The 65,847-nt window shown below is 41.4% G+C and overlaps 1 protein-coding gene across 1 annotated transcript; it reads right to left on the reverse strand.

Moving 5' to 3' along the window:
• Positions 1 to 13,000: 13,000 nt before the first annotated feature.
• On the reverse strand, positions 13,001 to 50,748 carry dusp10 (dual specificity phosphatase 10). The gene is made up of 4 exons (XM_069931371.1): positions 50,505 to 50,748; positions 49,231 to 50,151; positions 17,642 to 18,010; positions 13,001 to 14,058 (listed from the first exon to the last, which is right to left on the reverse strand). The coding sequence occupies exons 2-4, from the start codon at positions 50,111 to 50,113 to the stop codon at positions 13,793 to 13,795; spliced, it is 1,518 nt and encodes a 505-aa protein (XP_069787472.1). The 5' UTR covers positions 50,114 to 50,151; positions 50,505 to 50,748; the 3' UTR covers positions 13,001 to 13,792.
• Between the last annotated feature and the right edge of the window lie 15,099 nt (positions 50,749 to 65,847).

The following is a 65,847-nucleotide window of genomic DNA, read 5'->3' on the forward strand; positions in this document are numbered from 1 at the left end:
AGGAAATTATTCCCAATTTTCCAGAACACGGAGTGTGTAAAAAGATCAGAATGGGAATAAGGGACTCATTCCTGTTCTGACATTTTACCTCCTCGACCCTTAGGTATTTTCATGGATCGCGTGCGGTCTAATTGGAACTGCAGGTGATCCGTAAATGACGGGCTAATGAATAGACCGTTACTGATGACGATGCCACAGTACTGCTGTTCTTCACATGTATTTTGAACGTCATGGTGACCTCAACGCATTGGAATCGCATGTCCTGCCTCTTTACATACCTTACTTCTGGGATATGTCTCAGTTCATGGACAGATATGCATATTTGGAGTTTTGGTCATTCCTGTGTGAATGGCCGCTGCTGGAAGGTAGGGAGACACTTCAGAACGGAAAAATCACGCAAGGTCTTCGTAAAATAAGTAAGTGACTAAACCCCAACTAGAGACATTAACCAAGTCCCAGGGGCAATCAGTCGCATTGGCATCATGAAATTCTCTGATATTAGCATCTTGGGAAATTCTGCTGATAACAAACTTATCTCGACTAATTAAATAAACGCTGTGAATATCAGGCATAACACCATAAAGTGAAGCAGAATTAGGCCAGTTGGCTCATTAAGTCTATTCCACTATTTGAATAATATCTGATGCATTTTTCCTCTAAACCCTATTCTCCTCAAGATCTTTGCCACTCTTACTAATCAACAACCATCAGCCTCCTTTTTAGATATACCAAATTAATTTATCTCCACAGCCATCTGTGGCAACAAAATCTACAGATTCACCGCCCTTTGGCTGAAGAAATTTCTTCTCATCTCTTGTATAAAGAGATGTCCTTTAATTCTTAAGTTATGCACTCTAGTCTTCAACTCTTCCTGTCCATATTCATTCTATTCAGGTGTTTCATTATTCAGTAGATTTCAATGAGATCCCCCCCTCGTTTTTCTGAACTCTGAAACCCAGAGCCATCACATATTCCTCATACATTAACCATTCCATCCCCAGGATGATTATTGGAGGAGATCCAGAGGTGAGAATGCCAGCTCAATTGATGATCATTCCTACATCCATTCCCTCTTGATTAAAATGGGGCGGAGATGTAAAACTAAATATTCATCAACCAGCAACCTTTTTCCATTTTCCACCTGCAGATTTTCATCACCAAAAAAATGAAGATGCCTCCATAAAACAAAGTTAAACAAATCAAAGGCCAATTTAAAAAGAAGGAAGATGGATCATCGTATATGAAAGAAAATGATTGAAAACTCATTAAACAAAATCAGAGTTTATTCCCATGAAGAAAATATATCATTAACTGGAACAAAAACACTAAAATCACATTTAAAAAGTGATATTATGCAATTTTGATAAACACAGTAAGGGAGGGGGAGAAGTAGCAAGTAGGTGTATGTAATATTTATGAAAGAATTATGAAGAAAAAGAGGGTTTAAGTTCAGAGACAAAAGCTGAAGCGGCAAAGTAAACATGAACTTTAAAATTCTTAATGGTTATAATAGGACAACTGTAAAAACACAAAATGCTGGAGAAGGTCAGCAGGCCAAACAGCATCCTTTATGTAGGACACTATTTCACCTGCTGAGCTTCTCCAGCATTTTGTATTTTTTCTTCAACCACAGTGTCCATAGAATTTTGTGTTTTACTTATAATAGGACAACTGCTAATTGAAAGGGTAATAAGAGAGGCAAGAATCTGGAGAAAGGTATCAGGATGTGTTTTAGGCTACAAAGTATTTTCAACATAAAAGAGCAGCAATCAGCTCAACGGTAAACACACTGAAATGCTAGAGGAACTCAGCTGGTCTGTTCAGCATCTATATGAGACCAAGATATATTGTCAATATTTCAGGCCTGAGCCCTTCTTGAAGGAAAAATCAGAAAAGGCAGAAGGAAGATGTAGAGCCCGTTGAAAGAACCAAAAACTTGTTGATCTAAACCAAGGCTTTTATTAACTAAAAGACTGGAGCATATCACAAGTAGGTCGACCAGTCCAGAATGACTTGGTCTGGCTAGGAGCAATCCTTTAAGACCTGCCAGTAGGTGTGGCTACATGCTCAGCCAATCACAGTCATCCTACACTACAATCTGTACATATACACATTGATGATAGAATCTGTACTTTCACACAGGATATATCAGAAAGTCTCAGAATTCAAACAATGGGGGAGGAATCCAGAGCAACAAAAGGTTGTGAGAAGGGACTAGATATAATTTATCATGTCTGTGCGAAAGGAGACAGGGAATGGAGAGAAGGGGGTGGAGGGCGGGGAGTTGGTTAACAAAAGCCACAGAAATTGATATTAATGCCATCTGGTTCGGGGGTGCCCAGTGGGAAGATTAACTGTTGTTCCTCCAATTTACAGGTGGTCTCAGTCTGGCAGTACATGAGACGCAATACATGAGACCCTGGACAGACATTGGGAAAGGAATGGGATGGAGAATTGAAATGGGTGACCTCTGGGAGATCCACACTATTACTACAGAGAGAACCGAGGTTCTCAATGAACAGATCTCCCATTCTGTGTCCAGTCTCTCCAATGTAGAGGAGACCACAGCAAGAGAACCGTATGCAGTAGATGACCCCTTCAGATTCACAAGTGAAATGAAGCTTCACTGGAAGGACTGCTTTGGAGCCCAAATGGTGCTGAGGGAGAAGGTGTGGGTGCAATTGGAGTGTCTCCTGCGGTCACAGTAGTAGGTTGGGGGGAAGAGAGGAGTGGACAGGGGAATCACAGAGGGAGCAGTCCCTGCTGAAGGTGGAGATGGAGGAAGAGGGAATATGATGGGATCATGTAGTCGGTGGCGAAAATAGCAGAGAAGGATGTGTTGAATATAGGGTTGTAGGTGAGGAAAAGAGGAATCCTGTCCTTGTTGTGCATGTGAGTGGAGTGGACCAAAGTGTGTGGGTAATGGAGGATATGTGAGTGAGTGCCAAGGTGATGGTAGTAGAGGAAAAACCATGTTGTTTGAAGAAGGAGGACATCTCTGACAATCTAGCATGAAAGTCATCATCCTGGGTCCAGATGCGACGGAGACGGAGGAATTGAGAGAATCGAATGGAATCCTTACAGGGTACAGAGTGGGAAGGGGTATAGTCGAACTAACATATTGATACCTATGCTTCATCCAACCTCCTCTAGTTTCTCTTCTCTTTCAACCAAATATCGTTTTATTTCCTTTTGCTCACGTGCAAAGTAGCTCCTATTTTAATTCATCTCCACTGTTTGCATCAACTACTCCCTGAGGATGCACTTTCTACAATGTAAGCACTCTCTGGGTAAAGAACTGTTCTGAGAAATGCTAGTTAATTAAATAATGGATCATATGGCTCCATGTTGTATAACTCTGTGGCTCTCAGAGGGAAAAGTCTTCAGAAACAAAAATAATTAAATGATTGGTAAAGTAAGTCTCTAAAGCAGCTGGTGAAGATAATTCTGCCTCAAAATGCTCAGAGGAGAGACAATAAAAATGTTAACATTAATTAGATATTTGAAAAATAACTAATTATTATAATCACCTTTTCTATTGCAGAAAAGTTGGGGAATGATTTTGTTTTCAAATACAGTTAATCATAAATGAATTGAAAGTTGGAAAGGGAAAGAATGGGACTAAAATGGGAGCTGGGTCTAGAACAAACAGAAAAAATTGGTGTCCTTTAAAGTTTGACTTAATGACACATATTAATGGTTGCCGTAATTAAATGGATTGGAGGTCAATCCGCAGGACATAAAGGCCTTTTTATAGAGGGGAAAAAAAGTGTATGTATAGCCGGATATTCTCTGCCTTTACATCAATCCACCTACCTTTATAAAACCACTGATGGCGGATTTTGGAGTTGGTTTCCGATCCTTCCGGGGGGGGGGGGGGGGGGTAGTCTCACAGGTGAATCGAGTCACTCCACCTCGCTCCATAAAGGCAATGCCACTGAAGGCAGCTGCTCAAGAGCAGGCTGATGACATCATGATGACGCCGTCAGCTCGTGATTCAGGAGCCACCACCAGGGTTCCCACAGTGATTGGTGCTGGGGTTATGCCACCCAGAAATATCCTTTTCTAATTTCCTCTCTGCTCCTCGCTCCTTCACCAAAGCCATTGAGACCGAGGAGCAGGAGGGCAGCGAGAAGCTGGAAAGAGCAGGAATGGACATGCAAGTTGTGGGGGAGTGGAGGGAATCTGGCCTGAAGAGTGTGAAGGCCCAGTGGGGGCAAGGAATGTTGGAGACTGCTGAGCTGCTGGGGCAAGAGGGCAAAGGGACCTGGGTTCTGAGCTCCACACCCCAAGAGGAAGGAGGATAGATGCTGAGGAGTGGAGATGCAGAAGCAGAGCTGGGGAGTCTGATGGATGCAACAGGGAAGCGAAGAGCTGTGCTCAGCTTGCCGGAGGGGCAAAGCTGGGTAGTAGAGCAGAAGTGTTTCCCATACCGATTACAGCAGTGTGGGGGATTATGAGTAACAAAGATGGCCATTGCTCTGTGCATATGTTAGACCACATAGCGACAGGTGGCGCTACTGCACCACTCGCCCCCCACCTCCCTCAGCTCTGGCAGATGGCTCCCAATGCCGGTCTCTATAACAGCAACACAGGAGCAGCCTTATAAGCCTTCTCCATAAAAAAAAAGGTAAGTCTGCCTTTTTTTCCACCCATGGAGCCGGCCTCAATATGGTATTGCTCCATAAAAACATCTTAAGAGAGGCAGAGAGGATTCCTGGATTCTCACTCCCCTCATCGTCATTATCCATAATGATCATTTTCTGATAAGAACACGCAAAATCATTGAGGTCCCCTTCCACCACACATACAGTATCTTCCATCTTCTCCTGTTGGGAAAGTGAATCAGGAGTATCAAAGCCAGTGCCATTAGGCTGAGAAATGGGTTCTTGCCATGGCCAGTGAGAATGCAGAACAAACAATGGAACTGCTCACACTAACCATCCAAGACTCTCATATTTGCAAACAAAAATTTATTTGTATATATGAATACTTGTCTTGCATATGTATTTTTTTCTGTACTGTGTAATATCTGGTTGTGTGTCTACATGTTTTGCAGCAAGGACCAGAGAGTGCTTATGCTGGATTGTACTTGTGCAATCAAATGACAATAAACTTGACTTGATATTAAATACATTCTGCTAATTATGCATTCCCTAGTGTAATCATTCTAGGAATTATTTTATGTTTATGTCTGTCACGTGAAAACATTTTAAAAAATGACTAATTGCAAGGAAAGTGAGTGTTCCTTATGCAATAACAAAGATTTCTTTTATTCTTACATAATAATATATAAAAAATTATCAGGATTAGCTGTTGCAGGTAATCCAGGTTTCAGATGTTTTAAAAAGGATTGGATGGCAGGTAAAAAGGTGGGTGGGGGGGTAGAGTACCATTACTAGTCAGGGATAGTATACAATGAAACATTATCAAATAATTTAACACCCCTTTCTAGTTAATTAAGGGAGGACATCATGGAGGGATTGCCCACTGAGTCAGTGTGAAACAGGAAGGGAGCGATTGCTGTATTGAGAGTAGTCTGCATGCCCCAAATTGCTCTTAGGACACTGAGGAGTAGATAAGTAGGCAGATTTTGGAAAAGTGCAGAAATGACAGGGTTGTTGTCATGCGAGACTTCTTCTTCCCAAATATTGACTGGTATCTCCTTGCTGCAAGAGGGACAGATGGGGCAGAATTTGTCAAATGTTTCCAAGAAGGATTCCTGACACAGTATGTGGACAAGCCGATAAGAGGAGAGGCCATACCGGATCTAGTTCCGGGTAATGAACCTGGTCAGATGACAGGCCTTTCAATACGGGAGCATTTCAGTGATAGTGACCATATTCCCTGACCTTCAATATAGCTATGGACAAGGATAGGAATAGATCAAATGGTGAAGTGTTTAATTGGGAAGGGCTAATTACAATCGTATTAGGCAGCAATTGGGAAGAGTAAATTGTGATCAAATGTTCTTGGGGGGTAAAAGCACAGAACGTTTAGGGACCACATGTGCGGGGTACTGGATAGGTTTGTCCCATTGAGATAGGGAAAAGATAGAAGGATAATGGAACCATGGTTGACAAAAGAGGTGAGACAGCTAGTTGTGAGGAAGAAGGAAACATACAAAGGTTTTAGAAGCGAATGACAGGAAGGGCGCATGAAACGTATTTTCACTGGAAGGAACTAAAGAAAGGTCTTAGGAGAGCTTGATGGGAAGGCTTCACCAAATAGGATTAATGAAAACCCTAAGACATTCTATGTATACATGAAGTACGGAGGATGACAAGTGTCAAGCTAGGGCTGCTTAAGGATAAAATAGGTAACATGTGTCTAGAGGCAGAGGAGGTACATGAATACCTTGCTTCAGTGTTCACCAGAGAGAGGGACCCTTGGTCAATGTGAGGACAGTGTAGAACAAGCCAATGTGCTGGACAATGTTGAGGTGAAGAAAGAGCGAGTGCTGGATCTTCTTAAAAACATTAGGATTGATAAGTCCCCAGGACCAGACAAGATGTACCCCAGATTACTACAGGAAGTGAAGGAAGAGATTGTTGAGGCTTTGGCAATGATTTTTGCATCCCCAGAGGCCACAAGGGAGGTAAATGCGGTTCCCTTGTTTAAAAAACATAGTAGGGAGAATCCTGGGAATTATAGACCAGTTAGTATTATGTCAGTAGTGGGGAAACGATTTGAGAGGATTCTTAAGAACAGGATTTTTGAACACTTAGAGAAGTATTGTCATCTCAGGGATAGTCAACATGGATTTGTGAGGGGTAGGTCATGCCTCACAAGAATGAAGTTTTTAAGGAAGTGACAAAATAAATTGATGAAAGTAGGGTGATAGATGTAATGTATTTGAATTTTAGAGAGACATTTGACAAAGACCCCATGGTAGAATCATTCAGAAAGTCATGAGGTATAGGATCCATGGAATCTTGGTGTGTAGATTCAGTATTGGCTTGACTGAAGGAAGAAGAGTAGTAGTGGATGGAACGTATTCTGCTTGAAGATCGGTGACTATTGGAGTTCCACAGAGATCTGCTCTGGGACCCCTGCTCTTTGTAACTTTTTAAAAATGAAACGAAGAAGTAGAAGGATGGGTCAGTAAGTTTGAAGATGACACAAAGGTTGGAGGTGTTGTGAATTGTCCAGAAGGTTGTCGTAGGTTACAGCAGGATAAACACAGGATGAAGAGTTGGGTAGAAAGGTGGCAGGAGTTCAATTTGGAATCGTGAAGTGATGCATTTTAGAGGGTCAAACTTGAAGGAAGAATGCATGGTTCACGGCAGGATTCTTAACAGTGTCCTCAGTTGCTGTGGAGGCTGATAGGTTTGTTAAGAAAGGTTATGATATGTTGGTTTTCATTAGATGGGGGATTGAGTTCAAGAGTCGTGAGGTGATGTTGAAGCTCTAGAAAACTCTGGCTTGACCACACTAATGAAACATTTACCATTACCTTTACCTTTACTTGGGACATTATGTTCAGTTCTAGTCATCTCATTAAGGAAATGCTGGTGGTGGAGGCTTAGACAGACACATGGATGCAAGTAAAATAGAGGGGTATGGCTGTGAGGTAGGGAAGGTTCAATCAACCAGCAACCTCAAGTAACCAGCAAAAAAAATCAAGGAAAATTGTGGCCTCCATCGGTCATGGTCAACCATGGGTACTGCCCCACTGGTAGCCCCTTGTTGTTGAACAGTGTTGACTGTGGCTATTGAGGCCAATCCTGGATCGTCAGGCTCTGTCACAGTTGCTGCATGTGTAGGGCATCATTGAATTTTTGTCCTCATTAAGCTGGACCCAGTACTCATTTGCACAATGCCTTACAGTTTGTTGCACTTTGCTTCTAGCTTGAAATGCCTGAAGTGTTTGGTCAAATGGTGAGCGCTGCATGCTTGGCTTCGATGGCAGGAGTCATGGACTTTGCCTCAAACCAGTCACTGCTCTTTCTGGTCTTTCTTCCAAAGATAGAGATGCTGATTCCTAGATGGTGTTGCGAAGTTATGGCCATTATTCTGTTGCAGTATCTCATTGCGAGAAAGTAGTCATAGCAACTTGTACTGACTTGGCAAACTGGTCAACCTTTTCTGGCTGTTTCATCTCTGTTGTGTTGATGCGAGGTTTTCCAGTTTGAAGTAGTGGATTTTCTTTGGATGTAGTTTGATCTTGCAGCATATGATCTGTATCACAGACTGCACTGTGATATGAGTGGGTGATTAGCACAGAGATGATAAAAGAGTGCCTGATGATGATCATGTCTAGTTGGTGCCAGTGTTTAGACCGTGGATTGTCGCAATGAGACTTTGGACTGCGACTTGGTCTGAAAGTAAATATTAATTACTCACAGGCCATGATAGGAGCAGAACATCAAGAGACATTTTCCATTGTCATTTATTTTGTCAATTCCAAAGTGGCCAAGGCAAGATGGGCCAGGAGTCGTTATTGCCTCCCACTCTGGCATTGAACTCACCAAGGAGAATGACATGCTCATTACTGGGAATATTCCTGACAACAGCTTCTAATTTGTCGTAGAGCATGTCTTTTACCTCAGAGGTGGAGTTCAAAGTAGGGGCATACACACTTATGAGAGATACTGGGCCATGACTGGTGGGTAGAAGGGGAGTCATATGTTGCTCTGATACAGTTTTTGGTGGCTCCACCATTTGCACCGAGGAGTTCATAATGGCAAAACCCATTCTATGCTCATGGGGCTTCCCTTGGTTCTTTCCCTGCCAGAAAAATGTGTAGTGCCTTTCCTTCACTGTACCTGAATCCACCAAACGTGTTTCTCGTAGGATAGCTATATCTATCTTAAGCCTCAGTAGCTCATTGTTCATGACTGCTGTTTTTCATGCATCTTCGATATCCTTGAGGTCTTGGTCAAGTCCGTTCGAACATTCCAATATCCCAGCTTGAGGAGTGTTATGTTTTGGATCTTTTCTTTATTGTCTGTTGCAGTAGTTACAGATAGCTCTTTGTCGAATAATCCATTATCCCCATGCACCCAGTAAATAGATTTTAAAAATACACAAGTTTAAAATTGGCGCAGCTCATCATTAGTTGCCAATCCATGCCGCATGCATCTCAAGTAACCAGAAAATTCACTTATCTAGCATCTACCAATCCCTATAGGTGCCGGATACCAGGGATTTTACTGTACGGCAACTTTTGTCTGCTGTAAGGCAAACAAAGAGTCACCATGAGCATTGCCCAGCAGCATTAACAGAAGCAAAAGTGAGACCCCCCAGAGTACGTGGATTCACCTCCAGTGCTCCTGCAGCCTCTGCAGCTGCATGGACTCCAGTTCAAGCTATCAACAAACAGAGCTCCAGATCCAAACCCCTGATATGATTAAGAAGCCTTCAGTTCCCGAAGCCTACGGGAGATCTTTTTTTGGCATCAGAACCTTCTCAAATCCCAGTTCAAATATCTGGCTCCCACGAGCCAGTCTTCTGTGGTCTGCAACCTGTCTTGGTCATTCAACCACAAGTCAGCAGACACCTGCGGCCTATGTAACACCCCACAACCTGTGTGGATCCTTCAGCACTGAGTCCCTTGCTGGTACACTGTTCTGGTCACTGTCTTGTCGGGTCATCTCCTATGGTTCTCCTTCTCAACAGGAGATAAGGCATGTGTTCTCCCCATTTCTGGTGTCCTGTGCTGGTTCACTGGCCCCTTCCCCCCCACCTCCCGAGACTGCATCTCCTTGTTACCCAGTGCAGGCACCACCATCTTGGGTAAAGGTGCCATGTTTGCACATTTGGTTCCTTGAACAGGCTATTTAAAGCCATCAGCATTTTGGCCCTGTGGCTCAGCAGTGTGTTTCCACTCCCCGCTCTCCTGTGTCCGCACCAGTGGGTGCACTGCCATTATTTTTGTCACCTGTATTCTCTGCATATGACATGTTTAACATAGAACAAGCTAAGCATAAGCAAAACCATCAGTGTTCCAAACCCATTTTTAAAGTTCACTTCCTTCAAATTCATTTGGACAAACATAGCTCTCATGTTACACCAGCTACTCATTGCTCACTTTATAAAAGACAAAGCAGATTTAAACAAGTTTGCAGATGCTGTGATTGTAGTAAAAACACAGAAATGCTGGAGGAACTTAGTAGGACTCACAGCATCCATAGAAGGTAAAGATATATAACTGACATTTCAGGCCTGGGCCTTTAAAATATGAGTAAAAAAGCAGGCAGCTACCTCAAGAAAATAAATGGCAGGGAAAGGATGTGAATTGGATTTGGAAAAGGCAAAACATGAGAATTTATTGGAGGAAGGGGGCAGGGAGTTGGCTCCATGAATGCAGAGCTGGGGGAAAGGAGAAAGAAGGAAAGAGGAGACAGAGCTACAGGATAGATTGGGGAGGGGCTAACGAAAATGAGAGAAGTTGATGTTAATGCTATCCAATTGGAGGAAGCCAGTTGGAAGATGAAGTGTTGTTCCTCTAATTTGTATCTAGTCTCGGTCTGGCAGTTCACAAGATCATGGGACAGAGATATTGGCAATGGAATGTGATGGGGAATTGAAATGGTTGGCCACTGGGAGATCCACACCTCTGTGGCATAGCCGAGGTGCTCAACAAAGCCATCTCCAAGTTTGCGCCCAGTCTCTCCAATGTAGAGGAGACCTCAATAGGAGCACTGGAACGCAGTAGATAACCACTGCAGACTCATAAGTGTTGCTTCACTTAGAAAAAAAAATGTTTGGGGCCCCAAATGGTGATGAGGGTGGAGGCATTGGTGCAAGTGGAGCATCTCCTGTGCTCACAGCAGTAGGTCACAAGGGGATGATCGGTGGAGAGGGAGGAGTGGATAAGAGAGTCACAGATGAGGAAGTGACAGATGAGGGAGTCACGGAGGGAGTTCATCCCTGCTTTGGCATAAATATGAAGGGGGGGTGGGGGAGTCTTCCTGGCCACATCTAAGTGTCTTTTCCACTCACGTGTCCTCTTTAACGTTTTTTTTTTACTGGTGTCCTGGTTCGTTTTCTCATCCCTCATGCCACAGATTGTCTCCCTCTCCAGACCCTGGCTGAACAGCAATCCCTCTCATTGATTTCTACCCCGATCATCATCTTGCAAATCCTACTTCCCATTCCAAATCCTGATTTGGTTTTCCCAGTTAGCAGTGGCGTATCTAGGTAAAGTGGCGGCCTAGGGCTGCCACTGACATCAGCAACCCTGTTAAAAAAAGCACAAAAATGTCCTCTGAATTAAACTCTTCATTGTTTTCTTTATAAAACCCCAGTGCTAGTGGTAAAAGTTCTGACAGTCTGATTGAGGAATGTCAAACATTGTCAGAATGTTATTTATTAATATTCCCTCTAGCCCTACAACTTTCACACTTCTCATTTTATTTGAATTTATCAGCTTGGAAGGTTTCTATTCGGCCACTTTTGCAATAGTTCTTTCAGAAATCAGATGAGAGAGCATAGATAATATTAGATAAAATTAATGAGGGTCGAACTTTCTTTAAACTCTGTTGGGAGGTTAAAGCTGGCAACAGGGTTGTGTCAAGGGGAGGCTTTCACAGGCAAAGGGGGAGGAATTCACAGGCATTGTCCTCCCCCATACAAGGTAATGTGGCCCTCAACCCAGCCCGGTGTATTTGTAGGCTGTTACTTTTTAAAAATAATTCTAGAGACAGTGCCGTTCTCCCCCGTTTATCTCTGGCTGGCAATGTGCTTATAAGGTACCTATCTTAGCGCATGTCAGCCACCGACACCTTCACATGTATTGTCACTTTAGGGAAGTTGTAGCAAGCGTTGCTCTTGATCCAAATTGCTGGTCCCTCAACCTTGAGCTGCACTCTCTGACTCGCCACCTCTCTGGCCCCAAGATCCTGCGCCGCTCTCAAGTGCAGGTGGACATTCTCATTGTTATCCCCCAACAGCATCAGTCCTTACTTCTCTGGATTCCCCCAGAGCTACATCTCTCCTCCACTTCTGGGTACTTGCCAATGCTCCCTAATAAACAAAGCCTGGATCTTCGCCGAAGCCCACGCACAACCAATGATTTGAAACCAACCTTGGTGACTTCTCCAAGCTGCTTGGACGATGTGGCTCTGGTTCCCTTCTGATGTTACCACCTGGTTCGAAGGCAGCGTCCACCCAGTGGTTGAATTGCTTTGAACTGCCCCTGCAGCCAGGAGTTCTGGAGATTGCCAGCCCATGTACTGGAACTCCTTGGCTGAAAGAGTGACACAAGGACAGGTGCCTCCTGTTCATATACTCCTGCAGTTGGGGGAGGGGTGGAAAAGCCAACCTGGTTGATGTTACCTGTTTTCTCCCGCTGCCTTGGCAGAGGGAGGAGGAGGTACTGTAACACCGCCCTTTTACCATGGAGTGCTCCGCACCTGTCTCTGCCATCTGGTGCCCGTGCGCCAGTGTCACCTCCGCTCGCCGCGGCTCCACTCAATGCAGGATGAATGGGAAAAATGGCTGACTTCGTTACCCATCATTTCCCCTCGCAGCTTCAACTGTTCTGCCGGGCACCAGCCTGCCTTATCAACCTGCACTGAGCAAGATGCAGACCGTGCCGGAGTGGCCCGATGAGATGCCACCCCGGCATCTAGGGTAGAGATTATTGTGCTAGGACTTGGATATTGGGTGGGTAAGGCAAGGACAGTGGTGACACCCTGCACGTGGTAGCCGTGTTCTCAGCCCCACTTTCCATATCCTAGATATACCTATGCCAGTGAGTGAAGTACTCAACTCTTTTACCACCTTTCTCCTCTGCACCATGCCTCCCTTAAAAACAGAATATGCTCAGAAATGACCTTGAGTGGAGTAAATTATTAAAGTGGTGAATATTTTCTGTACGACTCATGCAGCCTAATTCACCTTTCCCAATGGAAAATATTTCCTGAGCTGTTGTGATTTGGTCTCTGTTCTCTTCCCCTCAGTTGATGGGAATCAGCTCAATTATCTGCGTCCCCCTATCACCCCTGTGAAAATATTTTGCACAATAAGGAAATGTGACTCATGGAAGCATAAAAAATTACCAGGTGTGTTTATTCATAATTTTTATAAAGGAAATTATACATTGACAACATTAACACACTGAGCTTGTGTGAAAAATATTAAATAATGCTTTTCCCTAACACTCTGATCCAATATGTTTCTAAGAAATTGCACCAGTATGTATGGCACTGTGACCAGAATTTAAATCAAAACTAAAATTGCTTTTCATTGATTTCTTTCCCATCTCTGACTTACGTGCATGTCTTATTACTGCATATTTACATAAGGAAAATGCACCCATCTCAAACCATATGGTTTTTCACACCCATATCAATTATTGCACAATGAGGCTCAAATGGCATGTTAATGAGGAACCATTTTAATTTAACTCCCATATTTGTTTATATCCCTTATAGAAAAATATAACTAGCATCAATAGATCCTGAACACACAAAATAATCAGGTTTCAATTTACAGATAGATGTCCTTCTTCAATAACTCAGTGGAGATAAATCACAGCTATGTGGTGTGTTTGGTTCCCTCACAGTGACCAATCTGCTTTGGCAACCTTTAGATGAGTTGGAAGGATGTTCCTGGGGAAGAAAAATCACCAGATTATAGCCTTTTTATAATTTTCTTCGCTTCATTTCCAGTTGTTGCTGTCTATGAACCTGCACAGACCACCAACTCCATAATTTTACCATCAATGATGGTACAGCTTTTTTTTAGGTTCTCAGTTGCAGCATACATCAAGATGCCTCAAAGCATCAAGGGGCGATAAATATCTCCTTTCAAAAAAATACTCCTAAAAGTTAGCCAAGCCACATTAGACAACTGTCTCCACCCCGATCAGCTTTGGTGTCAGAATTCGTGGAGTGACTCCATTGTTCAAGTCTTCTTCAAACTCCAGTAACTGTCCCATAAAATTGAGGTTTGGGGAAATAATTGGTCTTTTTCCTTTCACAAATTTGTACGCATCGGTCATGGTCATCCGTGTGTGCTTCATCAGATAGGCTATAACAATTGTAGCAGAACGTGATACACCAGCTTGACAGTGAATAAGCAGCCCCTTGCCACACTGGTGTGCTTCCTCTATAAGCAAAGGAAACAGAATACATTACATTTTGTGGGCTGGCAGGACAGAATACAATTACTCTACTACCATTTTCCAATAATAATGTATTATTATTATCATACACATAAGTACAATGCAAATATGCACCAAATTTTTTACTTGCTGCAGCTAAACAGGTACTTTTGTTAAAAACTCTAATTGTTTATATTAAATTACACCTGTATGGGATGGAATAATACATAAAAGATAGATAATAAATATTTCATCATAAGACAAATTAATAGGAAAAACAGATTAGTTCAGTCTAAGATTCCTACTTCCACTTGCATTTATTAATATAAACCTGATCTATGATAGTCTAAAAATTAATTTCCCTATTGATCACCCTACTTTTTGTGCCACAGTACACGTGTAGCATAATTTGCTCTCCATGCCATATTTGTACAGCAAAACTATTAGTTGTCCCAAGCAAAGGTCTTTATTTATTTATTTTTTTTAATTGCTTTTCCCCAGGCAGACATAACTTGATAAATCTGACAATTTCCTTTTCATTAACAATTTTCTATACCAATTCATGCAGCTCTTTGTCAAATTTGTCAAAGGACCTGGAAGTTAAAAATAAGTTATGCAGAGATTTGGAAGAAGCAACTTTTTGAACATGTCACAAAAACTGAGAGTGAAGTTGCAACAATATTTGTAACAAATACATGCAAATTCAACTGAAGCATTTAAAATATAGAACAGAAATTTCATTTTAATTCAGTAAAATGTACAGTGGAATATAGATGACGTTTTAATAATGTATTTAACTAAAAATGATTATTTTTGTTTTACCAATGTCTGCATCCAATTGCAACTCATGTACTTCAAATCCTTCAATATTCCCAGTCACAATCCTTATATCAGATAACTTTTTAAAATTTAATAATCCATTCGCTTGTATGATTTCAATTTTCATAATTGTTCTGTCAGTGAATTCGGGTTTCAATGTGTCAAGAGTGATTTAGCTTTCTGAATTTTTCAGTCACACTGTTGTATGGACCACTTTATGAATGCTTACATTTTGTCAGCCCCTATAAAGCCTAAAGTAGTTAATCAGGCTGCATCCACATACAGGTTACTTAAAGTAAACCTGAATGCCAAAAAATCCATTATTCATCCAAACACAGTTAACCTAAAGCTACCAGAAAACCCAAGCTTGATATAGAGGGATATACAAGGCATTTTTTTAGTCATCTCATGAATAAGAAACCACTGGTTTCTGTTTGTATAAGCATTCAGCATAGCCCCAATTAGCGAGTGATTTTCCGATTGTCTGGTCCAGTCAACTTGCAAGTCTCAGTAGTTTCAAACATTGGTTCCTTGAATATAATTTTTCATTCTAAACCCTCTCCCACACACACTCTTCTTGAAGTTAATTATCCCAATTTTCCTGTACAAGATGGTGAAAATATAATTTCCTCCAATAGAGTATATAGACTCAATCAGAAGATTGATTATTTTGCATTTCTTCACTCTTCTTTCCATTGAATATGTTTCATTGAATATGACTGAAGAAATGTCTTGTGACTTGCCAATTTCATCTAAAATGCAATTGCATTTTCAGGTTTCCAATTTCCACTGTAAAATACTGATTTTGCCAATGCCAAACAATCCATGGCATTTGTTGTTTGATAGATTTAGTGAATGCCAAAATAATACAACTAAAGGAGCATTTTAAACCTAACATGTCCTGTCTAATTGGTAACACCAATGTTAGCTGATCAAAATCAATGAAAAAAAAACAAAATGCAATTTTCATGAATCAGTGCCTCATGATACTTAAAGCAGTCCTATATGAACAGAAATGCAAAAGGTGCTTGTCATCATGTGCTGTGAAAATGCAGAAACTTCAAATGATCTTGCAATTACTTTATGTTTTACTGCTACATTTATTACTAGTAATTCCAAAAAACCTGCATAGTCTTATGGCCACTCACTGCTTTAGAATTTATTCTCTAATACCTTAAATTAAATTAAATTGTAAGGCTTTCAACAGATTTCCCAAATCATAAAATTATTTATGGCTTTGAAAGTGTGATTTTTTCATGGATCACCAGGAAAAAAAAACCAAAAATTAAATAAAAGAAACTAACAAAGAATGAATTCCAATAGAGATCACGACTGAGGCAAACTGAAGAATTGAATGACTATCCTTTAAGGGATATGTAAGTTTCTGACATTCTGCAGGGATGGATGTGCGATGAGCATGATTTCATCCACAGAGGAGGTGGGATTTAGGATACAGAATGAAGCTTTAGACATATTTGCAGAATCTGACTGATTATTAGACAGTACTTTTAACTAGTATTCCTGTAGCTTTCCAACTAGACGTTAAACATGTAACTCATTAAAATGTCTTGTATTTGCAATAATTGAATTGTACTTCAGAGCAAGCTTACTGTAAAATTAATAATTTCCATAGTAAGTATTTTGTTTTCTTTACAACTTGTGATTCCAAATGTAGCCATAGTAACATAGTAATGGAAGTTTTTATAAAAATACTATCTAGTTGAATTACTCATGATGAATAAACTAAATGGAATTAGAAAGTTCTGGAAATGCTCAGCAGGTCAAGTTATATTTTTTTGATGAAAGTTTCAAAAACATGAAACAGTAATGTTTGTCTCTATTTAAAAAGATGCTGCCTTATCCTGCAGCATTTTTTGTTTTTTTATTTCTGGAGATGGATGCTATTATCTGGAAGGAATGAAAATGATTGGAAAGCTCAGGTCAGGAAATTCCATGTGTTGAGAGGATTTAATTGTCTAAAGGGCTTGGCAAAGAAGTTAAGAAAAATGATAAAAGTGGGAGATCTGGCCAATCTGGTCAACCATGGGAGAGTAGAATATCAAGCAATATCTTATTAAAATTATTTAAGATCACCTGACATTTGAGAAGCACATTTTGATTATTTTGAGATAATTGTTTGCAAAGAGAAGGAGACACAAGAGATTCAGGTACAGGAATCCAGACCAAAATACTAATTGCTGAAAGAACAGTGGGTTGAGCAGCATCTGTGAGGGAGGTGGAAAGAATAATAGATGTTTTGAGCCAAGACCCTGTGTCAGGATAGAAGGAAAACAAAGTGGGGTGGGGGGGAGACAGGGAGCAGTTGGTGATAGGTGTATCGAGGAGGCGTAGAGACTGATGGGCAGATGGAACCAGGTTCCTTAATCCCTCCTTGATCCCCTATCACTGACTGGCCCATCTCAACCCTTTCGCTTTACATCAATAATCTTCCCTCTCCATTTTCGGTCCTGATGCAGGGTCTTAATACAAAATTCCTTTACACTACAGATGCTGCTTGATCTGCTGAGTTCCTTCAGCAGTTTGCTGTTTTTAAAGTGACTTTTTTTTCCTGACTGAAGACCAGACTAATTCTGAAATTCCTGCAAAGTAAGATTTTTTTATTTAAATCTGGCATTCTCTTATCATGTTTACTTATAGTAATCTTCCAAACAATTCTCTTTATTCAATTATGCATTCCAAAAAGTATTTTCCCCAACATATACAGACAATATCTATTAATTGGATTTAAAAAAATACTGAAGTAATTACCAATGAATTCAAAGGCCTCTTCAAAGTATTGCCTGAGATTCTGCTTGTTGCTATCTGTGGCAGGTAGCCGTTTATAATGGAAGATACCTTTCTCATAATGATAAAGAGGCAGGTGGGTCGTTACGTTAACGATGTAGCTGATATTCATCCGCTGCATTTTTTCTATATCCAGAGCATCCTGCTCATTTCCGAGGAACAGGAAGGGTAGGATGGGGGTCAGCTCAGCATTTTCAATGTCAGGAGTGGTGGGGATGGACTGAGGTAGCTGCATTGGAATTGCTGATGCTCCCCCTGCATCTGGGCACTCCTGAAGCTGCAGGGAGTGATCACAGAGGTTTTCATGGTGTTGTTTGAAACTGCTGTGTCCACCTTGAAAAAGAAAGAATTGGAACATAGTTAGCTACAGATGGAATACTGTACTGGATTAGTGACCATACGTTACCAAAATTCTTGAAATCTCCTCCCTGTACTCTGCAATTACCTAGTTTGACCTTGGAAGGCTGAACATGTTGGACAAATTGTATCTGATTGGCAAAGGTCTGTACAAGTGCCAGGGTCTTGCATGATATGGGGAGATCCTGAACAAGTCTTCATCACAAGGTTGTTGACAAAACTATCATAAGGCAAATCCATATCAAATATATTGTTTGTTGAATGGTTCTGAATGTCCCTGAATTTACAATTTATTAACATCAAAGAATCAAAAATAAACCCTAAAAATTATAACAATTCAGAAACAGAAACTGTTACATTAAATCGATGCATCTTTTGCACAGGAACACATTCCTTAAAATTTTCTTGAGATTCATTAATCTCACAACACCTTGCAAATAAGAAGCTCTCATGTCTGTACCAAACATGGTGTCCAAACCAAACTAAAACTTTGCTGTGTCCACTTGATAGATATTCCCTTTTCATAATGATAAAAAGTCCAGTCAGATAAATGGGCTTACAGTCCTGTATCAGCTCTAACCTCCAGGGGAATACAATCATTTGTTCCCAGATAGTCTTGAAGTTTTACGGCATGAAAGGGGCCCTTTGGTGCAGTCTGTGCCGATCACCATACACCTATTTACTGCAAATCCATTTTTACTCTCCCCAACCCACCCCCTCCCCCCACTCCTAATTCTACAACACACATTTGGTAATTAAAGCAGCTAAATGCAGATGCTGCAGGAATCCAGAGCATCCAGAAGAAAAACATCATAACAGGGTGAATGAGCAAACTCCACATGCCCAGCATTGGAGACTAGCGTTGAACTTGGGTGGCTGCAACTTTACCAGCGACACCACTATTTCTCACCATTAATTAACTCCATGGAGAAAATAGCAGCAAAGCACAGTTGGAAAATCACTGCAGCTCAGCCAGCAAGTTCAGGATTTCACACTGAGCAGTAGCACAACACAAACATTTGTTATATTTTTATGTTTCTCACAAGATAGAAAGAGGCAAATAGGCCATTGAACATCTGGCCCACTGCAAAGCATTCCCCTCAATTCTATTGTGTCTGAAGTCCCTGTAACCCCTGTATAAGTATCCCGGATCGGATAGAATGTACACTCAAGCTCTGAAGGTGGTAGCTGTAAAGATTGTGGAGGCATTGGTAATGATATCCTAGGAATCAATGGATTCCTGCATGGTTCCAGTGGTTTGGAGGATCACAAATGTCACTCTGCTTTTCAAGAAAGGAGCGAGGCAGCAGAAAGGAAATTACAGACCTATTTGCCTGACGTCAGTGGATAGGAAGCTCTTGGAGTTGATTGTCAAGGAAGGTTACAGAGTACCTGGAGGTGCATGAAAAAATAAGCCTAAGTCTGCACTATTTCCAGAAAGGAAAATCATGCCTGACAAACCTATTGCAATTTTTTGAAGAGATCACAAGTACAGTAGACAGAGGAGATCCAGTGGATGTTGTGCATTTGGAATTCAAAAGGCTTTCAACAAGGTGTCACACATGAGGCTGCTAAACAGGATGAGAGCCCATGGAATTACAGGAAGGATTCTAGATTGACTAGAGCATTGGCTGATCGACAGGAAACAGAGAGTAGGAATAAAGGAATCCTATTCTGGCTGGCTATCGGTTACCTATGGTGTGGAGCCGATTTTTTTAACGTTGTATAGAGATGATTTGAATTATGGAACAGATGGTTCTGTGGCTAAGTTTGCTGATGACACCAAAATAGGAGATAGGTCGGATGGGGCTGAGAATACAGAAAGGCTGCAGAGAGACTTGGATAGATTAGGTGGCAGATGAAATACAATGTTGGAAAGCATATATGGCCATACACTTTGATAAAGGAAATAGATGGGCAGACTATTATTTAAAATTCAAAATTCCAAGGTGTAAAGGCACGTGGGAGTCCTCCTGCAGGATACTCTAAAGGTTAAGATCCAGGTTGAGATGGTGGTGAAGGAGGTGAATGCAATGTTGGCATTCATTTCTAGAGGAATAGCATATCAGAGCAAGGATGTATTGTTGAGACTCTATAAGGCACTGGTGATACTTCATTTGGGGCACTGTGTACAGTTTTGGGTGCCTTATTTGAAAAAAAAAGACGAGCTGGCTTTGGAGAGGATTCAGAGAAGATTTACTAGAAGAATACCAGGAATGAAAAGGTTCGCAAATGAGGAACGTTTGTCAGCTCTTGGACTTGTTGGAAGTAAAGGGTGGATCTCAGAGGCATTTCGAAATCTGAAAGGGCTGGACAGAGTAGATGTGGCAAGGATGTTTCCCATGGTAGTGGAGTCTAAGATAAGAAGGCACAATTTTAGGATAAAAGGACATCAATTTAAAACAGAGATGCAAAAAAATTTCTTTAGTCAGAGGGTCGAAAATCTGTGCAACTTATTGCCTTCAGGTGGCTGTGGAAGTGAGGTAGTCGGTAGTTAAGGCAGAGATTAGCAGCTATTTGATTAGTTAGGGCATGAAGAGTTTTGGGAAGAGGCCTGTGAATGGGGCTGAGAGGGAGGATGGATCATCTTAATGATTAGAATGGTGGAGCAGACTAAACGGGCCTACCTGCTCCTTTATCTGGTGAATCCATTTTCTCTCACGTGAGCATCAATTTCCCCCAGATTCTCCTGCTATCCATGATAGTTTGGGGTTATTCCCAATAGCTAATTAAGCTACCAGCATGTCTTTGGGATGCAGAAGGAAACTGAAGCACCCAGAAGGAAACTATATGGTCACACGGAGAACTTCCCACAGACAGAAACTGAGGTCAGAACCAAACAGGGGTTTCAGCCACTGGACTGGTCTTTAAATATATGTTGCTGGCATTTCCCAACAAATTTTAGCCTTATAATTCAACATACTTCCTGTATGACAAATGTCAAATAAGTAGACTAGTTCTTCTGTTTCCTTACCATATCTAGATCACAAGGCACATGGCTCTGAAAGATACCATTCCATATCTTGCTGTGAGCTAATTATGATTAATCACACTGCTCTGCTCCCTCAAGGCAACCTTAACCTTCACTGCACAGTTATCCAACTTCAAATAAATGTTTTCTTATTATTACTCAATTAGTTCAGCAATGTTTTCAAATGGTCTTTTCAAACAAAATGTGCCAGTAATAGTTTTTATTTTAATTTTCTTGCTCCACGGTCAATCTTCATTGCCTGTCATGATTAAATTGGTTTAAATAAAAGAATTGGAGGGCTTCCTAACTCCACTGTAAATGGAGTTAGCAACTCCATCACTTGCCTCACAAGTGCTAACACAAAACTTAAAATCCTTCCCTCCAACCACTTCGCCCACACCACTGAGGTTGCTCCAAAGCAAACAGCTGCAAAAACAAGCTTTCAATACCTTTCAAAGCATGAACACTCCATGAGAATAAGAGGCATTGCCCAGAGAGGCTAGCTTACTACAAAGTTGACTACCTTGTGACTTACAATTATCACCAGATTTATAGTTTCTAATCTCTAATCTTTTGGAAGATTTGAATAGACTGCTCCATACAAGTATATCTTCCTTAAAATTTTCTTGAGATTCATTAATCTCACAACACCTTGCAAATAAGAAGCTCTTATCAACTTCCACGTTGATAACAAGAAAGGAATTCAGCCTACAAATGCAGCCCCACCTCCCTTTTTCCTCTTCCAATCAACATTTTAAAACACACTTTTATTACATTCTGAAATCTACTTTCTCACCAACAAGGTTTACAATTGCAGTCTTACCAGTACCATCTTGAGAAAGGATTTTAGAGGAGTTGCTGGACACCTTCTGCCTTACTGAGCTGGGTTGTCAATTTTGAATACAGAGCCAATGAAGCACTCTTTCTTATTTGTGAGGGAGAACTGGGCACACAGCTCATTGTCCAATTCTCTTCTCTTTGGCTTGGCTTCGCGGACGAAGATTTATGGAGGGGGTAAAAAGTCCACGTCAGCTGCAGGCTCATTTGTGGCTGACAAGTCCGATGCGGGACAGGCAGACACGGTTGCAGCGGCTGCAGGGGAAAATTGGTTGGTTGGGGTTGGGTGTTGGGTTTTTCCTCCTTTGCCTTTTGTCAGTGAGGTGGGCTCTGCAGTCTTCTTCAAAGGAGGTTGCTGCCTGCCAAACTGTGAGGCGCCAAGATGCACGGTTTGAGGCCCACTGGCGGTGGTCAATGTGGCAGGCACCAAGAGATTTCTTTAGGCAGTCCTTGTACCTTTTCTTTGGTGCACCTCTGTCACGGTGGCCAGTGGAGAGCTCGCCATATAACACGATCTTGGGAAGGCGATGGTCCTCCATTCTGGAGACGTGACCCACCCAGCGCAGCTGGATCTTCAGCAGCGTGGACTCGATGCTGTCGACCTCTGCCATCTCGAGTACTTCGACGTTAGGGATGAAAGCGCTCCAATGGATGTTGAGGATGGAGCGGAGACAACGCTGGTGGAAGCGTTCTAGGAGCCGTAGGTGATGCCGGTAGAGGACCCATGATTCGGAGCCGAACAGGAGTGTGGGTTTGACAACGGCTCTGTATACGCTTATCTTTGTGAGGTTTTTCAGTTGGTTGTTTTTCCAGACTCTTTTGTGTAGTCTTCCAAAGGCGCTATTTGCCTTGGCGAGTCTGTTGTCTATCTCATTGTCGATCCTTGCATCTGATGAAATGGTGCAGCCGAGATAGGTAAACTGGTTGACCGTTTTGAGTTTTGTGAGCCCAATGGAGATGTGGGGGGGCTGATAGTCATGGTGGGGAGCTGGCTGATGGAGGACCTCAGTTTTTTTCAGGCTGACTTCCAGGCCAAACATTTTGGCAGTTTCCGCAAAGCAGGACGTCAAGCGCTGAAGAGCTGGCTCTGAATGGGCAACTAAAGCGGCATCGTCTGCAAAGAGTAGTTCACGGACAAGTTTTTCTTGTGTCTTGGTGTGAGCTTGCAGGCGCCTCAGATTGAAGAGACTGCCATCCGTGCGGTACCGGATGTAAACAGCGTCTTCATTGTTGAGGTCTTTCATGGCTTGGTTCAGCATCATGCTGAAGAAGACTGAAAAGAGGGTTGGTGCGAGAACACAGCCTTGCTTCATGCCATTGTTAATGGAGAAGGGTTCAGAGAGCTCATTGCTGTATCTGACCCGACCTTGTTGGTTTTCGTGCAGTTGGATAATCATGTTGAGGAACTTTGGGGGACATCCGATGCGCTCTAGTATTTGCCAAAGCCCTTTCCTGCTCACGGTGTCGAAGGCTTTGGTGAGGTCAACAAAGGTGATGTAGAGTCCAATTATGCCAGTATTAAACAACATAATCATTAGCTCTAAAGGGAGGCTGATCAATTAAAAAAGAACCCCAAACCATTTTGAAGTTTTGTTTGCCTCTCCTAATCCCATTGAAGCACTCCAACTTGCTGCCACATCCCTTTGGTATCACCTCCAGCTGCCCTGCCAGGATTAGACTGCCAGCAGATTCTAAGTTGGTTCACTTTATGGACATTGTTAAAATTGGCTGACTACACCTTTGAAAGAATCGGCTAGTTAATTTTCTTGTTGCATTATGATTTTTATATATAATTCACTTCTCTCACATGAAATAAATAGTCAAGAGCAATTGTAAGTTCTGCTACTAAGATCATAGTTGCAAAACTGCTGAAGGCTCCAAACTATTTAATTACTGTCAAGACCTAAATTCTGACCTCAGTTCAAGATATGCAGGTGGAGCCCAGAACCAAGGCAGGTTAACCACAGCAGGAATCACGTTCCTGCATCTGCGGTCCTTACTGAATATACCTAGGATCCATTTAACTGAATGAACCCAAATATTTTCTGTATCAAACATGAGGCTGTCAAGTACCTACAAGGTACAGGATCGACTCTTGGGACATGGGTTTCAACTGAGAAAATTCTTCAGGTCAGGAAGTAAGGTGTCTAGCTACAGCTCCTTGATGTGTATAGCATTGGCATTTCTTGTAACAAAGGCATTGCTTGCAGATCTCAAATAACCAGTTTTGTAGCTTTATATTTCTGTTAGAATTTTAAATGCAGATTTCCCAGTTTGCATTTTCAGTAACTTTGCCAAAAAAACTTGGAAAAATCCAAATTGTGCATGCTCTTGTCAGTGAGACCTTTGACTCAACTTGTCCATGCTGACCAAGTGAGTTGCATTTCCCTCCAAAGTTAACCTTTCCATGTAACTGCCTAAATGCCTTTTGAACGTCACCATTTTCTGTTCCCACTTTCAATGCCAGGCATTGTTCAAAGTTAGCAGTTCATGGGTTCAAACCTTAAATCAGATGTGAGCTCAGAAATAAGCTTGATGGTTCAGTGTTAGGCTGATGAATGACAGATATGCTGCTTTTGTTAAACTGGGATGAAGCCTCCTTTCTCATATTTGAAGGACAGAAGAGGGAAGAGGAGGTTAAACACAGATATGCTGAAGAAACTCTGATGAAGGGCCCAGGCCTGAAATGTGGGCTACTCTTTACTTCCTGTGACCTGCTGAGTTTCTCCAGCACTTTTGTGTGCTGCATTCAACCCCAGCTTCTGATGACATTCTTGTTTAACTCAAGTTAAACCTGGTGTTCTGACCAATATTTATTCCTTAATTAATCAATACCACTTAAAAACAGAAAATCTTGGCAAGGTTAACTCAATCTGATATGTGTCTTCATTTGGTTTCCTCCAAAGATATTCCATTCCTCCCATACACCCACTTCTTTGCTACCAAAAACAAACTTTTTTTTCGCTCTTTTCCAGTACTGACTGGGGATCACAGATCTGATACATTAAATCTGTTTCTATTCCCAGAGATGCTGCCCGACATCTTGAGTGCACTCAACATTTTGTGTTTTTTTTCCCCTGATTTCTGGCCATTAACACATCTGGTCACTAACACATACATAAGGAGAACCCACAAAAAGCCGCATGTTATAATTGTATTCCCCTCTCACAATAGTAACTGAAACTGAAAAATTTCCTCAATAACTATAAATCGTCTAAGACTCCACAAGGTATTATATTGTTGCCATGTAACACTACCAATGTGATATCTACTGAATAACTTTGCTTTATGCCAAAAATTATTAATCATTTAACCCAAGCATCCGACATTTTAACCTGGAATATGGTTCTTTAGCAAATTCCACTCCCTTTAAACAATAGTTGAGCAACCAGCAAGATGCAGCAGTGATTTCAGTCAGAATCATGGTCACCTTTACAATATAATCTGCTCTGGTTATCGAAAACCTATTTTCCACATAAGATCAGTACTAAAACAATTAAGACCCACACTTATAATTTGTAAAAATTGCAGAGGGGAAATGATTGTAGTTCATATTTGTGGCCCAAACTCCGCGAGGACAAATGAACGGAAACTGGTTTCCTTGCTTCATCGGAATAGTTAAGACTATCCTACCTAAAGGCAGCTTACCCGATGGCCACATGCCTCACTAGCATCACTCCTCAGGGAAGTCCCATGGTTGGAGCAGATTACTGAGTAACTGATTATTAAAAATGAACCTGTGTCAGTATCTCGACAAACATTCAAGAGTCATGGGTTGGGCAGGGTTCTGGCCAGAAATGACTACTATTTTTCCCGATAGATGGCGTTGGATCTGCTGTGAACCTCCAGTACTTTGGATATTATTCTACGTGACAAAGTCTTTTTTTTTTAAAAAGACCCAATTCATTCATTGCAGATGCAATGATTCTTTGACCTGAATCAATTTTTTTCTTTTGACACCTCCGGTGTGAAGTTCAAAGTTCATATTCATTGTCAGAGCGCCCACATCACGTACAACCCTGAGATTCTTTATCCTGCAGGCCAGGCAGAATTTTCATTTACCGCTAGTGTAAAAGTATTAAAAGAGAGAAATGTAAAGAAAAAAAAAATCTAAAAAATTGACTGTGCAGTACAGAAGAAAAAAAAAGTTTATCTATTCAGTAATAAATAATGTGAAAAGTAAGAATCCTTAAATGAGCCCCTCATCCAATTTGTTGTTTAGGAGTTTAATGGTGGAGGGGTAGCAACTGTTCCTGAACATAGTGGTATGAGGCTTGTGGCACCTGCACCTCTTTCCTGATGGCAGCAATGAGAACAGAGCATGTTCTGGGTGGTATGGATCCTTGGTGATTGCTGCTGGTCTCCACTGTATTTATGTTCCATATATATCTTTTCTCAATGGTGGGGAAAGCTTTATCTGTGATGTACTGGGCTGTGTCCACTACCTGTTGCCAGGCTTTCTGCTCCGAGGTATTGGTGCTCCCATATTAGGCCATGATGCAGCCAGTGAACACACTTACCACTACACATCTGTAGAAATTGGACAAGGTTTTAGATGTCATACCAAACCTTCACAAACTCCTGAGGAAGTAGGGTCACTGATGTGCTTTTTTCATGATGACATTCATGTGCTGGGTCCAGGAAAGCTCCTTCAAGATGGTTACTCTCAAGAATTTAAATTTGCTTACCTTCTCCATCTCTTATTCCACCAATGATCACTGGATCATACACCTTTAGTTTCTCCTTCCTATATTCCAGTCAGCTCTATGGTTTTGGATACATTGAGTTTGAGGTTATTGTTAGTGCACCATTCCACCAAGATTTCAATCTCCCTCCTTTATGCTGTCTCATTTCCCCCTTTTTATACAACCCACTACTGTGGTATCAATAGCACATTTGTATATGGTGTTGTCGTACCGAGCCACATAAAAAGCGAGTAGAGCAGAAGGCTAATTACGTAGCCCTGGGGTGCTCTAGTACTGATAGACATTGTGGAGGAATGTTCTTACCAGTCTTCACTGATTGGGATCTGGAGGTGAGGAAATCCAGGATCCAATTACAAAGACGGGTATTGGGGTTCAGGTCATGGAGTTTGCTGATGTATTTTGAGGGAATGAGGTTGAATGCTGAACTGCAGTTGATAAAGAGCATCCTGATGTATACGTCTTTGCTGTCCAGGTTTACCAGGGCTTTGTGTAGAGCCAGTGAGATAGCTAATTTTAAGTGGGGTAATTTTAAAAGTTGAATCTACATATCTTCACCTTCTCCCTACTATTAGGTGCCTTGAAAATGTGTGCATATGTGCAGCTTTTCTGAAGCATGTCTATGGAGATCAGTTGCACTGGTCTTTTTAGAATGTAAAAATGCTATCTGGAGCATAAATTGAAAATTATTTAATCTTATTAAGAAATGAACAAGGAACAATGAATAGAAAGCAAATCAAATCATCATCAGGTGGGGAACAGTGACACAATGTGCACAGATAAAAGAATCTGAAATGTATTTGAAATCTTATTTTAATAAAAGTTATATTCAGCAGTTTTAAAAATAAATAAATTTTTATTAAATTTTGCTCATTACTTCAGGTTAGAGCTGGATTTAATTAAAATGAAGTGATTATTGATGATAATCGATTGTGACGAGGTTCATGTACTTTTGAGGGTAATGCTACTTTTAAAATAAACCTTTCCACAAGATTGGTTTTATTCCCTTATCTTGTCAACATACTGCCCAATACTTCAATAACAAACCTTGGGTTGGCCATGAGCCAGCATTGTGAGTGATTCACATGAATTTGGGGGTTCTCTTTCCTGATGGGAATGAAACCATTTTTGTTTAAGGAATTCTTTGTCTGATATGGCTCAGATTGGGCACATGACCCTCATCTTTGTGCGAATCTCTTATGACAAGTGTACAGTTTTGAAACAAATATTATCCCATTCCTGACCTAGCCATTAAAGTTCCCAGCCACTGAAGATGATCAAACCTTCACCCTACAATCCTAATGGTTCTAAAATTCCTATATCAGTTACACAGCATGTTTTTTTTCTGTTCATGAGCACATTATTCAATGTCAGATCTCTACATCACTGGCAAGGCCACTACTAAATGGGTATCCTTAATTCACCTTAAGAATGTGGAACAAGTTCTTATTCAAAATGTGGAGTGTAATATTTTGAGCAGACAATTAAATATTTTAATATTTTTAACATGTAAAGATATAGCATGGTAGCATGCCTTCCTGGCACATGAGTTCATGCCACCCAAATACTCTGACGTGACCACTAAGCCCATATGCCTTTGGAAGGGGAAATCCATGCAGGTCACACGGAAACTTTTCATAGATAATGCCAGATTCTAATCAAGGTCAATAATGCTGTGATAACGCTTTGCGAACCACTTTACTAAATGATTCATTCAATGAATGAAGTTGAAGCATATTGAAAAACAAAAAAAAAAGGTTATTTTGAGGCTTAAATAATGTATTCCAAGATCATAAAAATATGACCCTGCCATAAAAATTCACTTGATGGCTCGGAAATGCAGTCTTTGAAGAGTATATTTTAAATTATTTGAAAATCATAAACTAAATGGAAAAGTTTGCTTTGATCTGGGAAATTTCAATATAGTTAGCTAAAGCCTGTCAATTTAAAGGTGCTTTATTATGAGACGTAAAGATTGAAAATTCAGGCTCACATAACTGACTCCAGAGCAAGAGGCTGAATTAATGACTTCATTAGATCCCAAAATAAAGGCTAAATTCTGTGCACCAATAACCCAGTCACCAATATTGTTTTGGGCAAATATATACTTGGAGTCAGGATGATCATCCTGCATGATGTTCTTTCTCTCTCTCCTCAATGCAATTAAAATTTCTTGCTCTCTTTTTACTTCATACTTGGCTATTTAAGTACTATCAATTGAGTTTATGTGACATCTATTTTCCCTTCCTGAATGAAAATGTTTCACATCTCTTTTAGAACCTCGAAACCAGTGCAGTTACTCTTGTAACAGGAAATGGGTATATAATTTGCATACAGCAAGTTCCTACAAACACTAATCTAAACAGATGAGATAATCTCTTTATTTGTATATTAAATATCGCCCAGGACATCAAAAGTAATCAGTAGCTCTACTCAAAATTGCATCCTATTCCATTGTTTCATCTGAAAAAAAGGACAGATGGGACAGTGGGTTTAATTCCTCATCCAAATACACTTGCACACTAGCACACTGGAGCTTCAGGCTAGATTTCGGAGCTCGAGAAAGGCAAGGGTTCGACTACTAAACAAATCACAGCTGACATTTTTAAAATCATGTTCAGGATTGCTCTCACAACATGGACTGCAGTGCAATAGAAAATCACTAAGATGTGAAGTCTGTATTAAAATTCATTTTTTTTCTATCCAGTCATGTTTTGTTGAGCTTCTTCAGCTGAATTTTTGAATTAGAACATTTTACTAATCATTCAGAAATTGAGGTAGAATCCTTTATTAATGTTATAATGATTCCAGTTTCATGCCAAGCTGCATCAATTTGCTGCTACAATGTCAAGAATTACATTCACATTCACCATAATTTGCACTCAGATCTCCTATCAAATTTCATGCAGCACTGATATTGTGTCACCTGAATGTTGCATAAACAATGTATGAAACACTCCTGATGATGGCCTTATTAAATAGAACATTCGATGGTTATTTATGACAGCACAGGTTAGCATAGCGGTTAGTGCAAGGCTATGACAGTGCCAACGTTTTGGGTTCGAACCTAGCGCTGTCTCTAAGGAGTTTGTACAATCTCCCCATGTCTGGATTGGTTTTCTCCCACCCTTCAAAACTTACGGGGGTTGAAGGTTAATTGAGATATTTGGATGGCCTGGGCTCAGGAGCCAGAAGAGCCTGTTACTATGCAGTATGTTTAAATTTTAAAAAGTGAACATGTGATCCATTTATACTGCAGGTTTGTTTATTCACAAAGATAGCAGAATTTTAGTTAATCTGGAATTTCCAGCATTTTCTGTAATTTTCTCCATATAGCAGCCATTTGGTAAATTTCATTGCTGAGCTTACAAATAAAACACTGGCAACTTTGTCATGATTCTTGTCTACAAGAAGTTGAAGTGCAATTCACTTATACAATTCCAAGGGGACCTTCTGATGCATTAGTCAACTCAAGTGTTACTGCCTGAAAGTGAAAGAGTTTACAGGCTTTGTGTGTTAGTGGTCCACAGGCCAATATATAAAGGAAGATTTTCACCATACTTTACTGAAAATGGGCAATAAGTGGATGTGCATCTTGCATATTAATTAATTTCCCCATTAAACTAGCACGTTTCAATACTCTCCAAAAGTCGACGCTGTTTAAATACAGATAGTTCCCGACATACATCAGAGTTCCATCCTGACTGCCCGGTTGTATCTCAAAATGGACACAAGTCAGAAATATGTTAGTTAGCATAGCATGTAGTCCCCATGCTGATCCCACTGCTCTGCACTCTCCCATCAGCCCACTGTACCTATACAGTGTTCTTTTATCCTGAGAACTAAGAGAGATGCTGTGATGTTCACAAATCCGGGAAATCGTCTGACGGTCGCTATTGTACACATGCAGCTGTTAGCTGGAGGGCATATGACCAAGTGTAATTTTATATTTGTGTATATTTTTTGTACATTTTTTCAGTCATATGTACGAATAGTCGTAAATGGCATAGGTCGTAAGTCGGGGAGTATCTGTATACAAATTTGAGTTACGGGTTTATTTCAGAATGCACTTTGAATGCACTCAGATGAAAGTCAATGCACAATGGTACATGTTTGCAGAACTCGTGTGTTCCAGACACATACTGGTTTAAGAGTCTACAGGAAGCATTTCGAACAAGACTATTTTTTTTCCACCAAAACCTGTACAAAGCCAATCGAAAATGACATGCTCAAGGCATGAACTACCACCAACTTGTCAAAATGTCTACTTTGAATGACATACAAGTCTGGAGCTTGCTCCATTTAACATTTCTCAGGGTCAGGGCGACAGAATCGGAGACTATCGATCAATCTGTAGCGCCTTCACTTTCCATTGGCAAATTCCACTTTCGCCTTCACTAATGAAAATATGGGTTTGGTTTTGGGTGGTAGGGAAGAAAAAACAAAAGGTGCCATATATTAAAAAAAACCCTTCACTTTTATCTAGCATCTTTTCATTTTTTTTTAAATGAAAATGCATATATGCCTGATAGACAATGAAGAACATTGATAACTGTATGAAACAGAAAATGACAATGAAGCAAACAGCTCTGGTGAGATCATTACACTTTTCCCTCCATTGTAAAGGAATAAAACGATTCAAAGTGGAGGAACTGAACACATCTCTATTACAAACATGTCAGATCATATTTTTGGTGCCACTTAGATTATGAAATGAACAACCCACCTCTTGGCTGCCTTGCATCCACCTGATACTTTTTGCTCATTTCAACTTTATCAGCTACTATCCTTGCCCTTTTTCCTCTAGAATTTTGATGACCTCATTAAGAAGCTTGTTTTATATGCAGTTCAACAGCTTTGTTACTGTATTTGATGGCATACAAGACCCACAGGCATATAAGACACCTCATTTCAGCAGGGAATATTAAGACTTTTAAAAAGTGTATTTACAGGTAAGCATGTAATGTTATTGAAATATGTAGCCACAGTATAGAAGAAAAAACCCCATACAAAACATGCAACTAGGATAACAGGAAATTTTTATTTAATAATACTGCTTTAATTTATGAGAGAAAAAAGCAGCTTAGTGATAGCAGAAAACATTTTATAAAAATAAACTGCCGTTGTCGGTCCCAGTGGTGGTCTCACTGCCCCGCTCTCTCCGATGGCCCGCTATTTGATCCCACGCTAGTCCCACCACCCTGCTCTCTCCCTGGGGAGTCTCCCAACAACCCGCCATCAGCTTCCACTGCCCTGCACCCCCCACCCCTGACAGCCCATCGATAGTTGGTGCTAATGCTAGTGAGCCACGCAGCAACGATGATCACATTACTCACCATTATCACCCTAATTTCCACTTCACATACAAGGCCCAGGGACATTTTTGAGCCATTTTCAGGGGAAAAAAGTGCACCTTATATGCCATCAAAAATGGTACACGTCACCCCCCCCCCCCCCCCCCCCCCACCCACCGGTTTGATAAACCAACGTGGAAAATAGCAGGCTGCACTTCAAAGGTGTTGAAATCAATTGAGTGGTTATTTGGCCATGCTATATGGTAGCAAATTGTTAAACTTATGGAGGACATCAAACTTTAAGATTGCTCTTAAATCCAGCCTTATGATTCACTGTTTTAAAGTGAAATACAATTACCCGTGACTTATGGTTCATTAATCTTTGATGAATGCAAGTAGTCATGAAAAATGCATAGGGGAGCGATGATTTATTTATTGATTAACCCACTATCACTTCATATCTTCAAAATAATGTGTTTATTTCTTGAAACTATTTTAATAACACTTGCAATTAATGTTAAAAAGCTTTTTGAACCCATTTTTAATGATGTTAGAGTTGATGAATTTAGATTCTTGTTACAAATTTCCTCTTGTAAACTTCTGTGCACATTAAATGGATTGAAACGCTGACAGATATTGTCAAGCAATCCAGACACATTTTTCAACACATGCGCTGAACGCAGATGACAAAAAAGATCAGCACTTTTTTCAGTTAAGACAGTTGTGCCAAGCACCACCTGTTAGCATTACATCATCTATCTCCACTTGAAGCGAAGCCTAAACAAAGTGATATTCCTTGTACTGTTACAATTTAAAAGTTGATGTCATGCCAACTGATGTCATTGTTATTATCCAGTTCCACCACATTTCCATGGTGACAGGCAAGTGGAAAGCTTCAAGTTAGAGTCAATTTAAGCAGGTGTAAGTTTCTGAAAAAGGTCAAGCCCATCTGTTCTGCAAATCATCCTCCTTTGCAAACAAGTTTCCTAAATAATCCACAGAGGAAGTGAAGCTATACGATCCAGTCCTTTGTTAATATGCACACGCCACACTGGGCATACTGTCTAATGTGTTTTTTTATAATGCTCAGCGTAAGTATTCAGGGTTTGCCTTTCACATGTATTTGCTTTATTATCCTTCACTTTATGACAGCACCAAAAGACATCATCAGGATTTAATTTTTATTTAAAATTTTAATAATTTTAAAAAATTCTTTGCAGCTGAATTTTTAAAAGTTGATTCGTCCATATTCCAGTGATCATTTTGTGGTGCCATCTAGCAACAATTCACTTGCTCAAGAGTATAGCATGGAAAAAGTCCAAAGACAAGTTAGTAACTTCGATGATTGATAGAACAGCAGCAAAAATTCCTCCACTGCATCTCTTCCATTGCCAAGTTGCTTGGGCTGACTTTGCATGGTACTACCCTACAACTTAACTACCACAGCTGGTGTGCCTCTCTATCTCTTTCTGTATGTGCACTGTAGATCTTGTGTCCTTAGATCTAATTTAATCTGGTAAGAATCAATGGATCAATGGATTAAGACAGACCTGGAGGTTCCAATTTTAAAGTATGAATAACCAAGGCTACAATCAAAACCAATAATGTTTTGTGTTTTGAGAAGTAGAAAAAAAGATTCCACATCCTTTTCAAGTGTCACAAAGCTGGAAGTATAGCAAACACATTCCACAAAAATCTAATAACAAGAAAATAACCTGTTTTCATTTTGCTGAAAATTAAGCATTAATTATCAATAATTCAGCATTCGATAGGACACTGGGAATAACTCTTAGCTATTCTAGAAAATAGTGGCACAAATCTTTCACATCTGTCAGGGAGGCTAAAGAGGCCATGCTAAAGCATCTCAGGCAAAAGAACACAGATTAGAAATTTCTCAACTTGTTCTTTTTGGGTCACTCTTAAACTGACCAGCAAGCTGGATTGACAGGAGCTTTGTCAGGTTTCCCTATGAAATTCCTTGGCGAAACGGACATTGGGGTTTGCAAATTCCGTGCTTCTCATTTGGCAGACCAACAGTCATGACCTTTGCAGCCAGTTCATGAATGAACAGATCATAATACATGCAACAGCAGTGGCTGAAGAATGAATGGAGTTTGTAAGCATAATTGGAGGTTTGTGTAATCTCCTGTGGGCTCAGAAGAACCTGGACAGCATGGTAAAGAAGTGTGCCCAGAGAGTTGATTTTCATCATGTAAGGCACCATGCAGATCCCCTAGAACTGTAGGCAGACACTCGATGCAAGAATAACCTAGTTCTTCTCCATGGCACAAGAACTGTCACTGAAAGTCTGCACTTTGGGAGGCTTGCTGTGCAAATCTCAACTCTGATGAACTCTGCTAACATTGAGCATGTTGTGTGGATGAAGTCCATAATGAAAACTGTGATATGCAGCAGTTATCTGGATTTCTCCGGAGGCTAAGAAATCAACACAGACCATGGACCCGACCTCCATGGGTAAAACATTCAGGGTGCACATAGTTACATTTTAGGTCACAGGAACTTGTAGATCTCAGCAAAGTCAAAAAGTTCAATTTGAGTTTTAATTTTAAATAGAATGGTTTCTTGGGAAATGAGGGTTAGAAGTACTTGGGGAAGAGGATCATGTGTGGCATAAGAAAAACTTTCTAAAAGTAATTCATGAATGGAATCTGGAAATACACTGTCTGCAGGTTCATTTGTGCTCTTGGAAAAATTTCATCTGCATTTGACAGGCTAGATGCAAGAAGATTGTTCCCAATGTTGAGCAAGTCTAGAACCAGGGGTCACAGTTTAAGGATAAAGGGGAAGTCCTTTAGGACTGAGATGAGAAAGAATTTTTTCACTCAGAGGGTGGTGAATTTATGGAATTCTCTGCCACAGGAAGTGATCGAGGCCGGTTCCATAGCTATATTTAAAGAGAGAGTTAGATTTAGTACTTGTGACTAGGGGATCAGGGGGTATGGAGAGAGAGCTGGAACAGGGTACTGAGTGGATGATCAGCCATGATCAAAATGAATGGCGGTGTAGGCTTGAAGGGCCAAATGGCCTACTCCTACACCTATTTTCTATGTTACAGTGGGGAAGTCATGGAAGCTCGGGATTTCAAGCAAAATACTGTAATGTGATATTTTGAAGTAAATTCATTTCACAAAACGGGAGGTGTTGGCAGTCTTAAAATGCATAAACTTGGATAAATCCCTCCTTCTGTTTGTTGAAGTGTGTGTTGGCAATGCTTCCCTCCTCCTCATTGAAGAGATACAAGATGCATACAGAGCAGGAATATTCATTCCTCTGTTGGCCTTCTTGCTCTTGCTCTCGGTGCTCTTCACGGTCTACCTCATAGCTCAGGTTCCAGATCTCCATACTGTTTTGTTGTTTCCTTGATTTGTACCACCTGCAGCACCACTCACGATGGTGCCTGCACATCTTTTAGAAGGTGTTCCAGAAACAAAACATTGTCTTCACATGTATAAATCACTTGTATAAATTAAAAGCCCATGGTATAAGAGGAAGTGCACTGTTAAATTGATCATCTTATAGAAAACAGAGAATTGGAATATATCAGTTATTTTCAGACCAGAAGGTAACAAGTGAAGAACTGCAGGATGAGCTCCACACCTACATTTGCTCAATGTTTGTATTAATGACCTGTAGGAAGGAACATTGAGTAAAGTTTACAAATTTGTTGATGATATGAAAATAGATGGAAGGGCATGTTGCGATAATGATACTGTGATTCTGTAACTCTGGGAAAAAAGACTGGCAAATAGAGTTTAATGTGGGCATGTGAGAGTTCAAGTCATGTGATAAGAGAAATCAAAATGCACGTTATTATCTAAATGGAGATAGATTGTATGCGAGTAAAGTACAAGGAGATCTTGGCGTCCTAGAGCATGAATCACAAAAAGCTAGCAGGGAGGTCCAACAAATAGGAAGACAAGTGGCCTTCATTACAAAGGGTTTGAAGTTTAAAAATAAAGCAGTTTGTTGCAATTGTACAGGGTGTGTTGGTGAGGCCACACCTGGTATATAGTGTACAGTTCAGAATTCCTTACCTAAAAAATGCTTGTACTGTACTTCCAGAACCACCTCTGCTTTGCCTTCAAAGCCAGTATATCCTTTCTGAAGGAGTACTCCAGGAGCAGCAGAACAACCCTGCTATGTCTTCAATGTCTAGCAATGAGGCCAACATCCCATTTGCCTCTTAATTACATGCTGCACCCACAAACTAATTTTTTGCAATTCATGCTCAAGCATTGCAAGGTCTCTCTGTTCAACAGAATGTTGCAATCTTTCATCATTCAATGATAGACCATTCTACTGTTTTTCTTTCCAAAGTGGATGACCTCTTTACCAATGTTATTGAACCTAGAAGTACTTGACTTTCTGCCTGAAATTAGCAGCAAGAAACAATTGTGACACTGCTAAGTTGATGCCACCGGCAAATTGGAGTAGCAACACCTTATATCAGTTTTCAACCATAGGGCATCAATATCATCTTCTCCAATTTCCATTATACCTCTCCCCTGGTCTGCCTCTTTCCCTTATCCTACAGTCTCTCATCCTCCAGCTCCCCAACCCCTTCCCTTCCTTCTCCTTTCATAGAGCTATCTTTCTTAGCCCTCTCACTCTATCATTTTTCAACTTCTACCTTCCCTGCTGTATCCACCTATTACCTCTTACCTATTAACCTATTAACCTCCTTCCCCCTCTCCCCCACCTTTTCATAAGGCAATGGTTTAAAGTTGGCACTCCAAGAAAGGCTCAGACTGAAACATCATCTGCCTTTTTCTTCCTATCAACAATGTGTGACCTGCTGAGTTTCTCCAGCACTTTTATGTACTGCCCATCAAAATATACGACCCCCTTAAAGTAATATTTAAACCAGATTTCAAGATGCATCACAAATTAATTTACATACAATATTGCAGCTCATTAATGAATGGACGCAGGCTGACTTTCCAATGTCTTCTTTTTCTTTGGCTTGGCTTCGCGGACGAAGATTTATGGAGGGGGTAAAAAGTCCACGTCAGCTGCAGGCTCGTTTGTGGCTGACAAGTCCGATGCGGGACAGGCAGACACGGTTGCAGCGGTTGCAGGGGAAAATTGGTTGGTTGGGGTTGGGTGTTGGGTTTTTCCTCCTTTGCCTTTTGTCAGTGAGGTGGGCTCTGCAGTCTTCTTCAAAGGAGGTTGCTGCCCGCCAAACTGTGAGGCGCCAAGATGCACGGTTTGAGGCGTTATCAGCCCACTGGCGGTGGTCAATGTGGCAGGCACCAAGAGATTTCTTTAGGCAGTCCTTGTACCTTTTCTTTGGTGCACCTCTGTCACGGTGGCCAGTGGGGAGCTCGCCATATAACACGATCTTGGGAAGGCGATGGTCCTCCATTCTGGAGACGTGACCCATCCAGCGCAGCTGGATCTTCAGCAGCGTGGACTCGATGCTGTCGACCTCTGCCATCTTGAGTACTTCGACGTTAGGGATGTAAGCGCTCCAATGGATGTTGAGGATGGAGCGGAGACAACGCTGGTGGAAGCGTTCTAGGAGCCGTAGGTGGTGCCGGTAGAGGACCCATGATTCGGAGCCGAACAGGAGTGTGGGTATGACAACGGCTCTGTATACGCTTATCTTTGTGAGGTTTTTCAGTTGGTTGTTTTTCCAGACTCTTTTGTGTAGTCTTCCAAAGGCGCTATTTGCCTTGGCGAGTCTGTTGTCTATCTCATTGTCGATCCTTGCATCTGATGAAATGGTGCAGCCGAGATAGGTAAACTGGTTGACCGTTTTGAGTTTTGTGTGCCCGATGGAGATGTGGGGGGGCTGGTAGTCATGGTGGGGAGCTGGCTGATGGAGGACCTCAGTTTTCTTCAGGCTGACTTCCAGGCCAAACATTTTGGCAGTTTTCGCAAAGCAGGGTTTAAAGTTGGCACTCCAAGAAAGGCTCAGACTGAAACATCATCTGCCTTTTTCTTCCTATCAACAATGTGTGACCTGCTGAGTTTCTCCAGCACTTTTATGTACTGCCCATCAAAATATACGACCCCCTTAAAGTAATATTTAAACCAGATTTCAAGATGCATCACAAATTAATTTACATACAATATTGCAGCTCATTAATGAATGGACGCAGGCTGACTTTCCAATGTAAAATGCTGGCAAACTGCATTCTTTGTTCTCTGCTGCTGGATTTGATGAGATCCAAAATGGGAGCATGATGAGAACTTTGGAATTTCTGCACAGAAATAAATTGTATGCAACTGTCAACAATTCTTGGCTGAACTTCAAAACCTGGAAAATTTTTTGCGTGCCAAAATAATTAAGAGGTTTTGGAAAAAAAAAGCACAATATAAATTATTATTGCACTTCCAGATGTTGAAAGGAATTCTGCCCTTTAAGCCCATCCCCATTCTCAGAGAAATCTCATCAACCCATTTCCTGTCGAGCATTGCCTCTCACATATTCATTTACTACTCCCCAGCTTCTCTGCCCCACCCCCAGTTCTACCATCGATCTACTCATGGGGTAATTTACAAGAGCAAATAAATCCACAAACCAACACTTTTTTGGGAGGAAACTGGAGCACAAGGGGTGAGGCGTAGTGGTACAGACACAGCCACAGTCAGAACATTGTACTCTCACATTAGCACTGGAGATTAGGATCTGGGTTGCTGGAACAGAGATGCAGTAGGACCACCTGCTGCACTACTGGGCTGCTCTGTTTAATCAAATGCAGGTAGGGCTTTTGAATGATGTTCTGAATGAGTGCTCCTCAGCAGGAGCCAGATTTTAATTGGTGGAGCATCCAATGATGAGATTGCTCCCATTGTTTATTAAAATAAACTCAAAGTTGCTGTAAGTGTGAACTGAGAATGGCTTAGTGTCATCAGTAAGTGATATGCATTTGGCCAAATAGTGTAACTCCACAACCAATGAAATTCAAGGGATTGAGAAATAGACAGGAGTAGGATGTTATTAGAATTAGTAAGCTCAGAGTCAGATCTTTAAAGAGAAACAAAAAGTAAAACAAACAAAGAGAAGTAAAACAGGACAGTTGGAGAGAAAATAAAGAATAAAAAGAGAAAATTGAAACGTTTAAAATCTCCTAAAATAACAAATTACATGAAGAAATTAGAATCCACTTTTCTAATCATTTGCTTTATGTGCAAGAAAGGTTACATTACAGTAATTAACACATACAGTGCCACACCATTAGTTATTACTAGGCTTAACTTTCTATGGTAGGTTTAATGTCAATTAAGGAGAAAATTCTGCAAATTCATGAAAAACATGGAGAGGCTAATTGCAGTAATAGGACAGGAGAACAAATCAGTCAGAAATTTCTCTCAGCCCACAATTCACACAAAAACAAATGTTGATGCCCAATTCATGTATTCATCAATCAAACATGTTTAAGTGGAGTGTACACTCCAGTTAGTTAGCCATCCCATTCATGGATTCAAGAAGGCATAGTCAGTGTGAAACAGGAGGTTTGCGCAATAATTTATTGGTTTAAAAGGGATTCCTTGGAGTAGAGAAGAATAAGGGGAGATTTGAAAGAGGTAATAAAAATTATGATGGTATCGATAGAGTAAAGGCAAATAGACTTTTTCCACTGAGGGTAGGTGAGATACAAATTAAGAGGACATGGGAAAAGGGTAAAGGGGAAAAGTTCCAGGAGAACATCTTTACAGAGAATGGTCAGAGTATGAAATAAGCTGCCAGCTGAAGTTGTGAATGTGGGCTCAATTTTAATATTTAAGAAAAATGTAGATAGGTAAATGGATAGGAGGAGTATGGAGAGATAGGAATTGGATGCAGGTCAGTAGGAGTAGGCTGAATAATAATTTAACACAGACCAGAGGAGTCAAATGGCCTGTTTCTGTGCTGCAATATTCTATGGATCTATAGATCTTCCTAGAAACAGCAATATCAAGTTCAGCCTATTCCTCATGCTCCTCCCCCCACAGTATTCCTGTAGTTACACTCTTTTTGATATCCCATCTAATAACCTGCAGGTTTCACTGCAGTAGCCTTCTTGTAAAGTGAAATGGTCAGCAAGTGGTAACTCCGCTGTGACTGGCGGATGCCAAGACAGTGTATATGGACAGCCCAGATGGTCTTTTGATGGGTAGCTGTTGTCAAAGATCTTTTAAAATCAGTTCAAATAGGAGTTAAATTATTAAAATAGGAAAAGATAAACTGTGAAAGGCAGTGGTTAGCGCAACACCATTACAGCGCCAGGGGTTTGAATCTGGTGTTGTCTGTAAGGAGTTTGTACGTTCTCCCCATGACTGCATGGGTTTCCTCTGGATGCTCTGGTTTCTTTCCACCCTACAAAAATGTTCTGGGGATGTAGGTAAATTGGCGCATTTTGGTGGCACGGCACATGGGCCAGAAGAGCCCATTACCACACTGTATGACTAATAGACATTCAAAAACCACAAAATAAACATTTACTTACACATTTAAGTTATATAAATTAATGAAATGTATTATGATTAAGTAAAAGAATGAAAACAAGTACTTTTTCCAATCAATATTAAAAACCCCATTCAAAAATTACATGGGCCAACAACAGTTGACAAAAAGTTGTGGGACTAGATTCATTTTGCATTACACTTCTCAGCTCAAAACAGATGAAACAAACCAGACCTGCAATTATTATCCGGTCTCCAGCTTCATGTTGAATGTTTAATGGGTTTGGAGGGGTGTGGGAAGGGGGGTGGGGGGAAGAAAGGGAAGGTAGGGAGGAAAAAAGGGGAGAAAATGCCCACTGCGTATATTTAAGAGGGAAATGTTTGTATGTATTTTGATTGATATGGTTCACAGTGTGAAAAAAAATCAAAGCATAGATGTATAGTCATGGATGAGCTGACCCACAAAGACCATCTTGGAATCACCAATGAAAGGCAAGAACATTTCAGGACAGTAGTGTTTTCTTTCATCAGTGGAGGTAAATAGAGAACTAAAATTTTTGAATATACAGTACATATTTGAGATGAATTAATTTGCCAAGCAAGAATGGGCAAAATAAAATTTTTGTTCAGTGCCTTGTTTGAATGTTTCATCTGATGAATAATCTCTTGAAATTCTAGCTTCAACTGTTCAATGCACATTCATAATACAACATCCCCAGAAAATGTTGATGTTATTTACAGTGTCTCTAATGGAAAATTTTTCAATACTTATACATTGTTAATTTCATTTGTTATGAAGAAACAAATCTAGAAGTATGCTGGTAGTTCAAAGGTATCATTAACTAACACAACAAAGCATCAAATACAGTATTTACAAATGCCAGATTCTAGGATTTGGTGATAAAATATATCAATTACTTTTGAGTATTAAAAAAGTCCCTGTTACCTCTTATCATCAAGGTCAATTTAACACTAAACCCAGTAATTATGTGTTCAAATTATGGCTATTCTGTTATCTCAATTCCTGAAAGTGTGATATGCAATGTATGCTGGACAGTTCAATGAAACTGTATGGATATACTGACCTTTGCACCACAAAAGATTTGAATGAAAAGCTAAGTTACTGTTTACCTGACACAATATAACATACAATTACATGATTTATGGCAATGATAACACAAAAATAATTGAGCTGAAGTTTGTACTTGGCAGAATTGCAAATATGAACTGAATCTAAAATGACTAGGTATTTTTGCAACCTTGTTACATACTACAACTTTAATTGTTGGAGATCGTTTGGATTGACCTAGACAAAGCCAATGCATACACACATAAGCAGCAAGCAATTTTTTTGTAAAGTCCTGATACAAGCAAATTATCAGAAGACCTTCCTGATTTAGTAGGTTAAATGCAAATCTGTCTTAAAACCATCCTTTTTCCTGATCATCTTATTCCAACAATCTGTATATACAATTCATAAAGTTAGAACTACATGTAATTCTAAGATCTTTTATCACCTTTCCAACCACACTCCCTTGCTGAATCATTCTCAATTTAAACAGTAATTCAATCCTGAAAACAACGCTGTGGCCTCCAGGTCAATTTATATTCAGAAGCCTCTGCACCAATGAAAGAGTAATAAGGCCAAACTGTCAATACCAAACTTGGAGTGGACACTCACTCGCAGAGTCTGGTCTTAGAACTGCCATCTCTAAGCAACAGTATTTCCAAACATAAATGGAGACTGAATTCTGGGGCAGCCATTTAGAGTATACCTGTTAAAAGTTTGAAGAATAAAGCTGAGAGAAATGTAATGTTCTATCACACACAGAACCATTATTATACAATATTTATATCACAGAATGTTATTTTGAAATTATATCATTACACTAAAAATCATACTTTATAGAAGTAATTCGGCTCTCTCGGTACAGGATCTGTAAGTATTTTCTAATTAGTTCCAGTTTCCTGCTCTTTCCCCTTGTAGCCTCTTAAATGTTATGTAACTTGAGCCAGAGAAAATCTTCCTTAAATTACTTATTTATTGTTTGGTTCAAAATTCTTTTCATCAAAAGTCAAGTCCATAAAACTTTCAATTTACAAGCAATGCTGAATACGGACCTGCTTAAGAGTCAGATGCCAATGAGCAAAGGGTAGGTTCTCAAGAATTGGAATATTTTTACTCTTAGGATACTGTAGTATGGATTGTGAAGGGCCACATGGCCTCTCCGTCTGGAATTTGATGGACATGTAGATTGCAGAGTCATGTGACCTCTCTGGCTGGAGCCTAGTCGGAAGTCACCTCACCTGCCAATCAAGGGTTAGATCTGCCCAGGTGAAGATGATACACAATTGGTCCTCACAGGCCACATGGACGGGTCTTACAATGAAAAAGAGGAGATGTGCAGTCTCTTTTCTCTCTTTCTCTTTGTTTGCTGCTGCTGGATAGAGACCATCACTGAACTCCAGGCTGTAGACCCCGGGCAGCTTTGGAGGGCCAAATGCAATGGGCCCATCCTGGATCCTGAGCCGTGGGCAATGCTGGAGACCAGCATTTGATATACCTGTTTGTTATAATTAATTTACTGTCTGTGCTGTACCTGCTCGTGATAGAGAGAGTTGATGGTACTGTGTGTTTAACCCTCGCATTCCCAGTTGGGAGTTGAGAATGTTTAGCAGTGATTTATTCACATTCAGTGTGTAGTAATTTATGTATTATTGCTGTGTAGATGTACAACAGCTGCAATCATTGCTGAACTCCAGACTATGAGCCATGGGCAGCTCTGGAGGGCGGACTCAATGGGCCCATCCCAGATCTCAAGCAACAGTGACACTTGAGATCAGGTCCATGTGTATGTATGTGTTAGTTACGCTAAAGAAATTAAACCCTTGTATCTGGGTATACCATGCATGCGGATGGTGCGTGCTGAAGAAGTTAAATCCTCCTGTCTGGGTATACCATGCTTGTGGGTGCTAAAGAAGTTAAACCTTGTTTCTCAGTAAACTGTGGCTGTGTGCTGGGTACATTAGTCTGTGTGAGTGTATGCTCTTTTTGTGAATTCTCCTGTGGATGCATAAATCCCACTATTTGTTGATAACACATGTCCAGCCTTGATTCTCTTTGAATCGATCAAACCTATTCTTGAACACAATAGATACTATGCACCAGTTGGGAGGACAGACTGCAGAAATAAGAATTAGGTAGCAAAGAGCTCATAGCACAATAGAGACCAGGAAAACAAGGTGAGGTCTGACAGCAATGCACAATCATTCCTTACACACATTTACCTTTCTTTTCTCTACCTAGGTCTTCAACACTAGGGTGTTGAACACCCAAATGTATTCCCCGGTTTCGGAGCTTGTTATGAGCTGCAAATGCACAACAGTGTTTTCCTTATCATGTAACTGTAGAATGGGATGAGATGGATTGTTTTTAGGTGTTGTTTCTTCATTCATATTCAAAATCAGCATTTAGTGCTCATTTATGCTCATTCGTAACTGCTCTTGGTAAAGAGGGACAGGGATGTCCACTATCCCCCTCATTGTTCACCTTAGCAATAGAACCTTTGGCAGAACTGATAAGAATAGAAAATAAAAGGGATAAAAATAAAGGAGAAGGAGTATAACATTAGCTTATTTGGAGAAGGCATTATAGTATACTTAACAGAACCAGAGATATCAATAAAATAATTACATAAGAAATTGAAGGAATATGGTATAAAATCAACGCAAATAAAAGTGAAGTGATGCCAATGAGTAACGAAGATCACTTAAATCACTGTAGTCCTCCTATGAATGTACTCCCATACTTTCTGTAGGGCAAAGTTCCAGGAATTAGACCCAGCAATGATGAAAAATGTATGTGCATACAAGAGCATTCTCACATGCATGTGCACAATAGATATGAATGAGTTTGATCAGGTTAAAAAAATGTTTCAGCCTGTCAAAACCAGGGGCCCAAACATCAAGATTAAAGAAAAGCATCCAAATATAATTTAATTTAAAAATTCACAAGCATCTATACTCAATGTGGGTTAGAAAGCTAAACCATACCTGTATGAAGTGGGTGAGGTAACAAGCTCTTTTTTAAGAGTAACTTAGATCAGAACAAAATGTAAGGAAATATAAAAATTAGGTTAAAGGAAAGTGTGTGGGAGGAGCTTTTGTGCAACCAGAATTTCAACTCTGAAGAGTCCATTTCTCTGTTGGGAGTTTCAGTAACTGCAGAAAGTTCAAAAATGGGGTATGAGTATGATATCAGAACTGAGGAATTACAGCGATCAGGAAAGATTGACAAGGATGGAACTTCCTTGTTTGAAAAAGGAAAGATTTAAAGTGAATGATCAAACTTTAAAATAATGATCAAATTGGCAGGATGGAAGTCAGGAGAAAATTTCAGCTTGTGAGAGAATTAAAAATTAGTGACTGACTGTTTACACAACAGGAGATGATGGAGATATTCCATATGAATAGAATGAGGATAGAAAGCTTGCTACCACAGGATATAGTTGAGACAAATAATTTGGATATTTTCAAAATGATATGAATATGGGAGAGAAAGGATGATAGAAAGAAGTTGGCAAGGCTTTTAATTTGTTTACAGAACATAGATGTCACTGGCAAGACTAGCATTTACTGCTCATTTCTGAATGAATGTAAGGAATGATTGCTGGTTTTAGGGGACTCTAATAGTTTAGAGAAACTAGATTTTTGTTGCAGATATACCTCTTGATTTGAAGGTGAATTCCCCAGCTGCAAGTCAAGTCTCCAGATTTGTAGTTTCCAGATTTGTTGCTGATGCACTAATTTAACAATTATACAATTTTACTCCACGTAGAAGCAAGGTAGTTAAAAGCTGTGGATATGAACAACAGCACAGAGAAGTCTTGGGAAAGTTTCCCATTTCTGCACAGAATATATTTGGTCATTTTAATCCATGCTGTTAATTCATTCAGATGAGATGAAAGCCATCCAAGTCCATTGGTTCCCAAAGATTCACCAACACAATTATTGGTCATTAAGGCTGTCAAATGTGCCTGCATTACCCCATTTCCCTTAATACTTTACCTAACAAGATGAAAAGCAATCTTTCTAAAAAGTTCCAAAGGACCCTTATGGGATAGGTGTACTCAATTTCTATGTTTGAGTGGAAAAAAAAACTCTCACTTTCCTTACTCAATGACTGAGGCTAATTTCAAGATGTTCCATTATTCCCAGCAAATAAAAATAATCTTTTTTTTATACCCAATCAATTGGTTTTAATATTTTAAAAATCTTGATCAGGTCACTACTTAATGGAAAAAGAAATGCAGTAACACACCAATTATCCAAAATGGTCGGGACCAGGCCTATTTTGGATAAACGATATGTTCGGATAATTGGTCATTTAAAAAAAAACAGCCCAGAAGCAACAGCCAATCACTTGTAACAGTGTTTAAATAACAATAAACAACAGGGAAGGCTTTATAAGCATGAAATAACATTTAATTCTCACCAACAAAAAACCCAACCTGAACAAAGTAAGATAAATCCAACACCAAAACCTCAAAATTCCAACATTTTTTTCCAACCTGTGACATCCATTCGGCTCTGAATTTTTATTTGTTTTTTTTATTTTTTTCCGGATAACTGAGGATTTCTGAATGTTTTGAATATTCTCATTGATCTGAAAATATTTCAGAGGCGAAATTTGGGTTCTAAGTTTTTTGGATAAATGAGGATTTCTGATTTTCTGAGATCCTCAATTATGGGGGAAAATTTTTCCAAAGATGAACAGACATCACTTTCAGGTCCAAAGAATTTCAGATAACTTAGGATTTTGTATAATCAGAGTTGTAGAAGCTCTCATAAACTTCTAGGTGTACTTCAGGAGAGCATTCTGGCTGGTATGGAGGCGCCAACTCGCAGGTCAAGACTCGGCACCAGACTTCATTCCATAGGTGGTGTCTTAAAAAAGCAGCATCCTCAAAGACCCCCACCACCCAGGCCATGCCCTTTTCACTCTGCTTTCATCAGGGAAAAGTGAGCCTAAAGACAAGCACTCAGCAACACAAGGACAGCTTCTTCCCCACTGCCATCAGATTCCTAAATAATCAGTGAACCAAAGACTGTGCCTTACTTTTCGTGTATTTTTTTTTAATATAGTCATGTTGTAAGATGGTTATAATATGTATGTTTACACTGTGACGCTGCTGCAAACCATCGAATTTCATGACTTGTTCACGACAGTAAATTCTGAAGGCATATCTCTCTCATCCTTTCTCACATCCTAGCATTCCAAGCGTTGGTTTCATTCCGGTTAAGTCTGTGGTGCATTTCTACTGTCTAATATATTCTTACTGAGGGATTAATTACTAATGCTGATCGTGGTAAACAATATATGATTTGACTAAGGTTTGATACATCTGAAGCATAACTTCCTCTATTAGGTGTCCAAAATTCTACCAGTGTTTGTTTCATTTATTTAAAAAAATACTTGCCTTCAATAGAATTGCAAACCTATTCTTACAATTCATAATTTGCTCAAAAAATGTGAATTTTTTTACATCTGAATCTTCATACTCCATCTTGTCCACCCACTCGGTCAATGTCTAACTATTGTAACTTCCTACTCCAAAATACATAATTTACATGGCTCCTAATTAATAGTTTCCTTTATCCAAGTGATCCCAATAGAGGCCCACATTTCTGGGAAACATCAATTGTCGTCTTTCTAATCAGAAGTATTATCGTATTTGTATTCTCCTTCTCACAGGTCCACATTTTCGACTCTTGTTTTACTGATAGTTCCTTCTCAATGGCATGATCTTTTGAAAGAATGCAATTAAATTAATCATTTATTGCCTACCCATCACAAATCAAACCAATTCTAATCTGCCATTTGCCCATGTTCAAATATGATGCTTGACAATATAGTTGAGTAATTTCTCCAAGAATGATGTTAAATACACAGATCTGTAGTCACCTATTTTCCACCTCCTTCCCTTCTTCAATAATTCAGCAACTGTATTTACAATTTTCCAGGAGTATAGAATGCTTTGGAAAATTTTAATACAGCTGTAATTTCTTCACATTTTTCTTGAATCTTCTCAAGTGGAGTGCACCAAGCCCTGTAACTCTTCACTATCTAATGTTCTGTTATTCTGTTAAAATTTTAAACATATTCAATGAACTTAGCTCATCCCTTGTTCTTCCAGGTTGTTTGGCGTCAGTGGTATATAGATTTTATATAATTTATCTAGCATTTCATTTTCTAGCGCAGTATTGTGTTCAATGTGTTAGCATTAATTTTAATTTACCTATTTTATTTGAATAGTTTTTAATACCGCAAGACCATAAGACATAGAAGCAGAAATAGGCTATTCAGCCCATCAAGTCATTTTATTCACGAGTTGATCCATTTCTCCGCTCAGCCCCACTTCCTGGCCTTCTCCCCATAATCTTTCATGCTCTGGTCTTGTATTATGGAATTTATACCATTCTTTTTAGTTTAGTATTCTCATTTCCTATACTTTAGTCATCCTCTTTTAACTTGATACGCCCTCATTTGGTAAATTCAAATTAAAAATAAGTCCAATTTTCTCCTCAGTAAATACACAAATCTTTGGAAATAAGTTAAGGTCTTTTCTGGTTCTTCTTAATGTCATTGACAATCTTCCTAAAAAAAAATCAAGTTTATCATCATCTGATTGCACAAGAACACTCCAGCCCTCCGTGCAAAACACACGGGCACTGTATGGAACACATATACAAACAAGTATTCATAATTATAAATAAATACATAAATATTGTTTCATGAATAGGAGAGTCTCAGATGGTTAGTGTGAGCAGTTCCTTTGGCCATTCAGCATTCTCAAAAAGGCAGTTAAAACATCACAACAATGGCCAAACCAACAACTAGTATAGCAACAATTTTGGTAAAATACATTTCTGTGTTTCTCCTTAATCCTTCCCTATGCAGTCTATGACATTGCTCAGACAACCAACTGCTTTAATACCAAGCTCCTCCATCATGTGCTTTCTAATGTGTCCTCTTCCATCCTATTACCTTTACACACTTTTTATTGAAGGCCCTTTTCTTCATGCAAGCCCTAATGACAATGAAGGTCACAGATTGCTATGCAATTAATTATTGAGATCAGATGGGTAAACTCATTGTATTACCCTTGAAGGAAATACTATTTGCAAAAGTGGTCGACCGAGCAGCCTGGCTAAATCTGGCAGATTCAATCCCAAATGTTGCCAGATTGGAGTGATAAAATGCCAGAGGACTCAAACCCACATCAATCTGTTTGGAAGGTCAGTACTGCAGTGGCCAACCTGCTTTGCATTTCATATTGTTACTGCTCACTTCATCCATGATAATTAACTGCATTGAGATTGAAAAATAGTACCAACTGCACTGCATGAAGAAAACCAGTGTCAATAACATTAAGTCAAACGTCCTCATTGATGTGGCATCGAGGATTTTGTTGGTCTTGCAATTGGGACCTTTCCTAACTTGTTAAAATCTGCATGAATCATCCTTCATCTACATCTTTCTCACTTTCTCTGCTGGAATTGCACTAATGCACAGTCGTTAGGGAGATAGGACACACATACTATATTCAGTTTTCAGGCTGCTTTTTCTATATTTTGTGAAAGTGGTTTTATAAAATAGTTTTCATTAAATATCCAGTTCCAAGAATAATATAAATCAAATTCATTCATTCAAACTCGATTGTTTTTCGCAATAAAACTTCATGTATAAGTAGTTACTATGTTCTCACTTACGTGAATGAAATCTATAACTTTGTGGAAATGTTTTAAGAAAATACAAATTTCGTTTCACAAACTATTTTGTTTAAAAATTACTCCCAACTCATTGAAGTATAGAACAAAAATCATGTCAATTATTCTGTTATACTGCACTTTATACATCAAAAACCTCCCACTATTAACATCTCGAGAGATTAAATTAAAACATTAAATTAGTATTACCTTTTAAAACCATTGGATCCTTGCCTTCTCGTTTCAACGATTCTAGCACTATATGCAATGGCTGGGAGGCCATGACTCGGTTGGGTTCATTAGTGTTCTCATCGTAAACTATAATCTCCTTGGAGAAAATCCTTTTATAGGAGTCCTTGCCTTCCCTGCAAGAGAGGAGATCCAAGACGGTGATTTTGCCCTGCTGCAGCCTCCGCCTGCTGATCTTGTCCGAGCAGTTAATGTGGACGGCTCCTTGGATATGGCTTTTGTTATATTCCATGAAGGGGCGACAGTCTATAATCACAGGACCTTGGTTCTGTGACTGGGGGCCCTTGCTGCATTGGGTCAATTTCTTGGCTAATTCGGTGGGGTAAATCGTGCGGACGCCGGCAAGGTGCTTGGTGGCCCCACTTGATGGAGGCAGGAGTGCTCCAAGTCCACCGGCGGACGCGGGGCTCAGGGTGCTGCCGTTCTCCTTGCTGTTGCTCACCATCGGGCTACTTGCACAGGAGACACACTTTGCAGAAGTCCCGACTTGAGACGCGGTGGCTGGGACGAGGTCGCTGTGGCTCACGGATCCTGGGGTCTGATCGCCCCCGTTGCCCTTATTCTCGTAGGTGGTCACAGTGCAGCAACTCGCGCTGCTGCATCCGCAGGACAGGGAGCGCACCGAGCCGTTGGAGGATGGCATAGACGTGAAGTTGACGCTTCGGGACGAAACCCCAGCCGCTGGGCTGAGGGTCGCGCTCTGGATTTTCGGCTTGCGAGCAGTGATCGCCGGAGTAGAAGCCACGTAGGTGTTGTCCAAGCGCAGACGGAGCTCCTGCGGTCTGACCGGCCTCGGCAATGCCACCACACCAACAATCCGTTCGTCTAGAGGGGATGGAGGCATGAGGATGATGGTGCTGGGCGCTGCTGTCGACCCGAAGACTGAAACGGGATCAAATGGACTGTCAGCATCAGGGCAGAGGGGGGAGAGAGAGAGGAGGTGGTGGGGGGGGGGGGGGGGAGTATAAATGAAAAGGCACGCTGCTGTAAATAGACGAGGAACTCGACTAAAAATAAACTGGAGCGAAGAGCGGCCGCAGTTGGCAACCAGACTTTAAATAAACTCGCTGTTTATTCACCTAATAAAAAGCTGGATCAATTTAACAGCAGGAACCCCCCCCCTCCTCCTTCACTCACTCCGGCACAGCGCTCACACTTGTCCCCAGCCTGCGAGAGAGTGGCACGTCCAGCCAGCCTGCAGCAGCCCCTCGCCGAGCTCCAGAGGATGTACTTACATCACAGGGTGGTGGTGCTGCTGCCCCTCATCCGCACACGTCCCCTTCTCGGTTGACTTTCTGTTGCTTATTTCGAGTTCAAGACTTTTTTTTAGAAACTCGCTCGGCGAACCAGGAGGAACATGGCCACTTTAATTTGGCAGCGCGTTCATTTAACCTGGAGGGAGGGCGGGAGCAGAGCCCTTCGATGAGGGACACCGCAGCCGGCCCACGGCAGAGCGCGCTTTCGGGCTCGGGACCCGCCCGCTGACGCGCTCACCAATCAGCGGCAGCGGGAGGCGGGCGCCGAGCCAGCGGAGGGCGGGAAGGGAGAAGGCGACGCCGCCAGCATGACATCATCGAGAGCCAATGGGCGGGCAGAGAGCAGAGCCGGGCCCCGAATGAAGTGGGTTCTCGGTGTTTACACCGCATGCAGCAACCGGGCAATTAAAGTGACCGCGGCGAGGTCGGCTCGGCGGACGGATGGCCGCCTTCCAGATACATAATTTTTAAAGGAATACTCCCCTGCCCACATCGCTGCTCGTCTATAAAATGTTTCAAAAAGGAAAACGTTTAAAACCACTCAGTGGAGACACCAGCGCTTCCCTTGATTCTCGGGGGGAGATTGACCAGCCGGTGAATGTGTTCTTTTGGCATTTCCTGGGCCCCGTGTGCATCCTCGGCGGGATGGCTCATGGTTTTGTATCCGATAATAACATCACAAGGTTCGGCAGAGAACCGCAGCATTGCCGGCGGGCAGAGGGTGCTGCATTATAATAGCGCCTACTAGCGCTGCGCCGGGACGGAATCCGGACCTGACATGAATGCACGAGTTTAACTTGAATGATTGAAATAAAATAATAATCTCCGGATGCTGAGCGTCCGATGTCGAGGTTGCAGACCAGGTAATTGCTTGAGCGACGTTTTTTTTTCTTTTGCAAAGGATGGAGAACCCCTGCAGGAATAAAACGAGGTTAATGGTAAACTGCGAAGTCACTTCTCCTTTGTGCATTTGTTTATTCAACAACTCTGCTTTCACTAGGGGGCAGATCATCCTGTCACTCGTTTAGGCGCAATACCAGGAATAAAGGTGCTGAGCCTGACTGACATAATCCGAGGATTAAACCTGCGCTCTGCACCGCACTTTCCTGCATGCAAGTCTGTCATAAATAAAGAAGAAAATATCCTCCAAAGGTGCCCATAGATGACGGTCCTTCCAATTCCCCATAAAGCCAGTGCACATGACAAAAGCCTCAAATTCAATTAAGATAGTTTCTGATTCAGAAGGTTACAGGCGCATCTCCCACTCCAGAAATTCCTGCACACCATCCTGAGGGAGTGCTGCAGCTCCCAGTAGTGTTTTTTCTTCCCCGCAACGCATTTTATTTGTTTTAGAGAGTGAATTGCAAGGCTCTGTTTAAATTCCCTAGGTAACTCTCCCTGATGGACTGGGTTAAATATTCCAATTGTGGCGAACCGTGGTGCTCCATGATCAGACCGGTGCCTGCAGTTGCGGGCTCGCGCAGGCCTTGGAGTTCCTGGTGGCCAAGGTGGGTGTGGTTAGTCAGAATCAGACACACACAAAGATAAAGACTGTACAACAGGCTTTAATCCACAAAGACTTCCACAGAGCCAGGCTGGCTGTGGCTGCAGCAACTCTGACCTGTGCAGGCTTATAGCCCAGAGGGTGATTGACACCCGACTGGGTGGGGTCCCGAATCCATTCAGGCCGCCTGATTGGCAGCCGGCCAGGTGTTGTCCTGTCCCCTTATTCTCCTGCAGGCACAGAGGTTGCCCCCTGCAGTAGGCCGGTGGTGTACCACCACAGTGGGGCACCATGAACTCTGGGAGGCGCGTGACTTCAGAGGACGAGTGGTTGTGATAATGCGCCAACTGTAATTATTTAAACTCCTGCAAAGATTCCATTGCACAATTCTGTTGGTTCAGCTCACAGATGGCTTCTGTTGTGTTTTGTACAAGACATTGGTCCGAATTACATTTTGGACCTCACTATGGATGCGCAGAACGCTGATGTACTCAAACATCCAGTATTTTGGACCTCACAGCCACAGGTCTAGTTCGAGCAGGCTGAAGCCCAGCTCTATCTATGCCAGATTACTGCTGATGCAACGAAGTATTAATATATCATTGCATCGCTGGATCAAAACACAGTGGAGTGTATTGCCGATTTCTTACACTAACCTCCAGCCAACAACAGGTATGAAGCCATCAAAGTCCTGCTCGTATGTATTTCCTGACACAATAGGGCAGCACGACTTCTCCGTATGGATGGCCAGGGTGACCGCACTCCTTCCGAACTAATGAACGAGATGCTGGCGCTCATGGACAGACTTTCGAGCAACTTTTTCTCAAGCAAATGCCAGAAGACATCCATTTGCTGCTTGCAGACAAAGACTTTAACGACCACCCCCCCCCCCCCCCCCCCCCACTGTCGCTAAGCAGTATGGAGCACAGCACAATATTCTGTCTCATGGACGTCCCCTGCGTGCAATTGGCTAAAGATGAATTCTGACTCATGGAGAAAATGGGGATTGTTTGCCGCTCCAACAGCCCTTGGGCATCACCGCTGCATATAGTAGCTAAGGCATCTGGAGAGTGGAGACCTTGTGGGGACTATCAGAATTTGAATGACATCACCCAGTTCCCTATATACAGGATTTCTCTGCGATCTGACACGACACTAAGATTTTCTCCAAAATCAACCTTGTGCACGGGTACCATCAGATCCCAGTTCATCTGGACGACATTCCTAAAGCTGCCTTGATTACCCCATTTGGGCTATTGGAATTCCTCCATCTGCCTTTTGATTTAAAAAAAAACGTGACCTAGACATTTCAGCGCTTAATGAACACATTTACTCAGGGCCTGAATTTCATATATTTTGATTTGGAAAACATCCTTATCGCCAGCCACTTGCAATAGCAGCACTGGGCCTATCTCCATCAACTATGTCAGTGGCTGGATGACCATGGTTTAGCAATCACCTGGCCAAATACCATTTTGGCCTCACATCAATCGATTTCCTCAGCCACCACATAAGTCAGCATGGAGCGACTCCACTACCTTCCAAGGTCAAGGCCATTTGCAAATTTCCAAGACCCTCTACCATTAAAGGCCTGCAGGAGTTTGTTGCCGTGATTAATTTTACCATGGTTTCATGCCAGCTTCAGCCAAAATTATGCAGCCACTTTCCAAACTCTTGCCTGTTATCCCAAGGAACTGAAGTGGAATGATGAGGCTGCAGTGGCATTCAAGACTGCCAAAGGAGTGCTAGCAAGAACCACTATGCTTGTGCACCCGAGGGTTGATGCACCAATGGCTCTGATAGTGGATGAGTCAGGCACTGTGGTAGGCACGGACCTAGAGCAGCTCATCAACGGCATCTTGAAACCACTAGCTTTCTTTAATCATCATTTGAGACCACCAGGGAAAAAGTACAGTGCTTTTGCCCTCTATTTGGCCATACAGCATTTTCGCTATTTCCTGGAGGGCATAAGGTTCACGGTCTACACAAGCCGTTGACTTTTGCCTTCACCATGATGTCAGATCCATGGTCAGCACGACAGCAATGACAACTCTCCCACATTTCAGAGTTTATAACTATGATAAAGCACATCACCGTGAAGAACAATCTAGTCACCGACATGCTGTCCCCCACCACCATTGCTTCCCTCCATTCATCTGCTCCCGGCTTTGGCAGCAGCTTAGCAGGAAGATGAAGTGATGGCCACGTATCACACTGCCATATCAGGACTGAAATTGGAGGAGATGCGTTTTGGTCCAGCAAATGCCTCCCTTCTTTGTGACATATGCATCGGCCAACCAAGGCCTATTGTACCTGCTGCGTGGTGCCATTGGGTGTTTGACGCCATACACAGTTTGGCTCACCCTTCAATTAGGACAACAACAAGGCTCATGGCGGGAAAGTTCATGTGGCATGGCCTGTGCAAGCAAGTCGGCGCTTCGGTAAGGACATGCTTCCAGTGCCAGACCTCAAAAGTTCGGCGCCACACCAAAGGTCCACTACAGGTTTTTACACCCATGCATCACAGGTTTGATCACATCCATGGGGATATCATCTGCCTATTGCCCCCATCCAAAGGTGCTACTCACCTCTTCACATAGTAGATGGCCAGAGGTTGTCCCGCTCTCCGCCACCTCCGCCTCAGCTTGTGTGAGAGCCCTCATCGCCAATTGGATAGCCAATTTCAGACTACCCATGCATATCTCCTCTGACAGAGGAGCTCAATTTATGTCCTGGTTGGCTCCACAATCACACAGTTGCTGGACATTCAACTGCATCAGTCGACGGCCTATCATCCCCAGTCCAATGGCTTAGTGGAAAGTTTTCACTGTCTTATGAAAATTGCTCTCATGGCATGTCTTAAGGGACTGTATTGGATGATGAACCACCTTGGGTACTTTTAGGTATCCGTACTGCACCGAAAGATGATCTCGCTACATTCTCCACAGAAATGGTTTACGGAGTCCCCCTAACAATCCCAGGGGATTTCATTCCGGCAGCACATGGGCAGCAGAAATCTTCAACTTTGGTACTTATACATTTAAGGGAGAAGGTGGGTACACTGGTGCCTATCCTGACCACCCGGCATGTGACTATGACTTCATATTCCACCTGAACTCAAGGACTGCCTTTATGTATTCCTGCATAGGGATGTGCACAAGACGCCATTGCAACAACCATATGAAATCCTATCAGGGTGGTACAGAATGACGGGTCCACATTTGTTATAGATATTGGCAGCAGGCAAGAAACAGTTTTGGTAGATCACCTTAAGCCGGCACATGTGAATGTAGATCAGCTGGTACGTGTGCCATACCCTCGGCCGTATAGGTGTCACCTCTGAACTCTGGTTCTCGGAGTGGGGGGTTTATATGAGATCCACGCCACTCCATTATCAAACCAGCGTCAGTATTTATGGACCCCCGCAGGATCAGAGGTTCCCAGTGGTCAGGGGGCATGAAGAGCTCTGGGAGGCGCGTGACGTCAAAGGTCGGTGATTGTGATAGCACGGCAACTGTAATTATTTAAACATGTGAAAATTCCATTAAACATTTCAGTTGTTTCAGCTCACAGGCAGCTTCTGTTGTGCTTTATTCATTGCACCACTCACTATATTATCAGATTTTTACAGGTACAGACTAATAGGTTCCATCCCAGCGTGTTTTGCAAATTCAACTGTTCATGAACACAGAAGGTGCCAGAAGGTAACAAGCATAGCCAAGTCCATTCAGGATCCGACCTCCCTAAACAAGGCATATTACATCATAAAGGACCAACCCCACCCCTCCCTCACCCTAGTCACAACTTCTTCTCAGAAGGTAGGAAGCCAGCATCTCCAAGTTCAAGAACCGTTTTTCAAACAGATATCATGCTGTTGAACCTGCCCAGACTACCCTATCCTTAATCATAAACTACTTCCAAGACCATCAAAATATCTGTCTGCACCATTGAAACATAATTTTGTACAACTGTCAGGATCTTGAACCTCTCTTTGTTACACTAATCAGGGCCTACTCCAACACCACAAAGGATGGTCTGCACTGTTGCAAGTCATTCCTTTTTAGCATCTGTACAACTGTGAATATTTATTAGGTGATTTTTTTTGTTTATTTTCTTTATTTAGTTCAATTAAGTATAATATTGTATTTGTTTTTCTTTTAGTTTTTGTAGTTTTTTTTACGAACTATCCATTCAGTTGTAGCAAGTAAGTTGCATTTCTTGAAGATGCACATTGTTCAGTGATTATGACAATAAACTCATAATTATGATTATTATATTTTTGCCCAAACCAATATTACAGAATTCAGTTATCTGGTTGTAGATGTTGCAAATTTTATCATTTAAATTTAGATGTACAGCACAGTAACAGGCGCTTCCAGTCCACTAATCCATGTCCCCCCATCCCAATACACCAATTGACCTCAACTCCCATATGTTTTGAATGGTCGGAGGAAACCAGAGCACCCGAACGTACAAACTCCTTACAGACAATGCTGGATTTGAACCTGGGTTGCTGGAGCTATAAGCATTGCCAATAGCCTACAGAATCTGAACAAGAATCAATCTGGATGGCATGGTGACACAACAGTTAACACTGCTACTTCACAGATAAAGGCACCCAAGTTTGATCTGAATTTCTATCTGTGTGGAGATGGCACCGTTTCCCCATGATTGGGCGACTGCACCAATTTCCATGCACATTGTAAAGACATGCTGATAAGGTTAATTCACTGCCATAAATCAAAAATAAGTGGCAAGAAAAGAGGAATCAATGCATATATGAGAGGGAGCAGGTTATAGGGAAATAAGGCATAAAGAGAGTCTGATGGGATTGCTCTTTAACAATCTTTCTAACAATTACTGCATTTCAAAAGTCTCTTGTAAAATAATTTTGTACATCTTGAGGTAGTGAAAATGGGATTTTGTTATTTAAAAATTAAAGATATTAGCTTAAACTCCCAGCATTTTGAACTTCTCTATTTTTAGTATAAAAATATGAATATTAAAATTGGAGAAAATTATGGTTAAAGTTATTCTTAATTTGCTGTTGTATTTTACAGAAAATGCAGTTGAACATGTCTACGCTGCAGTAGTGACAGGTTTGCTGATGTGAAAATATTGATAGAGGAATCTCCTTGGAAAGACAAGAAATTATAATCTGGTTGGCCTGATTTCAGAGTTTGGCAAGATTTTACAGTCAATTATCAAGCATGAGGTTTCAGGGTACTTGAAAGCACAAGATGAAATAGTCCAAAATCAGCATGGTTTCCTTCAGGGGAGATCTTGCCTGACAAATATGTTGGAGCTCTTTGAGGAAGTAATAAATAGGAGAATCAATGGATAAAGTTGGATTTTCAGAAGGACCTTGACAAGGTAGTGCACACAAGGGTGCTAAACAAGATAGGAATGCAAGATGGCACAGAGAGCAGATTGGCTGACTGGCAGATCACAAAGAGTTAGAATTATAAAGGCCTTTTCTGGCTGGCTGGCTGGCAGTGACAAGTGATTTCCAGAGGGGCCATTCATTGTTTTGCTACTTTTCACACAATGCAAATGATTTAGATGACTGAATTGATGGCTTTGTGGTCAAGTTTGCGGATGACACAAAAATGGCAGGCAGGGAGAGTAGTGTTGAGGAACTAGGGAGTCTGTAGAGGGACTTGGATAGGTTACTGGTAAGAAAGACAAAGGCAATGTTAGTATTTATTTAAAAAGTACTGGAATATAAATGCAAAGATGCAATGCTGAGGTTTAATAAGTAATTGATCAGGCCACATTGGAGTATTGTGAGCAGTATTGGGCCCTATGTCTAAGGAAGAGAGGGCCTAGAAGAGGTTTATGAAAGAGATCCTAGAGATGAAAGGGTTAGCATATGAGGAGTGTTTGATACCTCTGGGCTTGTACTTGCTGAGGTTTAGAAGGATGAGTGGGGGATCTTCTCGAAGCATACCAAATATTTAAAAGCTAGATAGAGTGGATACAGAGAAGATGTTTCCAGTAGTGGGGTGTCTTGAACCTTAGGGTACTGCTTCAGAGTAAAATGTCACCCTTTTAGAACAGAAATGATGGGGTTTCTTCAGCCACAAATCGCTGTGGAGGTCATCATTGGGTTGATAGGTTCTTGAATAGTAAGGGTGTGAAAGGTTAAGAGGAAAACTACATCTGGCATGATCTGAATGCTGGACCAGACTCAATGGGCTGAATGGCCCAATTCTGCTCCAACATCTAATGGTTTTATGGATTCAAGTTATAAACTTTACAAAATTTATTTGTGCTTTCTAAACCTTTTGGAATGAAGCTATGGAACAGTTTGAAACATGTTCTATCAAATTATTCACTTATTTTGCACTTACATGGAATTACAAATCTTGTGTGCATTCCTTCCAGAATGAGATGAAATCTACTCTTGTACTATATCTTGTTTGGGTTAGCACAACATTGAGGGCCAAAGGGCCTGTACTGTGCTGTATTATTCTATATTCTATAGTACAGAAAGAGACCATTTGGCTTGTGGGACAGAGCAATCCCATCAGACTCTCTTTATGCCTTATTTCCCTATAACCTGCTCTCTCTCATCTATGCATTGATTCCTCTTTTCTTGCTACTTAGTTTTTGATTTATGGCAGTGAATTAACCCATCAGCATGTCTTTACAATGTGCATGGAAATTGGTGCAGTCGCCCAATCATGGGGAAATTGTGCCATCTCCACACAGATAGAAATTCAGATCAAACTTAGGTGCCTTTATCTGTGAAGTAGCAGTGTTAACTGTTGCACCACCATGCCATCCAGATTGATTCTTGTTCAGATTCTGTAGGCTATTGGGCTGGCAAAATTAATGTGATATCTGTTAACATTCTATTGGGATAGAATACACTTGATGAGCGAAGAAGATTAATAATTTGGAAAATGGTCCACTTCTATCATTTTACCAGGTATTTAAGTGTTCTGACAAAGATTAGAGTTTCCAAGATGTTCCTTTTTGTATTGAGTGGTCATGCATAGAGGTTCCCTTGATTTGATGTAATTTTAATGGTTGTACAGGTACACAATCCGGAAAGCACCAAAATCCAGCAAGTAGGGACCGATGGTTGGGGGAGGCAGCTGAGGGACTGGACCGGCAGTCAGGGGAGACTGTCAGGTGGCCGAGGGACTGGTGGCCGGGGGAGACTGCCGGGCAGCTGAGGGACTGGTGGTCAGGGGTTGGGGGAGATATCTGGGTGGCCGAGTGGCCGAGGGACCGGTGGTCGGGGTGACGTCTGGGCTGCCGAGGGATCGGGGTCGGTGGAGGCGGCTGAGGGAACATGGTTGGGGGAGACGGCCGGGCGGCTGAGGGATTGGCGGTCGGGGGAGACAGCCGAGGGACTGTGGTCGGGGGAGGCGGCTGAGGGATCGTGGTTGGGGGAGGCAGCCGAGGGACCAGCGGTTGGGGAGATGTCCGGGTGGCCGAGGGACCGTGGTCGGGGGAGATGGCCGAGGGACCACGGTTGGGGGAGGCGTCCAGGTGGCTGAGGGACCGGCGGTCAGGGTAGACGTCAGGGCGGCCAAGGGACATGGTCGAGGGACCGCAGTTGGGTCAGGCGGCCAGGCGGCTGAGGGACCGCGTTGGGGGAGACAGCCGAATGACTGGTAGTTGAGGGAGATGTCCGGGCAGCCAAGGGACTGGCGGTCAGGGGAGGCAGCCGAGGGACCACGGTTGGGGGAGATGGTCGGGTGACTTAAAGGGGGTGAGGGTGGATACAGCAGCACAATTCGGGTGGGCGTTCCAAAATTCGAAATTTGGAACATACTGTCCCCCAAGGGTTCCGTAAAAAGGATCGTGTACCTGTATACCCCTGGCTTTCCTCTCCTGAACTACACAACTGTAGGTGTAAAGTGATTAGAGCAGGGGGCTAAGAACTCAGCCCTGTGGTGCTCCAGTACTGATTGAGATTGTGGAGGAGAAGTTCATACCAATCTTCACTGATTGTGGTCTGGAGGTGAGGAAATCCAAGAACCAATTGCACAGTGGACTGTTAACTCCCAGGTCTTGGAGTTTCCTGATCAGGTTTGAGAGGATGATGTTGATAAATGCTAAACTGTAGTTGGCAAAGAGCATCCTAATATATAGAGCTTTGCTGTCTAGGTGTTCCAGGGCTTTGTGCAGAGTTAGTGAGATGGCATCTGCCGAAGAACTGTTACTACGATAGGTGAACTGGAATGGATCCATGCCACCACGAAGACAGGAGCTGATAAGCTTCATCACCAGCCTTTCAAAACACTTCATTATTGTTGATGTAAGTGCTACTAGTTGATAGTCATTAAGGCAGGTTTGAAACAGGTGAGTCCATGCCCTCCTGGAGTGAGATATTGAAGGTATCCATGAATACCTTGGTAAGTTGGTCAGCACAGATTTTTAATACTCGGCGAGGTACTCCATCCAGGATTCCTCACATTCATTCTCCTGAAGGCACCACACACATCATCTCAGATACAGACAGGATGGGATCATAGGAGACATGGGGGTGCAGAGGGGTGGTTCTTCGCTGTTACATCAAATCAGGTGTAGAAGGCATTGAGTTCCTCTGGGAGAGAAGCTTTTCTGACTGCTACTTTATTGGATTTGGTTTCATAACAGGTTATGGCATTTAGGCCCTGCCACAGCTGTCGGGTGTCCCTCGTTGTTTCCATTTCACCTGGGAGATAGCTTTCTGCAAGTCATACCTACTCCTGCTGTACTAATATGGATCACCGGATTTAAATGCCTGTAATCTGGCTCTCAGCAAATTCCAGATTTCATTGTTCATCCAGACTTTCTGGTTGGGGAAAACCCTGAATGATTTGGTGGTGTCACATTCATCCACAGCTTTCTTGATAAAGTATGTGACAGCCTCAGTGTGCTCGTTCAGATTCTCAGCAAGAGTCCTTGAACACTGCCCAATCCACTGATTCAAGGATGTCCTGTAACCCTTCTTCGGCCTCCTGTGATCACCTTCTAGCTGTCCTGATCTGTGCAGCCTCTCTTTTTAGGCTCTGTCTGGATGAAGGCAGAAGGAGCACAGCTGTTCCAACTTTTTAAAAGTAAATCTGACTCTAATTGTTTGTTTTTAAAGACACCACCTGCTTAGATTTAACATTATTGTTTAATCCATATCATCTTGTAAGGATGGATTAGATATAAAAGTAGTGACTCCTCCACAGCCAATTTGTACTTAATGTTGGCACATTTTCTTTGTCTATTTTAGGCTAATCGGAATTTTACTTAATCATTATCAGGCCTTAATCACTGAGGTTACCCCATATAGAACAACAAGGTCTTTTCTGCATCTAGAATTAATTGCTAATTTTTAAAATTGTTTCTCCTGTATCAGTTTTCAGTCTCCCATTCTCTGCATTATTTTATCTCGCTCTTTAATTGCTATGCTTTACTGCTGTTTACTTGCTCTTGAAGAATGACTAAAGTTTTCTATTCCTTAATCAATTTTTAATTGCAAAAGTCGTAAACTCTTGTTATCCTGAAGTCATAAAAATAAACTGTAGTCATTTCTGGATTTTTGTCATTTTCTTAATATTATTTTTATCTGTGGGTTTTATTACATCCTTCAACCAGTTCTTTTACAGTTTAATTTCACTGTATTTCTTGACTGATGGAGGGTAAAGAGGGTTGTGGACTCCTTGAATCCAAAATACAATGGTTGAATGGAATGGCAGGAAAAATACAGCACTGAGGAGGGCCTAGAAGTGAATTAGAGATAATTGATGATTCCAGAATTGTGGAAAGCAAAAATAGAATACAGCACTGAAGAAAGCTTTGAAAGAAAATAAGTAGCATGCCATTCATTGATGGAAGCAAGGATGGAACTATCACTGTGCATTCCTTGCTGATATTTCACTTTGTTTCTCAGGTCATTGTTCTGGTTCTCACCAGAACATGTCTTTGTTTCCCAAAAACCCCTGGGAAGGATCCCTCTGATTAGGTTTTTGATCCTGGCACGGTTTCAAGATAGATCTGATCAAAGTATTTGGACAAGATGGAAATTCAGCTGGATGGAGCTGAAATTTTGAACAGTTTAAAGTTATCAGACTGTCAAACATCCTGGCTGAATGAAAAAAAGTGCTCTTCAAAGAATTGGGTACACCAAAGTTGGTTCCAGTTACAAACTCTGTCTCAGACAATCTGCTAAATTCTGGCAACCATTCTAAGAAGAACCACATTGTTTGTAACCTTTGAGTTCATATTTGACCACTGTTATGACACTCTATTTGTGCCATCTCTATGGTTACCTATTTTTATATCGTGATACTGTTTCTGTTCTAGCTTAACTGCTGTTAAAATGCTCATCCAAGCCTCTGTAACGACGAGATGTGGCTTCCTGAGTATTTTAAATTCTGCTTCCAGAGTCCTAACTTTTAGTAAACCCATTCATTAACACTGGCTCCTTGTTTTCAAATTCCTCCATATTCTTGCTCTTTATTATTTTTTAAAGGCCTCAAGCCCTAAAAAGCAATCAAGAAATTGATGCTTTTCCAATTCACACCGTACCATTGGTGTGCCGTAAGGAGTCAAAGCCTCATCTGTGCAATTCCCTCCCCAAAACTCTTGACATTATTTCCTCTTAGACACTTGTTAAAACTGTCCTTTTAGACTAAATACTTTGTGGTCGGCTCTAACGTTTCCTAGCATCAATAAAACAAAATACAGTAAAATCCCTGTTATCCAGAATTTAAGCAGCCAGCAGCCTCAAGCAACCAGCAAAAAACTTGCAGAAGTAAATAAGTAAAAAATATTAAAGTTTAAAGTTGGCAGGCCTAGCGGTTAGTTTGCCAATCCATGCAACATGCTAATTCAGGCAACTAGAAAATCATCAAGCCACCATCTACTGATCCCCATGGCTGTCGGATACCGGGGTTTTTACTGTAAATGGTTTGAATTCCAAATTCAAATTGTTTCTCAGTGTCTAAGAGTCATGGATTGGAGGAAGTTAATGGAATGAAAAAGCAAATGGAAGCTAATGAGTAAACTTGTGCATTTTCCAGCGATTGTTTTATAATAAGTATCATTAGGGGTATAATATATCTGAACATTGCCAGTGACAAGCCACATGCTAACCTAAGTAGCATAAAAGAACATCAGAACAAAAGCAGGAGAAGGTAATTCAGCCCCACAGGCCTGATCTGCTACCTAGTGATACCACAGCTAACCTTCCTGTACTAAACCCATATCTTTTGAACCTATTAATGTTTAAAAATCTGGGTCAGCTGGAATCCTCACGATTAGGCAATCAAGCTCAACATTTGAAGACAGAAGAGCAGTAGAATGGGCAATTGAAGTCAGGTGACCCAAACATCAATATAAACGTGAAAGACTGTGTAGTTGAGCGGTCATCATCAGAGTGGGCTGAGTCAGAGTGGAAAGGCTTTAGCTCAAGGGGCTTTGGCGAATAGGGGCTGAGGTAGTGGTGCAGGAGTTAAAGCAGGAAAGGGCCACCCTATTTGAGGAACAAAAATAATTCAGCAGGTAGCATAGCTGAGGGCAGGTTTTAGCTATCATTTTTTTTCCTCTAGTCATAAACAGTGGGAATGGCAGCCAAGGCAGGGGAATGCTCATCTTGTAGAATGTGGGTCATCAGGGAAGCTAGTAGTATCCCTGTCGAATTCATTTGCGAGAAATGCATCCAGCTACAGCTCCTGACAAGCCGTTAATGAATTGGAGTTGGAGTTGGATGAATGCCCAACCATTCAGGAGGCAGAGGGCTGATAGACAGGAGTTCCAGGGACACTATTGTGCCTATGAGACCAGATGAATATAGATGGGTGACAGTCAGGAGAGGGAAAGGGAACACAGGCAGTACAGGGCACCCCTGTGGCCATTCACCTCAATAACAAGTATATCATTTTGGATACCGTTGGGAGGATTGACCTACCAGGGACAAGACATGGAGATCAGGTCTCTGGTATGGAGTCTGGTCCTGTGTCTAAGAAGGGAAAGGTGGAGAAGAGGCAAACTGTAATGATAGGGGATTCCGCAGATAGGGGTTTCTGTGGACAAGATCAAGTATCGTGGATGGTATGTTGCCTCACTGAGATATCTCAGATTGCATTTATGGGATTCTCAGGAGGGAGGAAAAGGAGCAAGATGTTGTGGTCCATATAGGGACCAATGACATGGGGAGGAAAGGTGAGGAGGTCCTGCAAGGAGATTTCAGGGAGTTAGGTGCTAGATTCAAGGACAGGACATCTTCCATGGTTGTAATCTCAGGATTGCTACCCGTGCCACATTCTAGTGATATTAGAAATAGGAGGATAATGCAGCTTAACATGTGGCTAAAGACATGGAGCAGAAAGGAGGGCTTCAGGTTTCTGGATCATTGGGCTCTCTTCCAAGGAAGGTGAGATCTATTCCGACGGGATCATTTGCATCTGAACTGGAGGGATACTAATATCCTTGTGGGAAGCTTTGCTAGTGCTGCTCTGGTGGGTTTAAACTAGATTTGCAGGGAGATGGGAACCAGAGTGCCAGAGCAGATAGAGGAGAGGAGGAGGGAAAAAATGATGTGAAAATTGCATTCACCGTTAGAAGTCAATGGGTTGTATGTGATGGAAATGTTCTCAGGTGCATCTATTTCAATGCAAGGATTATAGTAGGAAAGGCAGATGAGCTTAGAGCATGAATTGGCATGTAGAATTATGACATTGTGGTCATTAGTGAAATGGTTGCAGGAGGGGCAGGTCTGGAAACTCAATGTTCCAGGCTTCCATTGCTTTAGATGTATTGGAATGAGGGGAATGAAAGGGGGAGGAGTGGCTTTGCTCGTCAGGGAAAATATCACAGCTGTGCTCAGGCAGAACAGATCAGAGGGCTCGTCTACTGAGGCTATATTGGTGGAGGTGGGAAAGATATAAACACACTCGTGGAATATAAACCACCCAATATTCAATGAGAATTGGAGAAGCAAATGTGTAGACAGATAACAAACAGACAGCTGCAGGAAACCTTTTAATTTTCCACATATTGACTGGGTCTCCCATACTGTAAAAGGACAGAATGGCTTGGAGTTTGTCAAATGTATTCAGGAAAGTTTTAAAAATCAATATACTGGATCTCCTTTTAGGGAACGAGACATGACCAGAGACAGAAGTATGTGTAAGGGAAATATTTTATTTCCAGTGAACATAATGCTATTAGTTTCAAGTTAATTATGGAGAAGGATAGATTTGGGCCTCAGGTTGAGATTCTAAATTGGAGAAAGGACAATTTTGAGGAAATGAAAAAGGATCTAAAATGCGTGGATTGGGATAAGTTGTTTTTGGGCAAGGATGTGCAAGGTAAGTGAAGGACCTTCAAAGGTGAAATTTTGAGAGTACAGAATTTGTATGTTCCTTTCAGGATTAAAGGAAAGGTTAGCAGGCATAGGAAACCTTTTTTTGAGGGATATTGTGGATATGGTTCAGAAGAAGGCAAAATGGAGCAAATGAGGTACTTGAGGAGTATAAAAAAATGCAAGAAAATCCTCAAGAAAGAAATCAGGAAGGTTAAAAGAAGACATGAAGTGGCTTTGGCAGATGATGTGAAGGAAAATCCTAAGTGTTTCTACAGGTATATTAAGAGCAAAAGGTTAGTAAGGGACATAATTAGTCCCCTTGAAGATCAGAGTGGTCGGCTTTGTAAGGAACAAAAAGAGATGAACCCAAAAGAGATGGGGGAGATCTTAAATATTTTTTCATCAGTATTCACTCAGGAAATGGGTTCAGAGTCACGGAAAGTAAGGAAAATGAACAGTGAGGTCATGGAACCTTTACAGATTAAAGAAGGGGAAGTGCCTGCAGTCTTAAAGCAAAT

Source organism: Narcine bancroftii, chromosome 4, assembly GCF_036971445.1.
Source record: "Narcine bancroftii isolate sNarBan1 chromosome 4, sNarBan1.hap1, whole genome shotgun sequence".
NCBI classification, from domain to species: Eukaryota; Metazoa; Chordata; class Chondrichthyes; order Torpediniformes; family Narcinidae; genus Narcine; species Narcine bancroftii.

Bases quoted from the DNA above. Each gene is read 5' to 3' on its own strand.
- dusp10 (XM_069931371.1), bottom strand. From the start codon at position 50,113: ATGCCTCCATCCCCTCTAGACGAACGGATTGTTGGTGTGGTGGCATTG. The intron at 18,011-49,230 runs GTAATACTAATT...TTCTTTTTCAAG, and splicing joins GGATCCAATGGTTTTAAAAG to GTGGACACAGCAGTTTCAAA. The intron at 14,059-17,641 runs GTAATTACTTCA...CTTTGCTTATAG, and splicing joins AGAGGCCTTTGAATTCATTG to AGGAAGCACACCAGTGTGGC.